The 72,089-nt window shown below is 33.0% G+C and overlaps 1 protein-coding gene across 1 annotated transcript; it reads left to right on the plus strand.

The window, feature by feature from the left end:
* The first annotated feature begins 326 nt into the window (after positions 1 to 326).
* LOC129223930 (diphosphomevalonate decarboxylase-like) lies at positions 327 to 32,818 on the plus strand. The gene is made up of 13 exons (XM_054858309.1): positions 327 to 363; positions 656 to 774; positions 3,886 to 3,956; positions 5,412 to 5,479; positions 7,083 to 7,129; positions 14,669 to 14,785; positions 17,253 to 17,307; positions 22,727 to 22,871; positions 26,266 to 26,436; positions 27,926 to 28,048; positions 28,146 to 28,304; positions 30,664 to 30,729; positions 32,647 to 32,818. The coding sequence occupies exons 2-13, from the start codon at positions 717 to 719 to the stop codon at positions 32,707 to 32,709; spliced, it is 1,143 nt and encodes a 380-aa protein (XP_054714284.1). The 5' UTR covers positions 327 to 363; positions 656 to 716; the 3' UTR covers positions 32,710 to 32,818.
* Positions 32,819 to 72,089: the final 39,271 nt, after the last annotated feature.

Raw genomic sequence — 72,089 nt, forward strand, 5'->3', positions numbered from 1 at the left:
TATTAATCAAAAATGTTAGTCTAGTGTTAAAGTTCTTGCTTTTCATTGCAAAACAATTTCTTCTACAGAAAATAGCACCGAATAAACACAAAAGAAACTGATTTTTAATTCCGCCGCGTTTTTCTTTTCTTTCGGAAGCGTCTATCTAAAACCTGTCCTTGTATTGTAATAGTAAACAAAGTAAAGTAGCACAAATTATCTTCCCCCTTTTGCGCATGCGTTTGAAATAAGTTTGCCAAACAAGCCAATTTCGTCGCCAATAGTCGGCTTTGCCTAATTTGCTGTTTAGTCAAAGCGAAATGAAGTGAAAAACTCTTTTGTTTATTGTTGACGTATGTTACGTCTGGCCTGAATTGCCGGCGGCAATAAATGGTATAACTTTGATATACACCCCCAAAAATTACGCGCCAAATCTGGCATTTCCTACGAACTTTTTAGGGTTGCTGTTTCTTATTTTGGTGTTGCCAATTTAGGTTTTTTCAGCTTTTAGCTTTTTGCTGTTGCCAAATTTAGTATTTTCTTGTATTTTGTACCATTTTTTGAGTTTTTTTTAAAGTTTTGCGGCAACAATTTTTGTGGCAACAAAGTTTTGTGTCAACAAAAACAAAAAAAGTCGCCAAATTTCCGATTTGGGGGGGTATATCAAAGTAGTTCCCAATAAATTTTGAAAAATTAAAGATATTTGACGTGTTTCTAAGATTGAGAGTGGAATTCTCATGGCTGTTCACACCTGTACCGCATTGGCACCTGTAAATATTGCTGTGATCAAATATTGTAAGTTCAGTGTATACTTTTTTCAATGGAAACGTGTGATGACTCTTTTCGGGCTCTATATTAATGACGATTTCTTCATAAAGGATCAAAACTACCTTTATTACTGTGTGAGCTAATTCCATACAAAATACTATGTCTCTTTGGACGCTTTCTATTTTTTAACTTCGTGAGATAAATGCTTAAAAGTATTTCATTAGTTTCTCTCTCTCTCTTTTTTTGACATTTGAGTTAGTTTAAAGCTCAAATTTCAAACACATTATTGTACAGCGCAATCTTATTGCAAACATTTTAGTTTTTTTGATTTTGAAAATTTCAGATTGTGTAATAACGTGATCCACTATAGACTATTTTGTTCATTCAATAATTCAGATTTGGATAGTAATTGGACAATTTCTAGCAGCGTGGGTTAGACAGATAAACATTAGCCATTTGTCTTTGGCGTCAAATGATTTGGATAGAGATGGAAATATTTTCTTGTGTAGATTCTCGGTTATCAAAATAGTCTGTATTCTTTTTAAAAATATTAACAGTATGATAACCACGTTAACAGTGATTTATTGAAAATTTGTTTTTCCAAGCATATTTTTGATAAAATGAAGTCTCAACTTCTCATTAAAAGTGTAATGCTTTTCACTTTTGTTGGTTTTGTGTAAATGTGCAGTCCTAATAAAAATTGTTTTGTGGGACAATAATATAGTTGACTTGCAAGCCTGATTTTTACTATCCCGAAGCACAATAATCTATTATTTAATTATTATGCCCTCCAAGAAACTAAATGCAGTGAATGCTCATCTATCTAGAATTCAAGTAGCCATGATTGATTACAATAGACTTGACTTGCAAGCCTGATTGTTATTTTCCCGAAGCACAACAATCTATTTGATCATCATGCCCTTCAAGAAACTAAATATAGCAAATGCTTATCTATCTAGAATTCAAGTAGCCATGACTTATTTCAATAGTCTTTGTTTTTGAATTTCAATAGTCTTTGTTTTTCTAATACTCTGCCTCCAATTTGGTTATTTTCACACAAAATAATGTGTATATGAACATTTTTAAAAGAGAGACATTTTAGAAGAAGGGGGGGGGGGGAGAAGGACTTAAGGTTGCAAAAATGTACACCAAATTTTCCTGCTAGTGTATAAAAATGATTCTTTCTTGCAACCTCAATTTTTGAAAAGGTCGTTTTCAAAATTGACTTTTGTTCAGATTACAGTTTTGGTACTTGTTGTTTCCAGTGTAAAACAATAAAAATTAAATGTTGCATTTAATTCCTTGTAACTTTATTTCCTTCAATATTTCAAGCTGACTTTCAATTTTCACTAGGTGTTCAAACATTCAGAATTTTTTTAAATCTGTATTTTGACTTTTTACTTTTATGATACATTTCTTTAATGTCTCTTATTAACAGCTGAATTTTGTGATGGCCACTTTTAGAAAATACTTTTTTATCCCTCTTCTTCAAAGGCAATACATTAGTTTGATTTTTAAAAAAAGTTTACTTATCATTAAAAGTGTACACATTGAAACTAAATTCACTACTGCTTCAAATGCAGTCGCCCAAAGCAATCTAGCAGATTTCAGAGCGAAGTTTATCCCCCCTCCCCTTACTGTCAATATGAATTTTGTACATTCATGGGCGCTCATATAGGGGGTAGGTAGGGGCTCAAGCCCCACCTCCTCTTAAAAATTAGAACTTCCTTGCTTTTAGTATTTTTTTCTTTGAAAAATGTAAAAACATTTCTTCTCTAGCCATTAATGAATAGGTTATTAAAAATGTCAAACTTTAATAACTCAAACCTTTAGTGAAATCGGTTTCCATGGGGAAAATATCCTGCTAAACCATAGGTAGGGGAAATATCTGAGCCCCCTTAAAATTTTGCGTATGATCTCTCATGTATATATTATGCTTGCATTCTACTTCTATCGTTAGTTGTTGAACCAGATTTATCATTCTCACACAATGCAGGTGTGCACATAATTAATAAAATGCTATAAAAGAACATATAATTAAAAAGTTGTGCCAAATCCCAGATTTGAAAATAGCTTGTAGGGCATTTTATAGCATTTGTCTTTATTTTTCAAATTTTTCCCAAAAAACATTTATAAAACCAGTTTTAATGAAAGGTTTCTTTAAAAACTGTAAGTAGAGTGGGTATTTTTCTGTCAAAGGTTTGACTGCTTGCTTATTTTCCACCTTCGTGGCCTTATGGCAACTCTAGAATTTAGAAATTGAAGTTGTTGAATGTCACTTCATGCACGGTCAAAACCATAAAAATTCTTGTTATATTTAGTGCCAATTTGGAGATGCAGAGCTTACAATAGTGTAACTAATTTCTTCACTCAGTGAGATAGCAAAAGAGGAGGGGGGGGGATAAATTCTAAATATATTCATGTAAAAAGAAGGTTGGGGTGTAGCAGATTTAACTAAAATATAACCATTATGAGTTTCTTTTATTATGCATATATGATTAAGACCTTTTATGTAAATTTAAATGCACCAGAAAGATTAATAAAGAATTCATTAAGTTCAAATGTCAAGTTGAAGTTCCCTGAGTAATTGTGAATTAAGAATTTTCATTAAAATTTGGCTGAGTACTATTTTAAATGGGACAATGGAATTCTACTTCAAGGATTATTATTTGGCAAGACACAGAAAAGGTTGTTACTTTTTCTACCTTTGGCCTTATTCAAATTTATGACCAAAAAGAACGAAAAAAAAAATGTTTGTTTGCAGATATTAGCAGCTGAGTTTATTTTCAAAAAGACAAATTCTTTTATCAAAGAATCATTGTAAAATTGACCAATAAATAGTATATAAATTAGTTGTATTTTTATTTTGTGCAATATTTCTTTCGTACTAGCCATATGCAAGTTCAACTCTTCCCTGACCATTTTGGCCATCCCTGTATTAGACTTTTTGGCAATTAATCTTTTATAACAAATTATTTTTTAAGTAAATAATGTGACCAATTTTATTTGATGTTCTGCAGTTTTTCTCCCTGTGATTTATCATAAGTTTGAGAAATAACCTTCAGTTTAAAAATTTGTATTTTTCTGATTAATACTATTTATTGAAAATTTACATTCAATGACGTTTTTTTAATTTAGGGGGAAAGAAAAATGAAGACCTTATACTGCCAGTAAATGATTCCATTAGTCTCACATTGTCTAAAAAAAAGGTTGGTATGCAGCTTTTTTCTTTCTTTTTTTTTAACAAATAAGTTTTAATTGTTACATGATTTACCGAAGTTCTTTTCGACCATTTACAACTATGTTTCATTGTATGAACAATGTTAATTTATTGTGAGTGGAACTTATTTAGGATTGTCACAGTTTGTAAAGAACAGTTTTTCTCTTGGGGAGATAAAATGTTCACTTTTTAAGTATTGTTTAACATTATTTAATTGTACCTTCAGATTTAATTAAAAGTTTTAAAAAAAGTAAGCTAAAACTTGAAATGGGGTAAAACATCCAAAAAGTGTCTAACACATCCAGCTTTATGAATTAAAATGATTTGCATGCATTTAAATTAATTGCTACACATTTTTATGGTCTCTAGAAATATTTAGTAATGAGATTTGTTTTTAATGTGCTTCAAAATGTTTTGAATTTCGCATCTGTACTCATAATCAAGAGAGAGTTCTGTGGAAAATTTCTAAGATGTAAATTGATGAATTTAGAAGTTAACTTACTTTAATATACTACAATCAGGGGTGTGCACAGAAATTTTGGGGCTCGTCACAAGTGACTTTTATGGCCTCCCCTCATATTGTTTACCCCTATGTCCCTATATATATTCCATCCCTCATTTAAAAAATATCAGACTGAGGCCAACAGGTGTCTCTTCTCCCCCCCCCCCCCCCCTGTGCATGCCCCTGACTACAGTGCAAAAATAAAATGCTTATCTTTGTGTGATTAGTTAAAAAACATAATGACTACATTAAAATTGCCCAAATTTCTATACTTTTTCATCCATAAGCTCTCTTTTTTGTACATTGGAAAAGGAGTTCCTTGTAGTCTTGAAATATGCGTCTACAATTCATATTCCTTTTTGTGCAAATTTTGTACTATTTAATTTGGATTTTTGACATATTCCAATTTTAAAATACATGCCTACATACTACCGCTGGCTATTCTGCATTGGGGAAAATATTGCGCAGTATCTGCAAAAAGAAGATTTTGAGATATATGAAGAAATGCATTTTGGATTCTATACAACAATAGGGAAATGATGAAACCTATGAAACTAAATGAATCATTGTTTTAACTTTGGTGAATGTTTCTTTTAAAAAGAAAAAAATGACATGAATTGCACATATGTTTTTTAATGTTTAAAATTTTTGTGTCTTCTAAGAAAATACACATGTGTGTGGGACATTACTTTTCATTGTCCACAATAAATATAAAAGCTTGCAATAATGCTAAATACTGGCAACTGAATTTACTGTGTTTGCAAAAAATCTCAGTCTTTCTCACTCAGACAATTTGTTTAAAGAATAGAAAAGTTTGAGGAAAATTTTCAGTGACTCATATACCAACTACCCCCTCCCTTTAAAAATGTTTGTTTCCATTGCATCTAAAGTGAAATTTTTGAATGATTTTCTTAATATTGAATTACTTTTTCCTCTTTTTAGATGTGTGCTAAAACTACAGTTGCTTGTTCGCCAACATTTGAAAGTGATAGAATATGGTTGAATGGAATGTGAGTAAATGCTGTAGAGTACAGTATGAACAGTACATATTCTGTTATTAGTGTAAAGTCTTGGATAACTTTACATCCAAAAGTTCAAAATTTTTTGTGTTGAAAAATGAGTTCCTTGAAACTCTGAAACACATGTCTGCAATCATCACTATTTTGCACTTTTTCAATAGTATGTTTCCTACTGATATTTTGTTGTATAAAGGTATTAATTTTGCACACAACTTTTCTTGAAAGTACAGTCGTCCCTCGCTACTTCGCGCTTCGACTTTCGCGGCTTCACTACATTGCGGTTTTTTTCTAGTTTTTTTTTTTTCAAATATAGTAGTTAGCCTTTTTTATGCAAAAGAATAGCAAAGTATATGTTTTTTAAGTAAGGTCTGAAGGGCTAGTTGTACTAGTTGAAGGAGAGGAGGTATAAAATCGCCGAAGAAAGTGTATGGAAGCACTATCTCTTTTTAACCGTTAAGCACTAACTGGAAAGTATAAATCAATGTATTATTACTAGGAGATAAATACATCTGTAAATGGTGTTCAACAATGTACTAGCTTTTTAAGTTGTAAACATAAATGGAAGAACCGGAGCTCCTATGGTCACTAATGGGCAATTGATTCATCATCGAACAAGTTGAGGATTTTCATGGACTAGTAGTAGTGTGTAAGAACTGCGTGTGTGTAGTTTATTTCCCATTAATTAACAATGTGATATCTTTATCTATTACATCTAACAAATCTAATTTTCTCATATTTTGTGCAATATATTAAGTAATATAAATGCAATGGTGGCTAAGGGTGCTGTTTTATGTCTAGGGGGCTCTAACTATGATAAAAACCTATTTAAATTGCCATAAGTTTTATGCGCTCTAATTAGAAAAATATATACAAAATCCTACTTCACGGAAATTCAGTTATCGCGGTAAAGTCTGGAACGAATTAACTGCGATAAATGAGGGTTGACTGTAATTCCTATGTTATGTTACATATGTGGCTCTCACAAGGGGAGGGGGCAGCAAGAGGGCGACTGCCCCCTCACTTCCAAAAGTTAAAGGGACTTGCCCCCTAACTTTTCAGAGTCAAAAAATTAATGATGGATTGAAAAATTATTTTTCATAGGATTGATTGATTTAATTCATGAAAGTAAAGCTAAAAATTCCATATACATATAGACTTTTCTCACCTTATTTCATAAAAATGGAACTTTGAATTATAAGAAGAAAATCTACAGTGGACATCCGTTCCGATTTTTGAGGCCTTATTCCATATTTTTTGGAGGTCATAAAATCCTTAATGTTAAAAGCCTTTAAAATAGCCCAATTTTTCAAAAAAAAAAAAAAAAAAAAAAAAGAAGAAGAAGGGTTCAGGGACCTAACCACACACACTTTTTTTGACTCCACACTTTTTTGGTGCACCAGCTGCCTATGTATGTTAAATAGGTATTCAGAATAAAAAGTTCATAAAAGAGGACATGCATATGAAATTTTACTTAGCAAAAGTATTTGAATTATAGTGTTACCTATTTTTAATTTACACACAAGTTACTCGTACTTTTATTTGAATAAGATTTTGAGTACATGAAGTGTGTATAATCTATAATTTTTCCTTTTAGAGAACAAGACTTTCAAAGCCCACGAATTCAAAATTGTATCCGTGAAAGTTAGTATTTTTCATCTTTTGTTTGTTGTTTAAAATGTAGAAACTTTGATAACATTTTATTCAAATTCATCCTTTGCACGCTAAAGTACAATATATAAGTTCTTTAAAGCTGTTGAACATTTTATTGCTTAAAGTTGGTTATTTACTGAAAATTCATTACATACCACCAAAGTACACCAAAATTTGTCTGTAACTTGGTAAACTATGCTATTTTAAATTTTTCACAATTATCAATCATGAAAATGCTTAATTGTAAGGTGACCAGACGTCCCGCTTTTTGTCTTACTGTCCTGCTGTGGGAATGTCCCGCCAAAGTGTCCCGCTTTGTCGAAAAAGTCCCGCTTTTTTCATTTACATTCCGTCACACAAGAAATATAACATACAATCTAGACTTTTTAAACGCTTTTTCGATTTTTTGCTGTCAATAAACGTAAGAACGCCATGTAAAATGTTATTCTTTAATGTTTAATACTCTGAACTACCTCCATCATGATTTTGATTGAAGAGGAGGAGCTGTTAAGCATCAGGTGTTGGCCGCAAACGGGGGAAAATAAATTCTTTTCATTCATTGTGATTGTAACTGTTACACGTATGATTATCATAATTTTACGAGATGGGCAAACGTAAATGCGTTTTGAATGACAACTTGAAAAATAAATTTCCATTTCTCAAAAAGGGCGACAAAGAAGGTGAAATCTTTTGTGAAAAATGTCAAGAGCATTCATTCAGTATATCCCACAGAGGACTGTCAGATATAACAAAACATATTAATACAAAAAAAACACAAGGATGCCGAGTTTTTGCCACCTCTTCCAGCAAAGTTAGTAATTTTTTCATGTCAGCTAATCCTTTTACAACCGATCTTGAAGTCGCGGCTGCTTAAGGTGTTTGGGTGTATCATACCATTAAAGAAAACCAAAGTTTTAGGTCTAATGATTGTTCGACCAAAATTTTTCAAGCATGTTTTGAGCCTAAATTCAGATGTGGCCGCACAAAATTGGAAGCGATTGTGAAAAACGTATTTGCACCATATTTAGAAACTGAAAATAATAATTTTGATTAATAAATTTGTTGTGTGATGCAATATTCTTTACATCAATACTATTAAATTATTTTCAACTTGAGTTCTTTATTGGTACATTTGAGTTATTTCTTGGCATTTTTCTGTTACATAAAGTATTAAGCCTGTGGAAAAAAAAAAAAAAACTACGCTCCCCCCCCCCCCCCCCCCCCCCGTCATGTGTCCTGATTTTTAGCTTGAAAATCTGGTCACATTACTTAATTGGCAATTTGACCTGCGTTTTTTAAGTTAAGTTTCATCTACAAGTGTAACTCACGAACAGTTTTCGGAATAGCTTCCTGTTTTTAAAAATGCCTAGTATTTTGTTTCTGTTTTTTTTTCTCTCGTTTGGTTATATACCTAAAATATTCACAAACAAGTTGCCTTTTTATCCCTTTAAGACCTGAAATATTTTCTTGAGAGCACATGCAAGCAACGGTTTTCTTGTTTCCTAAAGCCTGGAAAGGTTCTAGTGCCGCCATTTTTCGAGAAAATGTATAATACACATTTTTGGCTAAATAGCACGATCGTCCGATTATGGCGTTTGTTACATATAATGATCTAGGAAGCTAAAATCTGAATGATGTTCGACCCGCACGATCGTGCAATCTGGGGCTTAAAGGGTTATAGGGCATCCTACTGTTAAATTTTGCCTGTTAATGAAAATGTTTGTTACTTTTGGAACCAATAAAATAGCACCTTATGAACTCATGCTTAAATTTAGAAAATGGTGCACATATACACACAGTGGTAACAATATCCTACACAAGGGAAGATAAATGAAAAAGTGAGCACCAGCAACAAATGTGAATACAAATGCAAAAGTGACCATCAGCAACCAGGGTTGGCTTTCTGCCGACAGAAACTAGTTTTTGCCGTGCCAGTGGCAGAAACTGGTTATAACCGGTAAAAACCGGCAGAAACTGGCAAAAACTTAAAAATGTCTTTAATAACTCAAGTAATTAGTAAATGATATTTGTTTAAGTAAACTAAAAAATTCAACATCATTTAAAAAAATAAAATCCCATGCTAGTGCCCGTGATTTAGTTCAGAAAGGGAACTTTCCAATTGCAGAGGCTCGTAGTATTTGGATTAATTTAACAAAGGATAAAAAATCATACAGGGGAAAGAGGAGTGGCATACAGATTTAAACAGGCATTACTGATTGTAATTTGCTCACTTATATGCTTCCTCTAAATTGTTTGTGATTGAAATTATCATGTCATTTGCTTCAAGAAGAAAGTGCCAGAATTCTACTTGCCTAGAATTTTGTACCTAATGTCACAGCTTTGCAAAACAAATTGGCCCCATTTCTCAAAACTTATTTTTCCAGTCAAATTTTTACCATAACCCCAGTTACTACATGGTTTACCAGTTATACAATAGATGAAAGTTTCACGAACATTGCTTGCTCCTTGATGCATTGTCTGCCAGCTCATCTGTTTTAAGAATATTCTAAAATTTCTCATTTGTGCATAGTAAATTGAGAGCCTGATTAGATTTTTAAAACCTTTTCTAAGAGGCAATTGCAGGGTCCAATCAATGTAACATTTGATTTTGAATTGTGATAATTTTATAATAAAATTACAGTACTTTGGTTAACAAATATTTTTTTCCATGCATTTTCAGTTGTATATCAAGAATTAAATTTTTATTTTGTGAGTTTTTGCCAGTTTCTGCCGCAAGGTGGCAGAAAGTGGTTTTTGCCATGCCAGTTTTAACCGGTTTCTACCAATGGTTTTAACCACTTCGACAGAAACTTGCCAACCCTGTCAGCAACAGTCTTTTGACTCAGCTGGGAGCTGTTTCTTAAAAATTTTATCAATCCCCAGTGAACTATTCCAAACGGCTACAGATTTATTGAGATACTATTTTTTCCTAAGATTGGCTTATAATTTCAAAAACTTAAAACAGTGATTCCTAATTTTGCCTTCTGTGCAGAAATTTGGCTGATCAAGATCTTCCATTTTAATACATTTGAATAACTAGATCATGTCCCTTCCGACTCTCTCTCGCTCAAAACTATTCATACTAATCGCTTAATCCTAAAATTATATTCTTACTCTTGAAGTTAGTCATTTAGCAATCTAGTATTCCTCTTTGGAGACATTTCTTTTAAGTTTATATCTTATTTCTATTAAGTTTATTTTCTATTAAGTTTATATTCTTAAGATAAAAAGACCAAAACTTATCAGCATATTCCAAATAATGTATTATCAAACGTCTTTATAAAGTACTGTTTAAGGCTTTCATGGCCGGCGTCAATATGAGGAGATATCATTTCCGGGCTTATTGGCCGTGGTCTAATTGGAGTAGAAATTCCAGATGTTTCGGCTTGCTTTGCTGCAGCCATCATCAGTGGTTTGAATTTGGTGAGACTGATTTCTGGCTTCGGTGGCTCCGGTATTTAAGCAAACTGCTGCTGGGCTGCTGGTCCTAATTGGGAGGCGTTCTCAAGCCGCTGGTGGAATAAGGTTCCTGATTGGATGAGATTCAAGCCGCTGGGTGATCCTGGTACCTGATTGGATGGGATTCACAAGCCGTGGTGGCTACCGGTTTCTGATTGGATGAAACCACAGTATGTTTTAGGCTGTTGTGGCGAACGGATTTAAGGGCAGGGTGCCATGTTTTTGGTAAATTGAAGTTCTCCTCTTTTCTGTTGAAATTAAAGGGGTGTTTGAAAATTTCTATAGCTTTGCGATGAAGACGGGTAAAGTAATGAGATGTTGTAGCCAAGATTTCTGTGTCTTTAAATTTGATGTTGTGGACTCCTTCTTGTTGGCTGTGTTCGGCTACGGCTGACTTATCACAGTTTCCTAAACGGCAATGACAAACATGCTCAGAAAGGCGTGTCTTGATGCTGCGCTTATAAAGCTTAAAAGAATCCAGGGGATGGGACACGGAGGTCATAATCTCCTTAACATGACAATTGTTGGTATGAAGTTGCATTTTGAGTATTCAGCTATACTTAGAGACTGTCCCTGACTCTCTATTTGTGTTTCAATTGTAACCTCTCCTTTCTGATTTGTGTAGTCATTGCAATGATTTTTCCCTTCAAAACCAGAAGCTGAATCCACCTTTTACATCAAGCAGAACTTCTTTAAAATTATATGAAATAGACCTATTACAAAAGTGCACCATTCTGTTATTTTTTTTTAATTTGTTATGCTGCACTTTTTTAATTTGCTACGCTGCACTTTTGATTAAACTTTCAGCCCTGACTAATTAAGACACCCAAATGAACAGCTGTTTCTTTTTTTCTAATGATTCATTGCATTAAATTATAGCTTGTATAATGTATACTTATTTCCATGGCTAAAATGAAGCACTTGATCTTTTCAATATGAAATGGCTCCACTGTTAATTATTAATGATTTTTTTAGTTTATTTTTATCAATGAGATTAATTTAATGAAAACACTTAGTTGAAACACAACAAAAATAATTAAAATGATTTATGCATTTGATATGGTTGATATTCAAATATGCTATAGGTAGGGTGTGATCAGATACAACATTGGAAACTTACGTTGAAGTAGATGTATGTATGAAACTTAAGTACATAATGTACCACTAAATACCAATGGTATGGAGTCGGAGTTGGACTGATTTTGGGGTAATGGAGTCTGAGTCGTTCGAAAAGATGTCGACTCTGGGTTTCATTTTTTTCTTTCATTTTCTTAACTCACCTTGTATTTTTTAAAAAACTGACTACCAATTAATTTGATTACATTCATGAAAGCCTACTAATAAGAAAATTACTCATTGTGGCAACCAGCTGGCTTGATTGTTTATCGAACTTTCTGTAACCTATGCTGTCTCTTAGTTTGCTTATTTTTTAACTTTATTTAACTGTCAGCAAACAGTTTTGTTGCCTAACATTTTTTAAGTGATCACTTTCAAATAAAAAAAATAATATATTTTTTACTTCGATCTCAGTTATAAAATAGAACAAGCTGATGTGTGCATCACATGACTTCCTTTTACACCAATTTAATGCTATTTCCCTATTATTGCAATTTTAATGGGATTCTCTCTCTAACTCTTTAAATATCACTAGCAATGGCCACATTGAAAGCAGATTTAAAAAAAAAAAAAAAAAAAAAATCGCCAAATTTTTCGCCAAGTTGGCGACAAAACTTGGCAACCAAAAGACTGGCGATATATCGCCAAGTGACCGCCAAATTATAACACCACTTGAGTTTGCATCGAAATTAACAATGATTTCCCCCCAAAAAGGTGCAAAAGACCCCTTTAGAAACACCCGAATGCAACCAAAATAGGAGGTGCACAACTAGACCCCACTACGAGTCTATGTACCAAATTTCAACTTTCTAGGACATACCATTTTTGAGTTATGCGAGATACATACGCACATACGCACATACACACATACGCACATACATACAGACGTCACGAGAAAAGTCGTTGTAATTACCTCGGTGATGGTCAAAATGGATATTTCGCGTGTCTATACATTCTTAGGCACTTTTCCGCATGTGGTCGAATCGAAAAAAAAACTCAACATTCATTTGAGGGTGAGCAAAATGGAAATTAAGGGCGATTTTTGAGTGAAAATTTTTTCGCGAATACAATACTTCCTTTTTTGTAAAAGGAAGTAAAAAGGAATGTATGCATCATTTGAGCAAGTCGGGGAAACTTTTAAGGGTGCTTGGTAAATTCAAATAAGTGTTGATACGAAAGTGCAAATACAAAAGATCTGATAAAATATAAATTTTTTTTTTCATCTAAAGACTTCATCTAAGAATGCTTGGTTATCACTGAAAATACAAAATAAAATCAGTACATGATTTATTCTTTACAACACTCAATAATTGTGGTTAATCCTAAAACCTTCATATTCGGGTTAATTCTAAAGCTGTCAAAAAAATAAAAATTAAAAATTTAGCCAAGAAATGTAGGTATAGTAAAAGCTATTCGTACAAAGCAGTGTACCACCACATTTTGTGGAAAATTTGCTCTAGGCGTACATGTATTCGAACTCTCTCTGCAATATTGTGCAATATTTTCGTTGAAATTTTTAAGATGAAATTTTAAATTTATTATTGGGGAAATTTTTCAGAATTAAAGTACGTATTTCAATTTTTATAAACTTTGAAATTAAGTTAAGGTCTCACCCACCAGATGGGTGTCACTCGGGAGGAGGGGGGCAGTGCCCTCTCTCGAGAAAAGTGTTTTGATTTAGCAAAAAAAAAAAAAAAAAATTTTTCTCTAAAGTTGCAGTTCTCAAAAATTGAAAGTACGGAATTTGATCAACATCTATTTGTTAAACATTAAAGGGAAGCAAATTAATCCTTTTCATTTTTTTAAATGGGATTTTTAAGTAATCTCACTTTAGAAATCGCAATTACTGGTTAATTTGAATTTTAAATAGAATTTCTAACGTTGTATGCATCTTAGGTTTACAATAAAATACAACGAAAAAATTTCATAAAAAGGAATTAATATTTCAATCTCTGTTTTGAGGTTTTCCTCCTTTCCCATGAAGGGGGGGAGGATTTGAAAAAAACTAACAATAAATAAATAGAAAAGCCAGAGTCGGACGTTTCGTAATCCAGGAGTCGGCCATTTTTCTTCTGACTCCGCAGCCCTGCTTAATACCACTTATTACTTGCTAACTTAGAAGTCTTATCTCAGTCCTCCCAAGGATTTTAATTTATTCTGAATCTTGTTGAACCCCACGTAAAGCAGTACTCCACTGAAAATAATTACCCCTAAAATGTACTCCTCTGAACATGTCAACTTCTAACCCAAATTTAAGTTTTTCCTCCTATTCTAACCTAAAGCAGTTTGCTTAGAAGAACTATATGAAGTACTTTATCAAACATTTTTTTAAAGCCAATGTAAGCAACATCTGCACCGTTTTTGTTATTTAAAGTCATAGTCACATTGTCTTAGAAATATAATAAATTAGTAACACATTTTTGTACTGAACCACCATACTGAAAACCCGACAGCTCAGCATTATTATCCAGCAAAATTCATTATCTTTAGTTTGATCAGAGTTAATTTTTTTTTTTTTTTTACAAACTACTGAAGGTAGACTCGCAGGTCTATAATAGGCCTTAGCTCTAGACTCTTTCTTAAAGAGTGTGTTATGTTTGCCAGCTTCCAGTTTATTCCACCTGTTAAAATAACTTCATTAGTTCTGACTTTCTTCAAAATTAACTAATCAAATAAAATGTCAGTAACCTAAGGCTTCTTGCCAAAAGGTGGGACAAGGTGAAGAAAAATGAAATGCCAGTATCTTTGGTTTAAAATTTTATCAGAATGTTGTTTTGTCAGTTTTTCATGTTTTTAATCTTGACTTTTTATTTTGAACTGATTTTGAATTTTAATATTCTGATTTGTGTTGTTTTAAATTTTATAACTAATATGAATCAGCTTTATATATTTTTTAAAAATATTATTTGTGTTTAACAAAAGCTAAATTGTAATATTTTTCTTTTATGTTATCAGTTAAGCGCCTGGCAAGAAAGAAAGACTACTTGAGCTATCACTTGCATATTTGTTCGGAAAATAATTTCCCAACCGCTGCTGGGCTGGCATCATCTGCTGCGGGATTTGCTTGTTTAGGTTTGTTGTCACGTTTTTAAAAATTACTACATTTTTAACAATTTATAATTTGTATAGTCTGTAATTTATTTTGTATTTGTCAATCAACCAGAGTCAATTTGCATTTAGCTGTTTAAATTTATAAAACCAATAAAAAAATGTTCTAAAATTATATTATCATGCTTAATATTTCAGGATAAAACTTGATTCCCCCTCCCCTTTTTGCTTCTATTTGTTTTTTCCCCCACTTTATAAAAAAAAGATTATTTTTTGCTATTTTGTATTATAATTTAATAAGTTAGAAAATTCAGTAAGATCTTACTACAGCAAATACCAGTACAACAAAATAGCTCTTACAACCAAATATATGCTCAGTCTTGTTTTGATTGCCATTAGGATAATGTTTAAAAAAATATGGTTTTAACAAAATAGTGGTTTCTCAAAAATACTAGTGAAAGCTGTGTAAGCTGACCACTTGTGGTGCAATACTTTTGTGGAGGGGTTCTCATACTTTTCCAACTTGTGGCTCTCTTTAAAGAATTTTTCACGTTACTCTAGCATATCTCTACCATATGCATATAAATATCAAAATTGAACCTTATTGAAGCAAATATGTTACCAATAAACAAGTTTTAATTTTAGTATGTTTGATCGATACACCTTTCCTATTGCAGCAGATATCAACTCTAAAGCCTAGTCCTTGTTTCATTCACTGTAACAAGTCTTAGAAAATGTGGTAGTGATCTTTTGGCTTAAATCTTGCAAATCACTTGTTCCATGGGACACAATCTTTGAAGTAACAACAGAAAAGAATTGCTTGGAAGGTGTCTGCGGAGGAATGATTGTCGTCATCAGAACCTGGTCAAACCCATGACAAGGAAGCTCGTCATTGAGGTAATGGCGAACGTATGTCAGATAATGGGGGGTGCCCCATTTTGTTGGAAAACGAACAACCATTGCACATGACATGTTACAGCTAGTGACAGAAGAATTGGTCTAAAGATTTGATATTTGCCACATTACGAAAGGTTCCCAAATCCAAAATTTGGGTAACAAAACTTGTGCACAGTTTTTCTCCAGTAAAGTCGATGTTGCGGCTGTAATGGTAATATGTTTCTTAAAAAGCACTCCAAGTCCTGAGGGGAATCGCCACAAAACCCGGACACAAGGGCGCTCATATAGGGGGGCAAGGGGGCTCAAGCCCCCCTTTGAAATTGGAACTTCCTTGCTTTTAGTACTTTTTTCTTTGCAAAAATGTAAAAACCTTTCTTCACCAGCAATTAATGAATAAGTTATTAAAAATGTCAAATTTTAATAACGGTAATCTGTACTGAAATCGGTTTCTATGGGGTAAATATCCTGCTAAACCATGGGGAAAATATCTGAGCTCCCCCCCTTAAAATTTTGCATATGGGTGCCCTTGCCCGGACACTTCACGGCATCCCTCACCAATTCTTGAGGCACCCAGCTTGAGAACCCCTACTTTAGTAGTCCACTTATAGTGGTTGATATATGTGCTATGAAACCATTTTTGTACTCAACAAAAGTGACCAACTTAGGTGATGTACTTACAAGTGTGGTCAACTTTACAGGTTTTATTGTATTACAAAAAAAAAAAAAAAAAAAAAAAAAAAAAAGAAAGAAAGAAAGAAAAAAACTAGTTTTTTTTTTTTACTTTACTTTTTTGCTTGAAATTTTATCCTGAGAGGATTTCCTCTTATATCTCAACGAGCAACCTCCTTTCTTTTTATGTAACTTCTGTTAACAGAGGGAGAGCTGAAAGGGAAGGTCTAACTTGCATTAGTTTCACAAAAAGCAATATTGTATACTCGATTGTTGATGATTTCAATTTAGAAAATGATAAAGAAAGTTCAGAAGATGAAGAAAATGACGTCATCGAAAATGACCCAAGTGTCACATCTGCTATAGCCTCAGCAAGTTTAGAAACATTGCCCAGTTTTATTTCTTCACAGTGTAATACACCAGATGAAAAAAATTCCTATGTTCAGTTTCACAGCTTCTTGTTTGCTGTTTCAAACTCACTTTTCTAGAAAAAAAATCACAAATTTTATATGTAACAAAATTTCCTGTTGCATGTACGCGTTAAACATGATAGCAATGCTGATAATCAAATTTTTCAATTCTACAAAAAATGTAGTTATTTACATTACTAGTATTGTAGTCATTTTATAATTTTAAGTGCTATTCAAAAATAAATATTATATTTTGAGGACCCTAATTACAGAATTGCACATAAAGTCGAAATTTTCAGTGAAAATTGATTTTTTGGAAAGTTTTTTTATTGCATTCCATTACAATGAAATTTATATTGCAGCAGACAAAATTTGCATTCCCTTAAAATATGTTGCAACATGATTATACTGTATTACAAAGGACCTTCTATTATTTCAAAATATTTAAAATCTTGTTTTAACTAAATGTGTACACATTGTTTCGTAATTTGTCATCAAAATTTCTTATATTTCAGTTAAAGCACTTGCTGTTCTGTATGATGTAGATGATGAATTGTCTAAAATAGCAAGGTAAATAAAAAAAAAGAAAAAAGAAAATAGTTGCCATTTCTCTTATGCATTTTGAAATATTTTTTTTTATTCAGAATGTTCTGTACCATTGTTAACTCATTATCAATATAAATCACTGAAATTAATAAAACATTTGATCACAATGAGACAAATAGTAAGATGTTCCACAATATAAATGAAAAAGAAGCTATTAACTCTTTGCCTTTGTTCCAATTGCAAATGTTCATAACTTTATCAAAGACCTCTGTATTTCAAAACCTTCTTATCTCAAATTTTTCTTCTGTCCAGTTAAATTGCAGATAAACAGATTCATCTGTAATAATTTTCATGGAAACAAAAACTATTTTATTGAAAGAATCCATTGATATTTTCAGTTTTATTTAGACTAAAATTCTAAGAGTTCAAAATAGTACCGTATTACTCTGCATTATCCGACACGCGGTAAAATTCGAAAGTCACCAAATTTTCAATTACACTTGCCTGGTCCCTTTTGGCATGCCAGAAAAATCGAGGTTAGAAAAAAAATTAATACTACAAAAATATATGTTCAGCTTAAAAATGAATATAAGTTCTACACATATCTTATCAATATTAAAAATCAGTTTAATTTTATAAAATTATTTACTAACAATGACATTTGTTACTTTAACAAGAAAAATATTGTTTAATAACGAATAATTTTATAAAAATTAAATTAAAACGAAGTAAGCAAACATTTAAGCAGTAAGTTACAGCCCCTAAACCAGTGTTAAAGAATTTACCATAGCTATTCAATAAATAAAAATTAAACTTACCTCTCGAAAAGAGAACCTAAAATAATTTATTAAAAAAGAAATATGAACAAATCCCAGTAACGACGATTGCTTATGAATAGTTTACTTTATCCGCATATAATTAACTTCTTTAATAGTGACCTACCATAAATAACAAGCACATATTATATGCAATACACATTTTTTTTTGAAAGAAGGTTACTTTCGGTTTTTATTTATTTTTTTCCTTACAGTGATTTGCTTCCTGATTGGAACTGAGTGGGGAAATTTACTTTTGTTTTTTTGCAAAATAAACCTCAACTTATCCGGCATGCCGGAAAACTCGATAATTTCCCGGCATGCTGGTCAACCTCGTTTTTTTCAGTGTGCCGGATAATGCGGGGTAATACGGAAGTTATTTTTTATTGGTTAAAATTTATGAGGAAATGGAGGTCAATTTCTGGCAGGAGGGTGGAATGGGAAAGGCTTCTAAAGAAGGCCAGGGCCCACAAGGGCTATTGTACCAGTGCTAGTTTTTGGCCTACTTTCCTAGTAAAAGTCAGAGAAAGAAGAAAAAAACATGAAAGAAGGCTTCCAGGGTTGGGTTTTTTGCGGGCAAAAAGGTATTTTTGCCGGGACAGTGGAAAAAACCATGGCAAAAATGGAAAAAAAACGGCAAAAATGGAAAAAACGACAAAAACCTAATTGCAAATAAAGTAGCATTATATTGTTAATCAAGAAATAGTGACAATATAATATAAATAATGCACTTTAATATTTTAATTATGTCTCTCCATGTTACTTCTAATTTATAAGGTGAAAAATAAATAAAAAAGAAATGTTGGGATTGCAAAACTTAAAATTTTAAATGTTTGCTAAACCAATTTTTTTCAGAATGAGCCAATTCCTTCAATACTAAAACAAAGAATGTTTACTTAAGCTCAGTAAATTAATAAAAAGATTGGATTCTAATTATAAATATATGCATATATTTAATTAATCACTTTTTTTATCCCACTAAGATTTTTAAGCTATTTAATTAATAACAGAACATTTACTTGAATATAGAAAAATATTAACTTTTCCTCACTAAAGAAATAATGCATTTACATGCAGTACAGTACCTAAAGATTTCTGCACACTAGTCGCAACTCTTCAAATGTGTCCTGCAAATTCTGCTGCAATAGAGAGATATTTCTCAAATTTTCCTTTTATACAATCAAAAATACGAAACCGTTTGTCAGTTGCTTCTCTTACGAAACTAGTTTATTGCTATGCCATGCTTAAACAACAAATAGGTTTTGATGAAGATGGTATAGACTATGATGATTTAAGTGATATTTCAATTTAAAGAAATGTGTATTTTACTTTTTAATTACTTTTATTTCTTTTATTTTATAGTTGTATCTTGATTAAGTATATTTTATACAGATATTTAGTATTCTGTAAAAAATGCTATAATAAACAAGCTAATTACATTTTCATTGTAAGTTAATTATTTGTCTTAGATGTTACAAACTGAAATTTTATGTTAATGTTTAAAAATTTAGAAGTAAAAATGCTCCATAACTTTAAAAGTAAGTTAAACCTTAAATTTTTTTTAAACAATAAAAATTATTAAATTAAAACTTTATCAAAATCTTTTCATTCTTTTACTTTTATATCAAAGGAAAAAAAACTGTCCGTAAGTTGTTAACACAAAATCTATTTTTGCCACTTTGGCAAAAACTGGCAAAAACCTATTTTTGCCGGGTGGTAAAAACCGTGGTTTTTTCCATGGTTTTTTCCGCCCCTGGCAAAAACTTGCCAACCCTGCTTAATGCATCTTAAAAATATCCCGAAAAACAAAAAATAGTCAAAAATAAATAAAATAGTTAGATAAATGTTGAAAAATTAAAAATTGGAAAGTAGGGTATTGAGATGGGGGAAAATGTCTGTCGGTCTGTCTGTCTGTAGGTCTGTCTGTCGGTCCGTCTGTCGGTCTGTCTGTCTGTCTGTTCCTCCCTAATAACTTTTGAATGAATAGTCCGATTCGAAAAAACTTTTTTTTGTTCGAAAGATCTCGGCGAGGACACCTCATTCCCATATTTCACTTTTTGATTTGAACTATTTTTTGTTCAATTTTGAACAGTTCAAAAAAACTTAACATTAGCGCCTACGGGGAAATTCAAGGCAATTCCGAACTGTGAGGCGAATTTGCTTCAAACAAACTTTGTAGGAAAAAGCTTTTGATAAAAAACTTATATAAAATTTCTTTTTGATTTAAACAATTTTCCGATCAATTTTGAACAGTTCAAATCCTTTAACATTAGTGCCTACTGGGAAACTGAAAGTCCATGTAGATTTCGTACTTGAAGGCGGATTTACTTCAAACAAATTTTGTTGGAAATAGCTCTTGACGCCAAACTCCAGACTTCGACTCCGAGAATTTAGGTGCACTTGACTCCGACTCCGACTCCTGTGCCCGACAATTAATCGAACTCCGACTCCCCGACTTCGACTCTGACTTCGTAGCTTTGGCAAAAATTTATACACGGAGGACAAATGACTGACTCCGATTCTTAGATATTCGACTCCTTTACCCCAAAAAAAGATTGATTCTGACTCCGACTCCGCAGCTATGGTTTTGACTGTGAAATAATTATTGTTGATCTGACTTGTTTTTATTTTTACGCTAAAGTTTTAATTTAGGTATTCAGTTTTCGGCGAATAAACTCAAAGTCAGACTTTTTTTTTTTTTGACAATGAAAATTATTTCTTTAAATTGACATTTTATTGTTTTTATTTATTTTGGTAAGTGTATTAATTCATTTAAAAAACTTTTTTCCAACAGGGAAAAAAGAAACAATTTTTTTTTGATATGATGTATTTATTTTAATGAGCTTATTAATTTTAATTATTTTTTTTTCGTTTTGAAAGCTGTTAAAGATGTTTTTTAATGGAAAAAAGTGTATTAGCTGTTTTGTTTAAAAGTTGAAGCTATTTTATTTGTTCGTTTTTTTTTTACGCATCTAATTTTTTTTACATGAGTGACAAATATTTTATTCCTAGAAATCAGCTTAAAGTATTTTAAAAATATGTTTGAAAACATTTGCGATTTCAGCTTTTTTTTTTTTTTTTGAGAATATTGATCAGATACTAGACAGTAGTATGGGTATACGGGAAAATAGGCTCATCTAGTTCTAGACAGAACTTCTTGTTGAAGTTCATTTTTAAGGACAAATTTTTTTGAGCTGGATCTGTAAAGGATATCTTTTGAGCTGTCAGGAAAAATTTTGCTTTTAATTGTATTCATTCTGAACAGAAATTTTATGACAAACCTTGCTTGAACTATGTTTTTTTAAAAATCATTTCTCAATACAGTTGACGTTTGATTTTACCACCCCCTGATTTATGAACACTCTTGATTATTCAAACAGCTTGCCAGGCCCAAAATATCCTTTACTGAAACAACACTATTCTATTTTATGAACAGTTTTTGTTATTTGTAAAATCAAGTGCCAACCATATCTAGCTATAACAACCATTCCCAATCTGGGGGTAATAACCCCCAAAATGGTAAAGTGGGATTTTCTGAGAGTTGAAATGAGTACAAGGATTGAATCATCATTCAATCACCAAAAAAAAAAAAAAAAATCCCTGCTTAATCAATAATTTTTAGTGATTTTTTTATTAGTTTTATTTTAAGGAAGAAAGAAAATACTGCAATACTGCATTAGAAAATTTTAATTAATATAAAACTTGCAGCACTACTTATTTAGAAAATTGTTTGAACTAAGCAAGGACAACAGTCTCGTTGTTTTTACATGTTTTTCTTTAGCTTCACTAGTTGTACGTAACTTTTTAATTTCGCTTTTTACTTCAGCTTGGAATGCCGGAAACATGTTTTCATGCATGTTTTAATACAGAAAAAAAATTGTTTGTCTGTTTGTTTGTCTGTATGACCGGATTTTTTCAAATCTTGCAACTTTGATTAAATCAACTTCCACATGTCCTAGGGTGCTAATTTTTTTTTTTTTTTTAAACTTGTCTTGGATGACAATACAAGGTTCCATCATGATTTTTGGACCAGGACATCTAGCTCGATGATGACGGACTGGTATATTCAGGGTGACATGCTTTTCTTTAACTTCACTCGTTGTACGTAACTTTTTATAACACTCGTCTTAGATGACAATACAAAATGATAATTTCAATGTATCGTAATACAATAGGTCTGATGTTAACTTATGTGTTATATAGGATAAATTTTTTATGATAAAATAAAATTATTTTCAACTTTTTAGTTCAATTATTTTGGATGAGAAAAAAAAAAAAGCATGTTTTTAAAAACTTTTGAATTTTTTTTTTTACTTTAATAAAAAATTGCCAAATAATTTGAATTAAATAAAGTATTATTTATTTTTTATAACTAAAGAGAAAAATGCAATTGCTAATTTTTTTAGACTAAATTTTTTGAGGGGAGGAGTATTTATTGATGTATAGATACCTTTATTGGTAATAACCTTTAAAAGGTTGGGACTGAACTTTAACAACTTTTAGTGGTGTTGTAGCTTATACATTTCTGTCGTCTATTACTCTTTTTCTTCACAAATTGTGTACGTATCTATTATTTTATAAAAATACCATTACTTAAAGCATTAATTAATGCTGAGCAATTTTTTTAGACAAGGATCTGGAAGTGCATGCCGAAGTATCTATGGTGGTTTCGTGCAATGGTTGTCTGGAAATCAAAATGATGGATCTGATTCCATAGCAAAACAGATTGCTCCTAAAGAACATTGGCCGGAAATGAGAGTTATGATTCTAGTTGTAAGTTTTTTTGTTCAATGGAATATTCAATTGGAACAATTTTATGATTCATGATTGTCTTTGCCATAAAAGATTTTGGATTTTTTTGTAAAGGAAAGGTTAAACATGCACAAACATTGATACGAATGTTTAGTTAAGAATTGTGTGTTAATTATTATTATTCTTTTTGCACATTCAATTTTTATATCATATCTGGTATAGACAACATTAAAGTTGAACTTTGCAGCAATTTATTGTTTGTTTAAAACCTTGTATTTGTGAATTTGGGAACTTATTGGGTGCAAGCCATTCTAAGAGGTTTGGAGGTTCCTCAACAAAAACTAGGGTCAAAGTTTCTCCCTGGAAAATGTTTTGAAAACTTTTGCCTCAGAAACAAACTTGAGATTAATGCACAGGGGGAGCATAAACAATAGATTTGATTTCAAAAAATCATGTTTTTTGTAACTACTGCACAAATGTATGTGTTACTATCAGCAATAGATGAATTTAAAGACAAATATAAAGACAAGATTTTTCCAATAAAGTTCAGTCACACGAATGTGCAAATTTTTGGGCACATTTTGCGAAATGTTCAGCAATACTATGCTAAGATTGGGTCCCCCCTCCCCTTTGTTTCTCAGAGCAGATTTGCTTTACTTTTTCAGGGCAGAAATTAAGAGAAAACTTCAGGTCAGCCTAAAGGGCTACTTGGAGCTCAATTCAGCTATGATCATTTAAGAGACAAGAAATGAATCTATTATCAATATCTGTAATGCTTTAGCATCTTATAAAACCTTTTCAAAAAGCAATAACATTAAAAACAATATAGTTATGTAGTTAAAGTTAACCACAAGGCACTCTCTACTGTCTGAGCACCCGGGGCAACTGCCCTGTTTGCCTCCCTTTCAGCTGATTCTGATGTTCAATTACATATGCTATATGTTATATGTTAGCTGGGATGCCCACCCCTCTAAGTTCAAGGGCGCACCCCTAAATATCGCAAAGACCCCCCCAAAGGCAAGAGCCCCCTCCAAATAAAAAAACACCCCCCTAAAAATTTCAATGGCGCAGTCTGCAGAATGACCCCCCCCCCCAGGTGGGCACACCTGATGTTAGAGCCTTTTGTTACTTAACAATATCCAATACGTAATAGGTTTTGTTCCACACGTTTAAGGCTATCGCTATCAATAATTCGTAATGTTGCCTTCCTGAAGTAGTGTTTTCGGCACCAATAGTGGATAAACTATCTTAGATGTAACCCCATAAAAGAAAGCAAATAGAATATAGAAGGAAATGGATTACAGATTAATCGTTTATTGCGCAACAAAATGCTCTCATGTCAAACATTTGTAACTGAAAAAAAAAAGTAACTTGATATTTTTCTCTTTAACACTAGAATGACAAGACCAGTCATTTTGACCAGTATAACAAGTATTCTACTTGAAAGGATGAAAGAACATCTATTTGATTGGGTGACTATCACTCCTATCTTTTTAAGAGAAATACCCAAACGCTCAGAGTTATAGATTTTTTTTGCTTGATTTCCAGCGCCGTAAATCCCATACCTTGTTAAATTTGAACTGAAGGGTACATAAAAGACGTTTAAAATAATTTTTTTGTGTTTTAATTTAAACTTTCAAATCAAACTGTAAAAATTATAATTCATATTAGAACAAAGATAAAATGCTTTTCTTGGTTACATACATTTTTATATGAGGCTTACAGCTTTTTTAAAAGAGTGGTGATTTTGACTTTTTTTGGTTGTTCTATGCCATTCAAATGTTCAATTCATGTATCACTTATTGTAATATGTGTACTTTGGTTTTGAAAATTTGATTTTTTGAAATCAAATCCATCATTTGTGTGTGTGTGCTCAGCCTGTAAGTTTTTGGATTTAAAAGGATTATTTTATAGCTTTGATCAAAGTATTATTTAGAAAAGAAATATTTGAGTTCTTGAAGTGACTGTGGTGAGGGATAATGCTCACCCATGCCACATAAATCTGGTTGCAATGTATTTTTTAGTCCTAACTTTCTGCAAAAAATATTTCTTTTTGTGAGCTTTCTTTATTTTTGGAAGAAAGAACTATTTTTGAGTATTTTCCTTTTTTACACATTCTATTTAAAAAAATCTTGTCACATGAAAAAAAGAATTTTCAGCAATCACAGTTCTAATCTGAAATCCTAAAGGAAAGGATTTCACTGATAATGAACTCAAAGCTTGATTTTTATTTTCTAAATTAATTTTTCAATACTAATGTACTGTTTTCAGGTGAGTTGATTGTGCTTCAAATTTAGAAAGAACTGTTTGTACAAAGGAAATTTTGTGGGTATAATTTTAAGGCATAAAATTTTGTGAAGAGGGGGCTTTTTTTAGAAATTTGTGGCCCAATTTCTGTCTGCATCACACTATGGTACTTCACTTCAAAGATAACTTAATAATGCCTTAACAAAATATTATTGTAGCATATGTTTTTCACTTGTAACTATGCAATTTATCCAATATATGTTATCAGTTATGTTAAATCAGAAAGTAAAATCCTGAAGAAACAGGAAACGAAAAAACAAAAAATCTATTAAGCTGTGAATTTTATGCGTTTTTAAGTCCGAGAAAAAAAAGTAAGAGAATGAATAACTACAGTGTAAAAGCTAAGTAATCGTTACCAATATTTAAAGCAATATTTGAATAAGACAGCAAAAGCAGTCAATCTGAAAAAAAGAAATTCAATGATGAATGAGATATTTGAAAACATTTTATTATTGGAGCTTATTTCCAGGTCTGCAGGTTTGGTGTTGGACTTCAGGGGTGGACTGGCCGACAGGCCGATGCGCCCTCAAGCCTGGACACCTTTTAATTTTTTTCTTTTTACATTTGTTTATAAATTAATTTATTTTTTAAATTTTTTGGTGGAAAATTCAATTTTTCTTTTCCCTAGCAAATTTTTTTCTTCTTTTCTTTTAACTCGTAAACCCGTGTATCATTATTTTCTTTTCCTTTTTTTCAAAATTTGTTTATTCATTTATTAATTTTTTGCGCCCTTTAGAGGCCAAAGTTGCCACTCTTGCGGTACCCAGTCCGCCCCTGGTTGAGCTGATTTTGGGATAAAAGAGTCAGTGTCAATCATTTTCACTCCCTATCTGCAGCTTTGTTATGACTGCGGAGTCATGAATTCAAAGTCCGAGGTTTTAAAATTCCAGTGACCAGATTTGGTCATTTTCCCTCCAACTTCATGGCGCCGCGTATTTGTACATTATATATTTTTATTGGTATAGATTTTTTGGATTAAATCCTTTTTATGCAATTTTTTCAGTAGCATAAAAAATAGTTGCCTGTAAAATGAACATCTCTCATCAAAAGAGTTAATATTACTTGTATAAATTTACTTTTTTTGTTTTTTTTTTATTTTTAAATTCAGGTTAATTCTAAGAAAAAAGGAACCAGCAGTACTAATGGCATGAGAAATAGTGTTTTAACCAGCAGTTTGTTGAAACACAGAGTAACTGAAGTAGTTCCTCAACGTGTTCAGACTTTGAATTCTGCAATTCTGCAAAAAAATTTTCAAACGTTTGCTGAAATTGCTATGAAAGTAAGTTTTAAGAACATAAAATCTTTGCATTTTTTTTAATCAGGCAATTAAATGCAAAATTGTTATTATGTTTAAGAAATACCAATGCTTAAACTATTTTATTGAGTTTTTAAGCCACATTTTTGAGGTTTTGTGTTGAATTTCTAATGTGTAAGTCAGTGTTTATGAAATATATAAATATAATTGTAAACCAAATACCAGAACTGAACGTAATAATAAATGTTGGATTTATCATAAAAATGAAATTAATTATTGTATCCATGGCACCCATATGGATGGGAGGGGGGGAGAGAGGCAAGTGGTGTCTCAATCTCTTCCTTGGAAACTAGAACTTCCTCGCTTTTAGTACTTTTTTCTTTGCAAAAATGTAAAAACATTTCTTCTCCATCCATTAATGAATAAGTTATTAAAAATGTCAAATTTTAATAACTCTAATTTGCAATGAAATCTGTTTCTATGAGGCAAATATCCTGCTAAACTATGGGGAAAATATCTGAGCCCCCTCCTTTAAAATTTTGCATATGGGCACCCATGATTGGAACTATGGAATGGAACTAATGAAAACCAGTCTCTTTGCTGTAAGTAATGCTACATAACAATGAGGATTGAAATTTAATGCTGATCCTCTTTATCTTATTATGACGTGTTTGTTTGCCCAGCTTTATAACTATCCAGATACTATAGCTGGGGCAAACCTAACCTGGCAGTGTGCTAATGCCGTGATTAGGATCTGCGTAGCCTTCACAATATTGCCAGGCTGCATTTGCCCCAACTGAACTTAATGCTTTCTTTTTTTGATGGGGGCTGGGAAATTTCTTAAATGATGTTCCTTGACATTATGGGGAACTTTATTACAAAGTTTTAACACTGTGTGAAAGTGAATCTAAAACAAAACAGCTTAAAACCCTTTAGTTTCTTATTGTCATATAATTAAATTACTAGAAAATCACCAGTCAAGGTATGGCGGGTAAAAATTGCTTCCACATTTGAACGAAGCAATTGCCTGTTTGGTGATCTTTTGATAGTTGCAATTTTAATCTTAACTCCACTGGATTAACCCTAAACTCCAGTTGATAAGATTAATAATTGATCACATTTTCATTTCTTTATTCCCCTGGAATGACAGCCTTACCATTAAAACAGTTAAGTTACTTGATCCAGTTCAGCCTTGTCAAAATAAAGCATTTCCCTGCATGCCAAATATTGCCAAAAATATTATTAAATTATAAATAACTTGCTTAATTTTCAGTAATTCACCAATGAAGTAATGCCGCCACGCATGCAATGGCGCAGGTTTCATTGTTGGTGATGTCAGAAGGTTACTCGATCAGTAATTTTGGCTATTATATTTTATGAGGATGCTTTATTGTACTCTGTTTATAATTTTGTTTTAGTGTTAAATTTAAGATTTATTTTGTTCAAATTAATCAGTTCTTCTCAAACTGTTCTAATAATATATATAATTTTGATGATTTAATTTATTTTATAGGAAAGTAATCAGTTTCATGCAATATGCCTTGATACTTATCCACCAATTCATTATTTGAACTCCACATCTTTCATGATAATAGAACTAGTCCATGCTTATAATGAGTTATATAAGAAAAACAAGGTAAGAGAAGATTTTAATTTTTCCACAAACACATGTTCATAAAAATTGAATACATTGTGAATTAAACTTTTAAAATTTATTTTTTTTTTCTTTAAAGCTTGCATATACATTTGATGCTGGTTGCAATGCTTTCTTATTTATGTTAGAAGAAGATGTACCTGAAATATGTGCCCTCATAAAAGCTGCATTTCCTCCAATAGATGACAATGGGAACTTTATTAAAGGATTCATAGATTCCAGCTTTGAAGTACCACTTGTATGTTGTTTCTTCTCAAAGTTTTATCCACTAAATTGTGCATATTTATGCATTTATTTCTCTTAATTTTAAAAAAACCTTACTGTTTTAATTTATTGTGCTTTCTTTTACAAAATACTTGGAAAAAAAAAACATTAAGACTAAAAAAATTTAGTCTTGTTAGAATGAGCCAAATGTGAAAAGTTTTCAGTAACAAATGTTAGCAGTGATTTGTAGCAGAATTAAATTCATTATGAGTTTTGCACTCTTCAAGTTACTCAACGTCTGACATGCAAATAAGACCATCCGCCTATTTTTATATTCTGTTATTTCATGCTGCAGCTTATTCAAAAGTAATCATCTACAGTTTCGTACTTCTCTCTCTTTTGTTCCTGTTGAACTCTCAAATGACTTTTAGTGAAGTTTTGAACATTTTTGTACTCAAATTAACTGAGTCATTTCTCTAATAAATGTCTTAAAATATTTACTTGTGGCTGCAAATGAACTATATTTGATAAATAATGTGTTACTTTCTAAGCAGTTCTTTTAAATATGATTATTTTGATTTATCACTTTCAGTAGTTTATGCACTGGTGTCAGCCAGTGTGATAATTAGAGATATTAACGCCTTTAAAATTTTGAAAAACTTGACGGCTATCCCTCTACTCCCAGAAAACAAAAGCATGGGTGCGACCAAGAGGGTCATGTTGGAAACTGTAGCATCAAAAGTTCTAGGTTGGGACTGATTTTATGTTGCTTTTGGTCTATTTGAGGAGGTGCAGTATCACTTCTTGATGGAGCAGGGGCGGATTTATAAATTTTCGTAAGGGGAGGGGGGTCAAGTTTCAATGGCCAGCGTTATACCTCCTATGTAAAACGGTACCAGTTATGCAAGGGTGCCCATCCCCCCATGAAGTCCCCCCCTCCGAATGAGATCAAAACCCAATTCAAATTACACTCCTCCTCTAAATTTTTTAATGGTGGAACATGCGCCATGGATCATATTCCCTCAAATTTTCATCAAAAGTCATTTTTTGTTGGGCAAACATGCTGGTCTCGATACGACATGTGATTTGATGTGGGAAAGTGGTCTGAAAGCTCATTAGAAACGATTGTTCTTTTGAAAATTAACAAAACTCTCAGAATAGTAATAGCTCGAACGAATCCAGTCGCTCCTTTGAATTACAACATTGAAAGGAAATACCAGACAGAACTAAGCAAAAAAAAAAAAAAAAAATTGATTCCATTGCTATTTTTTATCTAAAATTTTAAGTTTAATAAAAATTATAATAAAATTTTTGTCCCAGGGGGGTCAGCTAACCCTTTGAGTCTCCCCTGAATCCGACTCTTGTGTTGGAGATAGGCTCCCCTGGCAAATGTAATGTAATTATTTTTCTTTGTTTACGAATATCTGGGCTCTTACGTTATGCTAGTTTTAACGCTTCTTTCCCAAACACAAGCACATATGAGGCAGTGGAAAGCAAAGGGATGTAAGTGGCCATTTTCAAGTTTTGAGTAAAATGCGTTTAAAGATAACGTCCTAGGTTGGCTTTCACTGAATTTTTTTTTCAAAGCATGCTATACAGCAGCACCTACCAGGTCTACTAGTACTGTCTCTTGCCCCAAGGAGAGGTTCCCTTACCATTTGTACTGGTTATCTTCAAAATTTTAATTTTGTCACTTATATCCCTTTGCTTCTCATTGCCTCATATTATCTTTTAATCTTAAATAACTTTTGAAAATAAAAAAAACTCCTGAAAATAGCTAAACCAAATTCAGTAGCTATGTAAGTCTAACTTTCAGACAATATGTCATCTTCAGCAGGGGCATAGCTAAGGGGGGGGGGTTTTGGGGACAAACCCCCCCCCCCCCCCCGAAAAGTTAGTCTCAAAAAAAAAAAAAGAGAAAAAGAAGAGAGAAGAGAAAGAAAAAAAAAGAAGAAAAGGAAAAAATTCCAAGCGATTATATATGTATATATATATACATATATATAAGAAGTAACCCCCCCCCCCCCCCCGAAAGTCGGGTCTAGCTACGCCACTGATCTTCAGAAAGAAATTGTGTTTTCCTTTGTGAAGGTGAATTTTAGGTCTACCACCTGGTGCACACTGTGCCTATCTACTGACTATTCTGAGGTGTTTCAGCTGTTAGCTGTTATGATGATTCTTATTGTTTTCAAAAATGTAAATTTTGCTGTTCATTTTTAGAAAGCAAATCCTTATTCAAAAATAAAGTATTGTTGTCATATGTTTTTTTTTTTATTCTTCATGTAAAAATTCTATTTTTTAGTAGAAATTTTTTTAATTTTCAATGAACATTGCTATTTCAAAATGTGTGATGTTTCTTTTTATTTAGATTCTAAAACATATTTTTTTTCCAGGACACTTTCAAAAAACTGAACATTGCTCCTCATCCTGGATTATTGCAACATGTTATTTATACCCAGGTTAGAAAAAAACTTTTCAATCTGAGTTATAGCTTAAAGAATTGTTTAACTTGTACAAAAACTGTATTAAAAATATCTTTTTGTAGAAGTAACCTAGTGTTCAAAATTAGCTTTTATTGAAATAGAACCTTTGAGTTGTGAGGGGAAAATTTCTCAACTAAACAATAGTGTAAAATATTCCATTAATGTCACACTTTGTAAAATGTGAAAGCTGGATCAGTGCAGCTTTTAAATTAAAAAAAAAAATGCTTTACATTGTTTTCTACTTTTTTAAAAATTTTAATTTTAAGTAATGCAGTGCAGTGGAATTAAATATATCTGAATAAATAACACATGAAAATCTCAAAAGGTTAAAAAAGTCAAATTAAAGCTAATGTATAGTGTCAGCGTTTGCGTAATTAATAGAGTGAGTATAACCTTTCATGTTAATAGTAATAGTTTCACTAAAAAAGATGTAGTTATGTGTGGCAACACAAACAGACACCTAGTCTGCAAATCTGATTAATGGACAAAACCCAGTACAGGCGTCCCTCCTATAACATGGTTAATTTGTAACGTGTAGTGATGGACTTTTTTTAAAAAATAACTTTTAAACTCTTTTTTGTACACTAATTAATCATGTACATAGTAAAAATCATGTCAATATGTATTGTGTTGTATCGAAACCATGTTTTGTGTCATATCGAAACTGTGTTATACAAGACTTAGAAATAGAATCAAGGGACGTGTACCGTGTTGTATCGAAACCAAGTTTCATAAAAGCAAAGTAAAGTATTAGAGTTATTATCAAATATTAACAGAATGTATTAAACAAAAATGAAATTCCATCTTTTTTAAATATAACATTCGTGTTGTACCTAAACCATGAAGCATTAAATTCAAGTTTCATACCGTGTAATATCGAAACCGTGTTGTACAAGCACCGTGTTATATGAGGGGCGCCTGAATACCTTTCGTGGTTAGAGTCTTTCAGGAATTTATTCATTATTTCTGCAATCATGATTGTCAGTGAGTAAAAGGTTGTTGAATTCTTGCCTATCCAGATGCAAGAAAGACTTATAAATTCAGTGCTCTTGAGAATGGAACAAGATCCTGATCTTGAGATTTTGAAACAAAAGCTACTACAATCTTTTGAAGCGTTACATTTCTTAGTTGGCATTGACTTTTATAGAAGACTTCGTATGTATTTCAAAACAGTAAACTATGTTTAAAGTCTTTCCTGGCATAAAAAACACCCTTTTCTAAGAAAGGGGGAAAACTCATAATGATGGTAGCAATTTGACAATTTTTTTCAAAGTGGTCACAACTTCAGGTCATTAAATATTTTAATGAAACCACTAAGCTATATTGCTTACTGGGATGCCTTTTCCCATAGGATTGTTAGCATGTGAGGTCAGGATATATTGTTGCCTTAAAGCAACAGTGAAGTATCTGATCCTGAAAACAACAGCAAAAATGTCCTACTGTAGCTCTGAGGTGACAATAGACAAGAGGACTCAAATAAGAGTTCCGGGGTGAATGTTTTGAAAGACAAGTTCCCTTAATGCAATTTTAGTCTATATTTGACTAAAATTGCTTTAGTCTCTGTCTGATATATTGCACGTAGTTCTGTTTAGCCCTGGCTTAGGAGCGGCAACTTACTGCTAAAAATATATTTGATCATTTTGGGGGGTCATGAGCCATCCTCCCCTCTGGATTCACACCTGCCTGGAAGAAAATAATAATCTTCCATGCTTTATAAAGTCGCATATATGAGCTAATGCTTAGGTAATAAAAATTTAAAAATGCTTTTTTTTCCCTCGTGATAATTGAAGTGCTTAAATAATTATTACTGTACATTAAAATTGTCTAACAGGTTCTTCAAATTGTTGTTTTGCTACAATTGTAAATATTCAAAAGACAATTTTTTTTTCCTAGGTTGGTAGTGGTCCAGCAATAATTAGTGAGCATTTATTGAATGAAAAAGGACTGCCTTTGTAAAAAATATCTTTGAAGCAAAGTGTTTTGCCAACTTGTTATCTTATTAATTTTTATAACAGTATTTATATTTATACACCTTTATATATATAGATAAGTATGCTTGTTAAAGGTTGAGGGTTTATAGTTACTTTTTTAATAAAAATTTAGAATCTATGTTTTTTTTTAATTTTTTATTTATTGCACATTTCAAATATCTCTTAAACTTTGATCTTTTGCATTTGAACTTCTTAAAAAATGCAAATGTCTGTATGAACATATTCTAAACAGTTGCTTCTTCTATAAATATGGTTCAATGTTGGCAAAATACTGTGAAGTATAAAAGAGAGATGGGATCAAGTGGCACAAAGGAAGTGTTATAATAAATGTTAAAGTGCTGTAACTAAGCATGGAATCAACAATGTTCTTTTAAGCAAAACATCTTTGTTTGTTTGAAATGAATTGAAAGAAAAGGGGGTTCAACCGAACCAAGCACTGCAACCAGAGGTCTATTGTACTAGTCCCTAAATAAAAGTCTTAAAACACACCAGCAGCTGAAGAGAAATTCAGCAAACACCCAATAGGAATACCATGATTCTCTCACGGTTCAAGCAAATGATGACCAAGGTGTTCAAACCTATAGGCAGAAAACAATTTGCAATCATACAGGGTGTGACTAATAGTTTCCTCATTAAAGAGGTAACCTCTGCAAATTACAAATTAGATCATTATTGATGCTCAGACATTATAGCAAGGTGCCACTTTAAGGTGTAAATACCAGTAAAAAGACCAAAAGCCTTCCCAATACTATTTTTGTTAAGAACCCTTTTGTGTTTTTGGCATGTGATCTTCAGAGAGAATCAGGTCTGTCCTCTTTAGTATGAAAAACAGAATATGTTCAATGTCATCGCTAGATAACCTCTTCGACGGGATGGTTTCTCTCGCAACAGCCATCTTAAAATACTCACTACTTGAGCATAGTTTGGACTGTGGCTGACTGGTCCTTACTTGTTAGGAAACAGCAGTTTGTGGGGGGGAAGGAGTTGAAACCTCCGACTGAAGACGTTTGGTTTCTCTTACCTTCTCAGGAATGGTTGACCGAGTGGCTTTCGCCTCCCATACCAGCCTCTACCTCTCCTGCCTGCACCAGCGTGTGTTACATTTTTGTGCACAAATGAGTACTCCCTGCCTCTCCACTGCAGAGTTGTTGAGTTGCAGACATGCACCCTCACCCCCTCAGTCGGTGGGTTGCAGACATGCACCCTCACCCCCTCAATCGGCGGGTTGCAGACATGCACCCTCACCTCCTCCAGCAGCAAGGCTGCTGGTTCGCTCCTTCAAACCATATCCAGCTCCAAAAGAGCTGGGAAATGGGAGGTGGTAAAATGTTAAAAGTCAACACTCGCGCAACCACCCTGTACAAATGCAAGGCTAATTACAATGAGGTTTCGCCCCGGTTCCTCAAGGAGACCGTTTAGACATCTTACAACCCAGATGCCATCCATCCATCAGCACGGTGCCTCACACCTTTGATTAAGTGTCCATTTTAGTTGCTTTTTACGACACGCATGGACTACGCTGGGACTATTCTGCTCCAGTCACCACACGGAGCTTTGTTTGTTTACAATGTGAATTAAATCTTTCTCTTCCATGAATGCAGTATGATAATGGGATTAAATAGTAAAAGTGCTTATGGCGTATTTGGCTTGCTTACCTTGTCCTTGATGAAAATGGTATGTTTTTGAAATGGCCATAGGGCAACACAAAAATTAACAGCAGTAATTGTCAGTTTTAATGTTTTATTGACATGCGTTTTTTTTACCCTTCTTCTTCCTGTTCTCCTTCTTCTTCCTGGAGATTCTTCTTCCTGTTGCTACAAAGCGGTCTGCAACGTGCTGCAGCACATTAGTGGTCCTTTTCCTTCGTTTCGGGCCGAAAGAACTAGAAAATGGTCTTCTGCAGGTGTTGTAGCTCATTGTCGGCCTGGAACAGGTCTTCTGGACACAGAATCTTCGGATTTATATCGATCCTAAAGTTGCTGAACAACACTGCAAGACACATTGAGACATCTAGCAGCATCAGCCTGTGACAATCCCATTTCCATCCATCTAACTGGTTTCTACCTTAACGAATCGGGTAAACAACGTCTCTGAGACATTTTCTGAACTCTGTTCACTATTGCCACTGAAAATACGAACAACAGTTGAAAATCAACACAACTTACACACAAAAGTACGAAATCTTGATATTGCACGTTTTTTTCTCGCTCGTACAAATCTGTCCTTTTCTATAAAATAAAAGTACATTGTAGCAACCTTTTTTTTTATAAATGGTTTTGAAGTTTGTTATTATCATTCATGCAAACTATACATTTTATTGTTACTGCCATTTTTTTATGGTGAGCTTTGAAAAACATGTTGTACCTTAACTTTTTGAGGCCAGTGTATAAGATAACGGTCGGAAAAAACTTTGCAATTTTTACCAAGAGTGGGCAATACATTTTCAATAAAAACACTTAAACCAGTTAAATATTTCCTGTCGCCAATGTTAAAAATGTAAATTTATTGCTTTCTTTTGTTTGAATCTAATTTTTAAATTTAATCTTTTAAAAAGATTTTGCATTATTATTATTATATTAATAACTAGCATGATGGTTTGGTAGGTATTTTGCTGTTACTGTCAAATCCTTTACTAGTCAAGTCTGTTTCTATGTTGATAACAAATTCGATGGTTCTTCCAAATATCTTAGGATAAGTTGTTTTGATTTGAATTCAAATATTCACTAAGTATTAAAATGCTATGCTCCTACTAAAGGGAGACAAAACCTAAACATCACAACTAAGTTTCAGATTTTTTTTTTTTTTTGTTTTTTTCTGTAAACTAAAATCAATTGAAATAGTCTGGTAACAAATTTTAATGAATTGACTCACAATTTTGAGGAAACAGTTCACCAAAATATAAAGAGGAAAAGTGATTAGTTAATTATGTTTTCCGCTGCAACTAACATGTTCATGAGCAATTATTCTGTTTTTTAATATGAATATTATTTAAAAAAAAAAAAAGCAAAAATGGTGTTCCTGAATTGTTTGAATTCATTGAAAATAACCCGTATGCCCTCTTATTGAAGCTGAGATTATTTTCAAACTGGCAGCTAAAGTGTCTACCTTTCTTTAAATATGTTGAGCCACAACAATACTTAGTGTGCTATATTAATTTTAGCTTTTACTCCTACATTCATATATTTGTAATCCTTAGTGCTGGATATTTTTTGCTATTACAAACTTAAGGATCACCATTTAATCCATTTGCAAATGATTGTGTTTAGTTTTTATAGGAAAAACATGTTTCCCTTGAAGCCAGTAGAGCAGAGTAAAATCCTTGCCCTACTTACAAAATCGAGATTTAAGGAAATCTCAATGTTTTTGTGTTTTATATGTAATTTTAATCGGGCATATTGCAAGTTGACATTGTAATATGAAGTTATAGGAAGTAATATAAGAACTCCTAGAAAATTACTTAAATTCCTGATTTTTTTTTTAAATTCAAGAATACATTATTGCTTAAACGTGTAAGACATTTGAACTGTTCAATTTAGATGAAAAAAACTTTACTGAAACATAAAACATAAATAAATAAATTTAATATATTTATACAAATTATTTTTATGAAATTTATTTCTCACTTGCTAATTTATGAAATGGAAAGTAATTTCTTTCAACTGTTAAGCAAGAACAGCTTGTTGCAATTTTAAGTATTAATATATATATATCTTAATATATAAAAATCTTCTGTGCGGACGTTTGTCACCATAACGCTTTTAAACGGCTGGACCGATTTTGATCAAATTTTTTGGGTGTAATTAAGTTGTGGCAAGCATGGTTTCGAAGTGCAATGGATTGAATCGGAAACGTTTTTGTTAATTAATTAATTAATTTAAACATTGGATGGTTATATCTCCTAAATGATGAATATTTATTTCAACCTATTGTCCAGCGAGAATTGAAATAAATATTTAACCCGTTGCCAAAGGACAATAAGAAAGCCAGCTCTGCTTTTTGTAATGAAATTTCCTACTGTGATATGTCAATTAAAAATAGATAAAACATAGCGACAGAGTGAAGCCTTAATGTCTTGAAAGCAACGATTTTAGGTCCCGTGATATACTATTTTAAAGTTAAGTACTGGACAAAATCGGGTTTCTTTCACTAACCAAAAGTACCATACCTAGCAACATTTGTTTCTCGGCTCACAAATCCATCCGAGTTTTGGCACCAATGGCAAGAATACTTTGAGGATTATCAAACTAATCAGTACATTATTAAAGGAAAAGACGGTGGAATTTAAACACGAAATAAATTTTATTTTCGTCCAGATAAATTACAACAAGGTAGTTCTGTACACAAAAGATCAGTGCAGTGGAAGATTTTTATCTTTGGCGTAAAGAACAAATTTGGCAATATATGAAGATCATTCAAGTACGCAGAGAAAGATAGCAAGTGAGAATGCTCAGCAAGAGAGCGGGATTTAAAAGTTTTCGTTCAAAAGATTGGACTTAATTGGCTGGAGTTGGCTTCGCTCACTGATCGGCTGGATTACAGATTCGTGGTGGCTTGGCGACTTTGGCCATAAACAACAGAGTTGCGGGATTATTTGTTTGCATTTTAAAGCTACTGTTAATGTAATTTATTTTTTGTTTATTTTGTGAAATATTTTAAATTGCAAAGAATTGTTTTTGGTTTTTAAAGAGTTTAGTCATGTGATTTGAAGAATGTTTATTTTATATCAGGAGGGGGGGGGGGGGTGAGTGGTTTTCGCTATTTCAGGGAACTGTTTTTACCTTTATCATTTTTTTCAAATGATATCCTTTCTATTGTTTTATATTTTTTCATATGAGGGACGTTGCAGCGGGATTTGCCATTTGTTTTAGATGGGTAGTTAGTTTTTTGCACTTAATATCTGAGGGCGATTTTTATCCTTTGAGTATGACTGAAGGAACGAATCATAAATTTTTTTCAAGTATACGAAAAAAAAAGTTAATAAAACATCTGCTCAGTGGACATTAGATAAATAAAGTTGTAATACATATACACATTCTAATACCAAGCAGTTTAAAACATTTTCTTTTCACTTATTTGTGTCAACAAAAAGGTTCAAACACTTGATAGTTTATTGAAATTTTTCAACTTTTCAATTTACAAAGTTTGAACAGAACAACGTCTGTCGGGTCCTCTAGTATATATGTATATTTAGTTGAGTATTTCTAAAATTTGTATTAAAAATACCAATTAGATAACATTTTTTTGAATTTCAGTTCCACAAACAAGGTTGTAAAATTAAATTAAATAGTTACATTCAGTTAGATTGTACTGCATAAAAAAAGACAATGTAATATGATAGTATAGCTATAGAGTATATTCATTAAAACAATAGCTCCTTTCTCTCTCCCCCCCCCCACAAAACATTTTCAAATATTAAATTTCAATGTTTAAATCACAAACCTAAATTCAACAGTTATTTTAAACTCTGTGTTTTGAAATTAACAGAAGGCCATTTCAAAGGAGAAGAGAGACAAGATCAGCTGAAGTTTTATTGGTGATTTTAAAATACAAGCAGATGGTTTTACATACACATCAGGGTACATACACCTGTTGATTACAAAAACAAGTTATTAAAAGAGTTCATTAAAGACTCAAAAGACTATTCAAGCTAATAGCCTAAGTCTATTTCCTTTTTTCTTTGAAGCCTTCATTCCTTTGTTTAGTCCTATGATAATCCTATGATAGATTAAATTGTAATTATTAAGTTCACATCAGAAATACATAACAATATTCGCATCGGAAGTGTGAGTATGCATAAACTAGTATATGTTGGCCATCAATGAAGCATTCTTTTGATGATGATGATGACAACGCATTCATCATACGCAAATCGAAGGGTTTAGATTGCTCCGAAGCTGTTGAAGACAGCTTTGGTGACCTCAACAGCTTCGTCTGAAAAAATCTAATCCTCTGAGCCCTCAAGGTTGATTTTGAAAAGCCTGTCCTGAATTACTGGGCTACTCTGCAGTCCAAGATATGTTGAGCAGACAGTTGAACATTATAGCAGTTTGAGCAGTATTTGGGTAACTTCTTTGGAAAGTGTTGCTTTGGAAACATAACTGTTTATTCAAAAAAAGTTTCTGAATTTTTTTTACAGCATACTAAGTCGTTTTCAAAGAATACTTAATTCTAAAATCAAGACGTAGAATATCATACAGATTATATTCAGAAAAGTTATTATCTCCACCTTTTCGTAAACAGAAAACAAATGTTTTTCAACACTAAATAAAATTTATTTTTAAATTTAAGCAAACGTTTTTCATAAACTAATTAAAATGCACAAATATACAAACATTTTTTGTTTACCTCAACTTTGGAAGATCTTCCTATATATTCTTTCAATGAAATTGCCAAGATAGATATTAATCCCATGACTTTGCCCTATGATTCTGACTTCAGTTGACTGCTATCTTCAGCTACTTTTCCCTATTTTAAGCATGCAGGCACTACGTTACTTCATGATGTGAAATACTTAGCCATTTACTTCTATTCAGGAGAGCTAAAGTTATTTAGGCTTTTTATAGTATCAATGCTAGTGAAGATTTAAAAATGAGAGCTCAAACAATTCATACGAAGAAGAAAAGGCCATCTTGTTTTGGTTTCTGCTATTGTATAGTTATGTATGTCTAATAGTTGTGTAGATAACATTTAGCTGACACTAGGGGCTGTCCATAAATGATGTCGCATTTTTTTTTCAGCAAAGTGTCATGCTTTACCTGGCACTTTACTCCTTTGTCACACGTCACGCTAGTTTTATAAACATTTTTATTAAAAAAAAAGTTTGGTGCCACTTCTTGCTACACTCTCCCTCCTCTTTGTCAAAAACGCACCATTTCACAAACTCTCCTCCCCCTGTTGTTGTGTTGTGCCAGCAAGGCTGGCAATTTGGGTGCGCTGCTTTACTTTTCTACATTTATCATAATTTGGTGTGAAGTCCGTCTTCTACAGTGCACATAGGCCGTAGAAACCTGTTTATAGGGTAGGCAACCATTCACAGCACGAACTTTAAATGTTGATTGTAAGAGTCATATAATTAAAAAAAAAATGTTTTCCATTGAGAGTTATTGTATAATTCAAACTGACATAAACTGATATTTGGTTACAAACCCTTAGTGTAATTGGTATATACGTATATGTTTCATATTTAAGAGATTTTCGTTGAAATATGATGCCTGTCCTGTATTTTTCAGTAGTGTTCATATGTGCCCTCGGCTTGTTCACATGTGCTCCTTTCTCCTCGTTATGGTTTTCCTCATTCGTCAGTGGGAAGGCCTTTTTGAGCATCTTCTGCAAATCCCTTCTTTCCTGGAAAACATAAGCATTTTCATATTTGTTAACAAAAGCCCATGTTCACAAAAAAAAAAAAAAAAAAAACCTGTCATAACGTTTAAGACTTTGTGTTCATACTGTTAACAATCACGCATGCTGTTTAAACTAAACTATCTATTCACTGTCAAATTATGGTTATAAAATACAGTCAACTCTCGATAACTCGAACTGCCCAAGAGACCGGCTAAAACGTTCAAGTTATTGGTAGTTCGAGTTATGAGAAGTTTCCACAAACAGTCTAAAAAGTTTGAGACCCGATGAAAACTTTGAGATAAAGGAATATTCAAGTTATAAACTTCGAGTTATCGAGGTTCGACTGTTATTTTTAGAGAAACTAAACACCATGTTAAAAGGAGTTCCAATAGCACACACAATTAACATATTCAATATTATAGTCATTTCAAAATATTATAGAAAAAGGTATGAATATTTGAAAACAACAGGGGACCTAGGGGGGTCATGGTGCAGACTGTACCATTGAAATTTTTAGGGGGGGGGGGTGTTTCGAGGGGTATTTTTCATTTTTATGTGGAGGGCTCTTGCTTTTTTTTTTGGGGGGGGGGTCTTTGGGACATTTAGTGGGAGGGGTGCGCCCTTGTTCTTAGGGGGTGGGCACCCCTGGAAAACAATACGCTTTCTACTCAAGAAGCTGCATATGTGTTATGGTTTATAACTGTGTATCTTGATTTCAATAAAATAGCAGAAGTCATATTTCCTTTATGAATTGAACTGAAATGAATAAATGCTCATTGTATCATCAAATACCTCTCGGCCAACTTATAGAAACGCCAGAGAATCCGAATGATATTGATAAAATATTGCCTATTTTTAATTCTTGCATTGTTCCACTTAACCCGTCAGAATGAGTAACCTGAGAACTCGGGCGTGAGAATTTCTTTCACACAACCTATTTCTCTTAAATTCAGCAACTATAATTTTGTAGCTGCTTTATTCACTTATTTAAGTTCATGGCTAGCATAATATTTGATGAAAAAAACTAAAACAATATTTCAGTAAATCACGCGAGTACTCACGCAATGATAAAAACACTCACACTGGAAGACGGATCATTGCAAAATACCTGTGCTCATAAAGAAAGGCTACTAGGATAAGCTAGGGAGAGCAGCACTTTCCCCTATGGCTGAGGTTCTCAATCTTTAAGACTCTACGCCCCCCTTTGAACACTGATGTGAGGTCACAACTCCCTAGCCACAACCACTTCCACCGTATGAGGTCAATACAAGTAGTACAATTGGAAAACGGGAATTTTAAACTAAAGCTGGTGAAGCTGAATATAAAATGAAAATACAGATAAATAACACATAATTTATTATTATTACACATAACTTTATTTTGAACATATTATTATAACACATGAAATCAACGAAGGAAAGAACTTAACACATTAATGAGAAGGAATCTAGGATTAGATGAAGCTACAGTGGCGCAATCAGAAAATATTTTTAGGGGGGCACACTTAAAATTTTCCCTATCTGATAGAGGGCTCCGGAGGTTCTCTCCCGGAGAAATTTTTGTTTTAAGAACGCAGTTTTAGACGATCTCTGGTGACGTTACGGTTAGAAAAGTTTCGGGGGACCTGAGAAAATTTTTAGAAACTGAATTTTTTAAACCGCAGTTATAGGCTATATTTGTTGGCGTAAGGGTAAGGGATGGGTCTTAGGGGGTGTTTCTGATCGATTTTTTGAAAACTAGACTAAAACCGGTCACTTCTCCCTCAATTTTTCGAAATTGAATTTCCACAACGCAGTTACAGACAAACTTTGATGATATGTTATGGAATGGGAACACTGGGGCTCTGTCTAAAAAAAATTTCGAAATAGAAGTCCTAAAACCCAAATTTTTAAGTGATATTAAGTGATACTAGGAGTGAGAGGGGAAGTTAAAGCTCTCCACCTCAATTTTTTTTTCGAAATTTTATTATTTTTTTTTTCTTTTTCAGATTTTATATGGGAGTATCAGCTAACTTTATTTAAAGGGCTTTATTTTAAGTAGCGTGCTAAGCGCCTGAACCAATTGTCGTTTTTAAAATCCAACTGGAGTGGAATAAGGTGGTCATGAGTGGAATAAAATGGTAGAAAAATTACAGAATTCGATAAGTAAAAAGAAATAATGGTAGATCAATTGAAAAGAAAACTACCTCCATATATCCGTGAGAATTTTTTTTTTGATAATTTGCATAGCATGACATAATTAAATTATAACTCAGAAATTAAAAACATACGAAACAGAAAAATCTGAAATTAACCGATTCGGCAATTTGAGAAAAATAACTCAGCTACAAATGTAAAACAATTAGCGCTAGCCAAGCAAGGCAAAGAAGTATCATCTTCTTTTGATAATAATTCGCAATGTCACATAATTAAATTATCTAGCATTAATTGTTATTCTTGTGAGGTCCCAATTATTATTTAGTTTTATCAAGAATTGATAAGTATCGAATTCAACATCGTAAAAATGGCTGCTTAGAACTACGAACTACGTAATTTGCATTAATTTTTGACGTTTAGTAATGCTTCTTGAATTCTCATTTCTTCCCACGTGGGTCAGAATATCCACAAGACTTTGAAAATTAATTAAAAAAGAGTAAAGCAAAAAAAATCATGCATACGAACAAAATTTATTAGACTTATGAGCATTTTCTACGATTCGCAACTCCAGAGCTCGAATACGCTACCTTGCGGTGATTTACAAAACTGCCGAAAAAACTAAAACATTGTGTTCCACGTGTTCATTTTGGGCAAAACAAAGTTTTTTATGTGTATTTTTTTTTATTTGCGTAATTCATCATTTGGAATCGTCATTCGCAACAGCGTAACATCAAAAATATCTGATATAAATTGTGAGTACACATTTTATTTATCTTGTTCTGAGTGAATTTGAATAAGTATCAGTTTTTCAATTCGATGAAAAAAAACGGACTTAACAACATTGACTGGACACTATAGGGTCATACTGAAAAATTACTGCTTTTCCTTAACCTATTCCACATAAATGATTTAAATAACCTTGTTACTATTCGCAACTCCAGCACTCGAATACGCTACCATGCGGTGATTTACAAAACTGGCGAAGAAACTAAAACATTGCCACGATGCGTTCCATGTGTGTCTGTTGACGTAAACACAGGCAGTTTGTTTTGAGTATTTATTAACGCAATCGATGTGTCTTAGATTGCTTTCAGCTACAGAAATATTGTTTCGTCCCTTAGTAGTATTCTCGAGCTTCTCAAAATAATGTTAGTTTTCCTTAACACAAGAAAACTCTGGATTAACGAACTTGGATAACGTTATACCTGGTAAAATTTTTTATTGTTTTGTGTGAATTTGTAAGAATATGGGTATTTTTTTTAAATCTTAAATTAATTTAAGTAATCATATTTTACAGCAGCATTTAGTTGGAATGGACAGCATGCAAAATATTTTCTTGAATTTATTATCGTAAAACAAAATGAAAAATGTTTAACCGAGAAAGAATTTACTTCATTCCTTTTATTCTCAGCTGAAAGGTTTCGCCAAATTTGTTTAGGGTTATAGTTTTAGTATTGTGCGAGCAAAGTAGCCTTGGCGAGATTTCGCGTTTTTAGTTAAACCATTTTTAATTTTTATCATGAGTGGAATAAAATGGTAGCAAGATTACAGAATTCGTTAAGTAAAAAGAAATAATGGTCAATCAACTGAAAAGAAAACTACCACCATATATCCGTAAGAATTTTGTAGATGATTTGCATAACATGACATAATTAAATCGTAACTCTGAAATTAGAAACGTCGAAACAGAAAAATTTTAAATTAACCGATTCGGGAATTCGAGAAAAAGAACTCAGCTGCAAATGCAAAACAATAAGCGCTAGCCAAGGAAAGCAAAGAAGTATCATCTTCTTTTGGTAATAATTTGTAATGTCATATTAAATTTTCTAGCATTAATTGTTATTCTTGTCAGGCCACAATTATTATTTAGTTTTATCAAAAATTGATAAATATCGAATTCAACATCGTGAGAATGGCTGCTTAGAACTACGAACTACGTAGCTTGTATTAATGTTTGACGTTTAGTAATGCTTCTTTAATTCTCATTTCTTTCTACGTGGGTGAGAATATCAACAAGACTTTGAAAATTAATTTAAAAAGAATAAAGCGAAAAAATCATGCATACGAACAAAATTTACTAGGCTTATTAGCATTTTCTTCGTTACCACATGCGTTTTTTTTAGTTTTTTCGTCCGCCATTAGACAGTGACTGCAGTGCCCTCTATAGTTCGTTGGAGTTGCGAATAGCATCCAACTGAAATGGACAGTATGCAAATAAATTTTCTTAAAAATATTTATCGCAGAACAGATTGAAAAATCCAGAAAGAACGTTAAGAATTTGAACAATAAAAAAATAAAAACTTGGAATTTTTATCGCTAAAATATCGCGCCAAATTTACTTTATTGCTCTGCAAAAGATGACATTATCGGTGGAAGAATTTCGCCAAAAATCTGTTTATAGGGTTATGGTTTTAGTATTGTGTGAAAGAATAATGTATCTTGAAAATATTTCGCATATCAGTTAAATCATTTCCGTGACGAATGAATTAAATGCATGATGATTTCTTTTGATATCCAATCATATAGTCATAGAAATAAATTATCTAGTGTTAAATGTTACTCTAGACTTACGTGACATTCTGTCACGTATGTGCACTATGTGACAAAAATGTCAACAAATGCCGGAAATGTCACGAAACTGGACATAATATGTACTAATGTATAGAAAAAACAGTACAAAATGAAAATGCTGATCGAAGCGAACCAAAAATTTATGAATACCAAATTCAACATCGTGAAAATGGCTGCTTCAGAACAACTTACTGTGTGTTCTGCATTATTTTTTTACTTTGGTAATACTTTTTTGCTTTCTAATCTCTTTCTACATGGGTCAAAATAACCAAAAGACTTTGAAAAATCTTTTCAAACGAATAAATAATAAAAAATTATACCTGCGAACAAAAATTTCTGTCATTTCCTAAGTTAAGAAGCAATTTATACGTTACGGCATGCGTTTGTTTTAGTTTTTTCGTCCGCCATTAGACAGTGACTGCAGCGTCCCCTATAATTTGTTGGAGTTGCGAATACGGCATGCGTTTGTTTTACTTTTTTCATCTACCATTAGACAGTGGCTGCAGTGTCCCCATAGTTTGTTGGAGTTGCGAATTGATCCGACATGGAATTGTCCTTCTCTTTTATTCTGAGCAATGATTTCTATTTCTTTCTGTTGCCATTTTACATTTGCGTTAATAAATAACATTTTAACAATTGTTTCAGTGGGACTGACGTAATCAAAACAACCAACCGGACATAAATTTATTTATCGTCTGCCCTTTTTAACCGACTTCAAAAAGGAGGCGGTTATCAGTTCATACCGTATGTATGTTTTTTTTTTTTTTTTGTTTGTCCACTCATAGCGTCTCACCTAGTGAACCGATTTTGATGATTCTTTTTTTAATGGATAGGGGATGGCTCAACTTAGGTCCCATTACTTTGTTTGACCATATTTGTTCTTTAGAAAAAAAGTTATGGGCAAAAAACAGTAAATTTTATGCAATTAAAATGATATTGTAGCGAAGTTCGCACTTTTCATTCGTGGATAACGGTGGCTCAATGGTAGAATTCTCGCCTCCCACACGAGCGACCCGGGTTCAAATCCCGACTAGGATAAAGTGAATTTTACTAAAATTTTGTTTCTACTGTTTCCCGTATTTTCTCGAATGTTCTATTAATTTCTGTATCTTTCCAAGTCTGGAAAGTTCCAGCACTTTCTCAAGTTGTATATAAGGAGATGTAACGTTCATTCGTGGTTCTGAATAAAGATCTCGAGTTGAGAATAACGAGTATTCGCTTCATTTGGCTTTCACATTGTCTTCGCTATCTTCATCTACGCGACAATACGAAACTCATTGTTATAAAAGTTTGGTGCCATATAACAGTAACATTAATAGTAATTGTAATGATAATTTTGAATAAAGGCTTTTCTAAAGCAATACAGTGATACAGAGCCGAACTTCTTACTAGGTAACTTCTTACTTTTACTGAAATATATACATTTACACTAAAAAGAATGAAATAAAAAATTTTTGAAAAAAAAAAAAAAAAAAAATAGAACCGACTTCAAAATTGCTCTAAAAAGTGAAAAATAATTTTATTCTTTAAACACCATCGATAATACTTTTAAACATAATTTTTGAAGTTGGCGCAAAAACAAAAAGTAAAATCCATTGTAACCATGCTTCGTTCATATTTTTATCAAAAAATCATCCAAAGTTAGGAACGAAACATTTATATCGTTACTCAAATATGCTGTCATCAATGCGTAATGCATGTGGTAGTGAAGAAACTGGACCTGGTAAAATTTATATTTGTAGTTGAGTTATGGCTGTGAATGATTTTATCGATCGTTTTTGCGCCAACTTCAAAAATTATGTTTAAAAGTATTATCGATGGTGTTTAAAGAATAAAATTATTTTTCACTTTTTAGAGCAATTTTGAAGTCGGTTCTATTTTTTTTTTTTTTCAAAAATTTTTTTTTATTTTCTATACAGCCTACGTTTTTAACTCTTTTCAGCATATAAATGTTATTTTTTTTTAGTTTTTTTTTTGTTTATTGTAATGTAAGTTTATCATTACCAGCCTTATATTTTGCTAAATTTAGGATGTGGGACTAATTGTATTTGTTTTTTTGGACTTTTTCCCTTTACATGGGTGAGTTTTTGAACTATAGTAACTCTCTTTTTCCTCCCTGTTTTTACTTGAAATATATTTTGTACAGTTTAAAGAACACGTTAAATTAAGATTTTTTGGATTTCTTTAAATGAAACAGAGTTGAACAAAAAAGTTTACTCTTAATGATTTTAACAAAAGCTTAGTAGGAATCTGATGACTTGGTATTAAATTAATGCATATTCGTATTTTTTAAGTTTTGATGCATTAGTTTCGCGTAATCAACCAAGCAATATGTGTCATTTTATGTAAAAAAGCTGATTGTTATTGTACATAAATATTTCAGATATAGTCTATCAGATGTAATTTAGTTTAACATTAGCACAGATTATAATTGATAATGCATATATTTTCATCTTTTGTGCTCATTGAAAATACTCATAACTTGTATATTTCATAACTATTATTAACATGAATGAGATTTTTTGCCAAAAATGTGTTTTACTGCTGTTTTGTAAACCTTGCATTACGCCCATTTATTTATTCCTTAACGCGTTGATGTCAGAGTGGTACAAAAACATCTCTTTCATTTTTTGGGGAAGTCCGTGCAACGCCGGGCATGCAGCTAGTATATAATTATTAATTGTCGGGGAAACTAGGGAGGTTCCACCCGCTTTTTACAAATGCAGTTTTATATTTTTTTTCCCTACCCGTTAGAACTTTTCCAAATTGACATTTTTTGTTTCCTTAAGATGAGTGGCAACTTTTTACATTATTATTTTTATTTGAAAAATATATTAATTTTTTTATTAGTAGTTTTTTAAGCGCGACCAAATTATGTCATATCTCCTTATTTGAGAGAGGTTTGGCCGATCGTTAGAGAGGTTTGGTCCACTTAAATTAAAAGGTCAAAAAATATTGCTGAAATAATTACTGTCTAATGAGATGCCATTACAAGGTGACGGCAAAAACTACATCTAAAGGAAATACCAAAAATAATTAAACGAATCAGTAAAGATTATGATTGCTAGAAATATCAAGAATATATCTAGAAATATCAGAATCAAATGTCATTTCCAATGCAACTCTTTCTGTGCCTCTACTGAGGGAGCTTAATGAATGGCATCTGTTTTGGACATTGCTGCAACATCTTCTTTTCCAAGACAAATAAAACTGAAGCTACATGAAACACATCTTCTATGAAAATTTACAGGAAATTCATATACATTTACTTTTATGGTGCAACCAGTATAATGTGAAAAAGTTTAGCATTTTGATAAAAAAAAAACCTGCAATTTCAATGATACAACAGTTATTTAGAAGTCTTTGAAATAAAAACCTATATAACTTGAGATGTGAAATTATTTTGGTTCAGGTTCATTATCTAAAGAAAAGTCTACAAGGGAAATAAAATACTTCAATACTGCACAGAATAAAGTTAATTTTCTTGTCAGTTGATGATAGTACTGAAAATTAGGGGTATTTTGTTCACAGATTTTTATTCAGAGCTTGTTTACAGTCAAATAAAGATAGCGTTTTCGGAAAAAATAAAAAAAAAAGAAAAGAAAAGAAAATTACATTCATGTTCATCGGAAAGTGTTCCAATTTTTTATTATTTTTGAGTTGAAAATTATTTAACATGCTGTTGAACATTGTGTTTTTTATATGAGATTATAAATTTTACACTCAATTCTTTCATCTTATTATTTCCTTCCTCAGTGGCACGACAGCCCTGGGTGGGCCCAAGCCTTCTCAAGAATTTTCTTCCAGGCCTCTCTTATTTTGGCCATTGTTTGCCAATTTTTCACTTTTATGGTAGAAAAATCCTTAGCGAGGCAATCAACCCATCTGAGGTTAGGTAGACCCCTTGTTCTAACCCCTGTAGGTTTGGCCAACAAAATATATTTATTTGTTGATCGTTCTTTATTTAATCTTTTAACATGACCAGCCCATTTGAATCTTTGACTTTGTGTGAATTTGACCACATCAGGTTCTTTAAAAGCATGATACAGCTCTAAATTAGAGTGCCTGTGCCAAATACCATCAACCTCCTAAGGGCATTTTCATTGTTTTGTGTCAATGTTCAGGTTCCTGAGGAGTATGCGAGTACAGGTCATCTTATTATTTAGGGTGCAATTATTTTAGTTAAGCTCGCCTGTACGAGACATTAATTTTATCGAAAATAAGAATTATGATATACTTTTATGCATTTATTTAGTATTTTTATGAGTTTAGAACTACAACCCAAATTCAAAATAATAGAATATCAGAACTGTTCGAGCGAAACTTGTCCCTGAGTCGTTAAAAATGAACGCATGCAAATTAAAAAGAGCTTTTCAGACATTATTTTAACAACTTATGGATCATTAACACATTAGAAAATTACATTGATTTTCTATATGGGTCAAAAAATTAGAATAATCCATTCATTCAATGTAAATTTTAAAAAGTTTTAAAAAGTAGCGAAAAAATTTGCATACCTGTTTACAGATAGCCTGTCACAAGTATGAAGTTTGGTGCCCGTATAATTTTACGCCCTTTTAAAAGCCTTTAATTGCTCAAAATGAGTCGTCAAGGTGATAAATAGGAAAAAACAGAAGTTCCGTATTGTATCACTGCTTAAAGTTAGAAAAAATTATCAAATTCAATTCAAATTAACGTTTTATCGTCTACGGTATGTAAGATTTTAAAGGAATATAGGACTGAACAACTAAAAAGTAACCGAAGTAAACGAGGTAGAAAAATTGTAACAACTGGCAGAGATGAACCCAAATTAAAGCGAATCGTCCAAAATAAACGTTGAAAAAAAGCTTCTTTCGTCCATAAGTGTTGGAAAGAAACTTGGACGGTTGTATAAACTGCAGTTCTAATTGCGGATCTATGAAGTAAGACCAAAGAGAAACATGAAGCAGAAATGTGTACGACTCTCCTGGAGCTAAGTGAAGCTCATAAAGGGACAACAAAGTTGGAAAAATATTATATTCCGCGATGAATCTTTTCTTGAAATATCTGTGAACAAAAAAAGGTGTTCTGGTTTGACATTTTAAAAGTATGTAAAATGTATGAGAGATCTTGTGTAAGACGTTCTCTCAAATTTGAGACTTCCTTTATGGCATGTGAGTGTATGATGCTGGAATTGGGCAATTATATGTATCTTTTAATAAAACAATGTGTGACTTTCGCTGTTTACCAATAATACTGCACGATACTTTCATCTGAGGCAGAGCAGGGACACATTCAATGACACATGTTATCTTTCGGCAAGATTCTACTCCGCGTCACATCTCTAAATAGACTAGTTTTTTTTTTTTTTTTTTTTTTTTTTAACCAGAAAGAGGAATTTCGGTATTAAACTGGTCAAGTAACTCTACCGATCTCAGTACGATCAAGAATTTGTGGTACCGTCATATCTAAAGAAAGCGTTTCAAGAACTAGTGCCCGCTAACAAAATTGAACTCGTTGTCGCATTGAAGAGGGTGTGGAAACGGTGTCAGAAGTGATTAATGTAAAGAAGTGGTTGAATCCGTGTGGGAAAGGATTAAAGCATTGAAACCTGCAAAAATAGCGCATTCAAGTATTGATATTGTTTCTTTTAAAAATGTTTTCCCCACTTTAAATGAAAATATTCTAATTTTTCGACTCAATGCAAACCCGCATCACTATAGACTTTTGGATTATTCTGTCTAAGGTTAATTTAATTAAGTATATTTGAAATGAAATAAATAACTTTAAGTTTCCTTAAAGTGCACATAAAGAAGTGCATAATAAGAAAGGTGATACGTTCATTTAAATACTTAATTTGCACTTATTGGTTAAAATAAACTTTTTTCCAAAAAAGTGAAAAGTATTCTATTATTTTGAGTTTGGTTAGTAATTAATGCAAAAATTTTAAAGTTTAGCACTCAAATTTGGTTTTGTGTCTGAGAAGGGTACAAGAATTATAAAGTTTAAAATTTTTATATGAAATTTTTTTTTTCTATAAAAAGCAGCAGACGAAGTGATCGTTTTTAATGAAAAAAAAAAAAGAAAAACTTAACACTCTTTAAAATCTAACTATCTTTGAATTCTGTTCCTTAATACTTTTCTCCATTTCGTAATATTTTTACAATTTTTGCAGTTAATAAATATTGACTTCGACCTAAATATTAAATGTAACCTAAAATAACTAAAACTATATATCCATTAACTCTTTTTAATATATTTACATCAAGAAACTAACATGATCAGCAATTAACCCAGCGATTAATTATTGCATTATTTATGAGGGGCAACATTTGATATGCGGATGTTTGTTGAAAAACTTGACATTTGTTTATCACAAATTTCTTTAAAAAATAATTAATTTTTTTAAAATATGTTTTTTTTAAATAAAAAAATAGTTTTAATGAGAAGCTTAGTAAGAGAAAAATGAAAGGAAGCTGGCCTCTTCTAGAAAATGCTATGAGAGTAATATTTTACTGACACTGTTATTATGTTACTAAGACTCAGTATTATATTTAAGGTTTAAAACATTATTTCTTAAATCTGAATTTCAAATTAAATTGCACATAAAATTAATTAAAAGAAAAACAACTTTTATATAAAACAGAAATATTGTCCGGGAAGATGACAGTAAAATTGTTATATACCTCAGTTTTGAAGTGGAAAGTTATAGTAAGACCACCAGGCAAACCAGAATGGGGTGAAGTAAGACAAAACAACGTTAGAAGAAGCACAAATTTGCAAATTACAGCAGACACGTGTTTCGGCGTTACATGGAACGTCTTTTTCAATGCAAAAAATAATGAGCTTATTTTTTGCATTGAGCTTATGGATGAAAAGACATCCGACAAAAGCCAAGAGCAGATAAGCATGCAGCTTAAAAGATAAAAACAGCGGATTAGCCAAACACCAATGACAAAGTTATAAACCAATCAGGAACCAATAGGAATGCAAGCAAAGGCCCAGAGCTTTCTCTTAGGTACGAAACCTAGAAAGAAAGAATTCAATTGGACAATGATTAAGCCGACGCTTAAACAAAAAGAAAAGAAATTGTCAGTAACCGTGAAGAAAGGAAAAGCTGAATGGAAAACCATGAAATAAAATAAACAGAAACAACAAATATTCGAAAAAAGGAAAAATAAAGATAAATAGAAGAAAAATGGGGGGAGGGGTGTTGATAAAGACAAAAAGGCAAAAATAAACAAAGGAAGATAGATAAAAATGAATGGGGAAAAAAGGGGAGGAATGGGGAAAGAACACAGTACTAAAGATATGGGAGCCAAATGTTGGAGAAATATGGAACTGCACTAAGATCGTTAACTAAGTTAGAACTGTTCCTCAAAATATGAAAGAATTCCCAAAAGTCAAGATCTGATGAATTGGGGCATTTTTGGATAATCTGATAAGAGTTAAAATCAAAAGCGTGATTTGAATCCCAACAATGTTGAGCAATACTAGACTTATTTAATTGTTGTTTTTTCACATAATTTTGATGCTCTTTCAAGCGAATTTTTAAAGCACGCGGAGTCTGTCAAATATAGGCAAGTTTACAACTACAATTAATTCTATAAATTCCACAGCAATTGAGAGGGTGAATAGGATCTTTAAGAGAAGAGAATGAAAGAGTTTATTAATAGGAGAAAACACCACCTGGAATTGGAAACGTTTTAGAATCTTAGCAACCTGATAGCTTACAGATGGAAAGAATGGCAAAACAACCAAAATCTTTCTGATGAAGGTTCGGTTAAGAACATTAGTTTGGGATTTATTTGAAAGTTTTTTATAAATGGAATCAATCAAAGTTGGCGGATAGTCTCTATCAATTGCCACAGCTTTAAGATAATTGAGTTCCACTTTAAGAAGTTCCAACGAAGAACAAATATTAATTGCACGATAAACAAAAGAATTGAAAGCAGAATATTTTTGATTTGGAGGATGAGACGATAGTCCATGAGGAGGTAAAGAAACAGCAAAAGGTTTGCGATAAACAGTAGTTTCAAAACCAATTTCAGTACGAGAAACAAGTACATCAAGAAATGAAATGCAATTATTCCGTTCTTTCTCACAAGAAAACTGAATATGAGGATCAATGGAGTTTAAAATAGATAAAATCTCATCACTCTCAAACTGATTCTGGTATTCTGTTTCATTAGAACAAAACAATCATAAACATACCGAACATAAAATTGAAACTGCAGTTTTTGGAACAGCTTAACCTCAAAATAATGCATGTAAATATCACTAAGAATGGGGCTAAGTGGGTTTCCCATAGCCAGACCATCTAACATAATATAAAATTTCCCATTTAAAACAAAAGAACATTGCTTAAGACAAGTACGGGTAAGGAAAATTAAATCCTCAATTTCCGTATTGGTGAAATGAAATTCAGAAAGTCTTCTACGAAAGCATAACAATGAACCCTCGACGGGAACGTTCGTAAATAAAGAGTTAACATCAAAAGAAGCCATAAAAGAATTATTTAGAACGAAACTATGAATTTTTTTAACAAACTCAACAGAATTTTTAATAGTAAATAAATTGTGACTCCTAAGAGGAGAAAACACAGAGACTAAATATTTTGCAAGTTTGTACGAAGCCGTACCAATATTGGAAACAATCGGCCTGAAAGGAATACCAGCTTTATGCACCTTAGGTAAAGCATAAAATCTAGCACAATTAGCAATAGATAGAACAACAGAGCGTTTAGCATTTGAAGGAAAAGACTTAACAGACTTGACAGCAGATGAAATAGTTTTTAACTCTTTATCACTAGGATCTTTAGAAATTTCAACATATGGCCCAGAAGAAATCAAATCATTAGTTTTATCAACATAAGATGATTTGTCAAGAACAACAATTTGGCTACCCTTGTCAGCTTTGGTAAAAACCAGATCAGAATTCGAAACTAAGTCTTTAACAGAACGGCTAACAGTATTAGCAAATACAGGTTTAGAAATTTTCGAGTTAAAGTCAATATTAGAAGCTATAAGATGCCGAATCGAATCTTTTTGAGAGGAAGTTAAGGCACTAAATTTAAAGGCTTTCTGAACAAGAGCAATAAGCTTTGAAAAAGAAGGTTTAACACTCACAGCAAAATTATCATTACATTTTAGAGCCTCAATTTGAGAATTGCTTAATGGAACGCTAGAAAGATTAACAACAACATTCTTATTAACAACAGGTAAATTATCAAGAGGAACGACATGAGAAGATTTACAAAGCATAGCTAATTTCTTTTTCAAAACAATTTGATGTTTATCAGAGGAACGAAGGTTTCTAGACCAAGAATTTCTGTCAATAATGCTAAAGTCGGGAATGGAATTAGAAACCGAAAGATGTAAATCATAAAGTTCACGTTCAATAAACGATAAATGCTTCCTAGTTTCCTGGATCGAAGCTCTGAGTAAAGCCAATTTCGACCGAAAGATTACTTTGTCAATTTTGACAGAACGTGGTAAATTACATTTCAAAGAGATAAACTTCGGAATAATTTTCTTGCGCCTACACTCTTGAAGAAATTTTAAATGGTTCAAAAAACGAAATTACTTAATCCGAAGATTGGCAAACCTATTGATTTGAGGCATAATCAAAAGCAAAAACAAAACAAAATGAGAATAAACAAAATCAAACAATAACAGAATGAATAAGAAACAAGAAGTGAAAAGTCACGAACAAAATACAACAATAAACAAAAATTCCGAAAACAAAAACAAAAACACAAAATGAATAAAAGGCGGAAAATGTAAACGTAAGGCTGGTTTAAGCCACAAATAAGATAAATAAATACCTTTGTGCTGAACAGTAATATCTGCTCTGGCTTTTGTCAGATGTCTTTTCATCCATAAGCTAATTATTTTTTGCATTGAAAAAGGCGTTCCATGTAACGCCGAAACACGTGTCTGCTGTAATTTGCAAATTTGTGCTTCTTCTAACGTTGTTTTGTCTTATTTTGCTGTTCAGCACAAAGGTATTTATTTATCTCAGAATGGGGTGGTTTCCTTCAGTCAAAAGTACTACTTTTTGTCATTAAAATGGATAGAATGAGCAAAAAAAAAAAAAAAAAAAAAAAAAAAAAATTATTTTCTCAAAAGTTTTTTTAAATTACTTTTTTAAAATAACCCATTTTTCAAACAAGGCGTGGTCTTGATGACGTCACAAATGATGCACTTTACCGCGTCTTTCTACTACGTTTCCACGTTATGATAATCAAGCAGCGAATTAAATATTGCTCTCTACGCTTGCTATCAACCATATCGTTGCCAATACACGTGAGTAAAGATGCAAATTAAATACTTTGCACTGTGAATGGCAACACTGAATGGCATTTCATCATTTGTGATGTCATCGGTAGAAGCCGCAAACAATGAAAGCGCTCCGATTTAAATAATTTTTTTTTTAATATTAAGCGTAAACAAATTTATCAAAAAAATGGTCAAATCCTATGTTTTTAAGCATGCTCATTCAGAAAAAAATACTTGTAAAATTTTGGAAACGACCTCATTGTGAAATACTCTAGGAATCCAAAAAAAAAAAAAAAAAAAGTGGAGAGATTAAACCGTGTTACTTTATAGCTGTTTCATAATTCATTTTATTAACCAACTAGTGGTACCCGCACGGCTTTGCCCGTGATAAAAAAATTAAAAGGTTTTTTGGTTCGCCTGTATATTTACAAATAATGTATGGTGAATTTTCTCGCCAATTGGCTTGTACCCATGTTACGGTTCCATGTTATGATAATTTCGTATCTCGCCAATTGGCTTGTGCCCATGTGACGGTTCCACGTTATGATAATTTCGTAATTTACTCGTCAATCTTATGATAATTTTGTTCTTAAAATTGGAATAGAAAAAGAACAAAATCAAATTTTCGAAAAATCGCTTCGAGGTGCACACCCCCACGATACAAAGTAACTTTGTGCCAAATTTCATGAAAATCGGCCGAACGGTCAAGGCGCTATGCGCGTCACAGACATCCTCCGGACAGACTTTCAGCTTTATTATTAGTAACTAGTGGCACCCGCACGGCTTCGCCCGTAATAGAAAAATTAAAGGTCTTTTGGTTCGCCTGTATATTTACAAATAATGTATGGTGAAATTTCTCGCCAATTGGCTTGTGCCCATGTTACGGTTCCACGTTATGATAATTTCGTAATTTATGATAGTTTTTTTTCTTAAAATTGGAATAAAAAAAGAACCACATCGAATTTTCGAAAAATCGCTTCGAGGTGCACACCCTCATGCTACATACTAACTTTGTGCCAAATTTCATGAAAATCGGCCGAACGGTTTAGGCGCTATGCGCGTCACAGATATCCTACAGACATCCTACAGACATCCAGACATCTAGACATCCTCCGGACAGAGAGACTTTCTGCTTTGTTATTAGTAAAGATAATAATTGAACTCATCCCTAGGCCAGGAAAGAGACACGAAAACCTTGGTACAAACTTTAAAATGATGTACCTTGATTATTTAAGATATAAAATAAATTAAGATAATTCTATTTTAGACCATTAAGTATGCGTATTTTTAAACTACAAGTTTAATTTGTGCAATGGTGACATAAAATTTTAAAACAATTAAAATACATTTGAGGAAAATATTTGGATAGGCCAAGAGACTCGTTGTTAAAAAAATTTCTTGGGGAAAAATAAGTGGGTTTTTGTTTTCATATGAATAGAAATAAATTAGGGAAATTAATTATAATAATTAAAAAAAAAGAAGCTAACGTTGTTAAAATGTCAGTAATCCAACGTTATTAAGCACAAAACTTGCAATCATTTGCAAGTTTTGTGCTTAATAACGTTGGATTACTGACATTTTAATTTTTCAGCACAAAGGTATTTATTCTTTATTTATTAAGCTAACGTTGTGTTTGAACAAACTGAGTTTTTTTAATGAACCTTTTTAAAAATAAATCAGAAAATTCAAGGACTAAAGATGCTTTTTATCGTTTTTCAAGATTTTCAAGCACTTGAAGATGGAACTTCTTAGTTCAAGCAGTTTTAAAGTTTTTTTTTTTTGAAAGCGTGAGGAACATGCTCTTGGTTCTAAAATTTTTCAGAAATCGCTTTGTCTTCTAAAGACGCAGAATTGGTGGTTGGTAGTATTCAACTTCACAAAACGAAGTTTATTCCACTTCATCTTCAAAACTAAAAAAATTTAAAGAAACTAAGCAGACTCACCGATAATCAACTATGAAGGATTTCACTACGATATTTTTCTTGACCACAAAAGTATAACACAAGAGCACTGCTCTGTTCGCACATCAAAAGAAAGCGCGACTATGTTTTTTTAATAGAACGCAACCGTCTTAAAAATGTTAGAAACATGCTATATCATAGGTCAATCTCATGCAAGCGATTCCATTGGTCAGTGTTCTGGTTTACCATATTTGGCATTTCCTCGTTGAAGTTGAAATTATTAAAAATTTAGTAAAGTCCACCTGCTTGACTCATTGAAAACTCGAGAATGTGTAGATAAAATTGAAATCATATTTTGCGCTTAAAAAAGTCATCACCATAGTTTATCAGGAATGGGTGACTACAAAGGGATGTTCATGGCGCAGATAAAGGCATTGAAGTTTTTTTTTTATTTTTTCAATCTTCGTCTTTTCTTTTTTTTTTTTATAAGTAGTATCTTGTTCTTAGTCTCCTAAGGCGACATTCCGCAGCATTTGAGGAGGCTACGCTATCGCTCTTGGGGTGGATGGGTACCCTAGGATTAATTCATTTGGTTTTATTTTATCTTGTTGAGCATTGGCGTATTGCTCTTTTATCTCATTGGACTGTTTTTGATGCTCATGTGATTTTTCAGATTACCATGACGACGAGAATAAGTCCAGCTTGTTGTTTTTAATATTTATTTAGAGAGACTAATTTTTGTCGTCATGGTTACAAATAGTCTGCGTTCATTCATGGTTTCAGAATTAAACTAGCTAACTTTCCCTTTTACCAATATTGACTTTTTAGCATCTAATCCATATTATTTTAATTAGCTAAAAGTACAAATTTATGAAACTTGCCTTTTTAACCTTTACAGTTGATTTCTAGACACACAATATGCCTCTCATCAGATGAAATAAATGTGCAAAAAATAAATAAACGAACAAATTAAGAAGTAGCACCTTTTAAACAAGGCAGTTAATATATTTTTCCGTAAAAAAATTCTTTATTCGTTTAAAAAAAAGTAAAAAATTAAAATCACATCAAAATAAATGTATTTTATTTAAGAAAAAAAAAATCGTTCACTGTCCTTCATTTTGGTGAAAGTAAAGTGCCTCAGGTTTTATATTTCCTCTGTTGCCAAAGTTAAAAAGCAAAAACATAAGTACACTTTAGAAAATAAATGAATAACGAAAAGTCCTAAATGAATAGTTTTCGTCAAAATCGTATGCACAGTTCTTTTTTTCTGATAAAAAAAGTAAAGCACTCTAAATTTCCTTTTAAGTCCCGTTGCTAATATATATATATATAAACACAAATCAACAATTATTATTTCATATAAAAAAACAGGGCTGCGAAGTTGGAGTCGGAGCCATGGAATTGGAATCGCATCTCTCTCTCTCCCGCTTTCTCCCTCTCTTGCTCTCTCTCTCTTATGCTTTCTCCCTCGCTTGCTCTCTCTCTTTCTTATGCTTTCTCTCTCTCTCTCTCTTGCTCTTTCTCTCTCTCTTTCATGCTTTCACTCTCTCTTGTTCTCTCTCTCTCTCTCATTTAAATATTTTCACCATGTCTTGTAACAAAATGGACAAATAAACCATTTAAAACATACATGAAATACACCGCCAGCTCAGTCAATTCCCGCCGAGAAATGCAGTTTCGTGCTTATTAGCACTCATCAGCCCGGCATAGGAGTGACTGAGCTGGAGGTGGAAAACCTCTTAAGGAAGCCAAGAGTGCCAAACGAACTGGTAGCTAATACAGAATTAGCACTGACCAGACGAGTGACCGAAACAATGGTTCGGTTCAACTCGAATATTGAAGGCAAAGCAGGTATATCCAGTAAGTTACCGCCCTATAGCCAGGGCTAAGGCAGAAATACATGAAATACACCGCCAGCTCAGTCAATTCCAGCCAAGGATTGCAGTTTCGTGCCTATTAGCACTCATCAGCCCGGCATAGGAGTGACTGAGCTGGAGGTGGAAAACCTCTTAAGGAAGCCTAGAGGGCCAAACAAGCTGGTAGCTTATACAGAATTAGCACTGGCCAGACGAGTGATCGGTTCAACTCGAATATTGAAGACAGTCACTCCTATGTCAGGCTGATGAGTGCTAATAAGCACGAAACTGCAGTGCTCGGTTGGAATTGACTGAGCTGGCGGTATATTTCATGTATTTCGGTCTTAACCCTGGCTATAGGGCGGTAACTTACTGAATATACCTGCCTTGCCTTCAATATTCGAGTTGAACCGAACCATTGTTTCGGTCACTCGTCTGGTCAGTGCTAATTCTGTATTAGCTACCAGTTCGTTTGGCACGCTAGGTTTCCTTAAGAGGTTTTCCACCTCCAGCTCAGTCACTCATATGCCGGAGTGATGAGTGCTAATAAGCACGAAATTGCATTCTTCGGCTGGAATTGACTGAGCTGGCGGTGTATTTCATGTTTTTCTGCCTTAGCCCTGACTATAGGGTGGTAACTTACTGAACATTTAAAACATAGTTCTAATCATAAAGAAAAGTTCTAAACTTATTCTGTCTGCAACATTAGAAGAAAAAACCTTTTTCTACCATTAACACAAATGTAACAGCGTGGACATTCAACTGCTCAAATTCACTATCAGAAAAAATTAATTAAGTTTACCTTAAGAAGTGAATGAATACATTTGTGCACCAAAGTAACCCCAAGAAACAACGAATTAATGCTGAAACATAGCAAAAAGTTGCATACACGTGTTTCGGAGTGTCAAACAACCTCATTTTCAATGTAGCAAAATGAGTTGTAAAGTCATCCGATAAAGGCAACGAAAATGAACAGTTGACAGCTAAGCTAGTAAAAACAGAAAACTACCAAAACAAGCAAAGCAAAAACGCAAAATTAAACATACCTCTAAAACTTTAAACCCAAAAGTTCGTTTTTCTGCATTGAAAAGGGGATAGTTCTTGTAATCCGAAAACACGTGTCTAAAAACCTCCTTGCTGTATTTTTTACGAATTGCGTTGTTTTCAATGATTAGATTCATCTTGCTTCCTGACTGTAGTATTCAAATTAGCTCTAAGCTCCTTCCTACTGAAGTTATATTACTTTAGTCTTCATCCAAATATTGCCAGACTCATTGTATTAAATTTATTTTCGAAATATCTGTAACTGAGTGGCACTGCGAAAAATAAAAAGTATTGGAAAATTAATTAAATTAGGAAAAATAATCAGAGAAGATCTCTTTACTCCTCAAGTTGTTTTGTAACTTTATTGATAAGTAAAAGATGTAACACAAAACGTGATTTAGAATGTTAGTATTGCATTTCATTACAATCTTGAAAGACATTTAACTTCTAATGATTTGAAGCAGGGACCGACACTTAATGTTATCCTTTTTGATCCAGAGCAAAATTTTTTGAACCCTTTGTAAATTACTTATGTTCAAACAAGTGATGATAGATTACACGTAATTAACCGACGAATCAAAAGTATAAATATATGGTTAATTGCTTGTAATTTCTGAGACTGGTAAAAAATTCAAAATTATCGGACATTATTTATATTATTTTTGTGAGAATGACCTATACACTCGTAAACATATAGTGATGCGCTATACCAAACGTTTAAGATTACAACGTTATTGTAAATTATCTTCTGGTATACAGCACACATGGCTGATTTATGTAGGTCATAGTCTACGGTCAACCCAGAGTGCATTTTTTAAATTTTTTATCAGTCTTTCAGTTGAACAGTTTTTACATTTCATACTGTCATTCAATTTGATCGCAGATCTTAAATATTCACTCTGGTGATTACAATAGTTTTGCGTGCAAAGAGCATAACTAAAACGAATACATTAATTTTGATTTTGATTATTATTTAACGCATGATATTATTAAAATGTCCAGAACTTTTTTGCTATACTATTTACTTGAACCAGCTATAACATTTACCAACTAGTTCTCATTTTGTTCTTGTTGTCAATTTCTCTAAAAATTACTAAAGACCGAATAGAGCTTAAAAATACCACAAAGCCAAATAGATTTCTTCTAGCCAAATGAGTTTTTTTTTTTTTTCAAAGCCAAGTTTCTCGATTTTGACTACATAAAAAGTGAATATGGCAACCCTGTAAAGCTTTTCTTTCCCCTTGTTCTGTTTTTAGAAATGTATTCTCTCCCCCTTCTGATGAACCCCTTCTCTCTTAGAATTAACGCCCACATTTGCGGCAACTAGCTAATAACAGAGTGAAGACCAAGTTACTTCTACTCGAGCCCAGATGGCCTTGGGTGAGTACCAGTGGTCTCTATTATTATGGGACGCTGATTGCTAAAGGAAGAAAAAAAAAATCTTTTCTTGACTTGTTCAGACTAGTGTCTGTTCCTATTTCGTTGTTGCGTTGAAATAGCAAAAAGAACGAAAGTGTCCCTATCTTTTAAAACGAATCTTATACAAAAATTCGAAGGAAATCACTGGACCGCGATTCAACGAAAACAGCTTTAGAAAAGCATTTAGATGCCCAAGAATTGTACTAACAGACAGTTTGGATAATGAGAAATCCAGTCTAACAAAAATGTGAAAAAGTTCTGTCGCTATGGTTCAAAGAAGAGTATGCCTCGGGCATTCTTAGTAACTTTAAGCAAGAAGGTCAAACTGTTTTGATAAGGAAAGCTTTACTGCATCGTATGGATGGATTAAAAAAAAAAAAAAAGGTGGAGGAACAAGGCAACTCATGTCTTTTCTACTGAAAATGCATTTGTCGAGGAAGATACTGTTGAACAAATAAGAAGGAGATTCGGTTACTCAAATAAAAGATCGCAAAGCGGAAAACTTCTGCCATTGTGACGAAATTCGACTTTTTAACTAAACCAATGCCCTTACAGAACCTTCACATTTAAGGGGCAAGAATAGGAAAATTTTACTTTAATTATTCAAGTAGTACGAATAATGAATCCAGGAAAACCTTCTGGGAATGGGGGTTTGGTCATAAACAGTCTCTACTTGTGTATGAACTCCCATAGTAGTATTGGCAGTATTTCGTATTACCAAGAGTTGGGGCGATGTTGACTCCAAACCTCTATCCGCTGCGTGGCAACATAGTTTTAATTTTAATAACGACGTAGTTTCCTTTTTAAATTCCCTTCAGAGGTTTTTTTTTTTTACTTCTGCTACACGCGTAAATAAGCGCGAGAGATCACAAATTGGTTGATTTGATTTTGGACTGCAATACAGCGAGGCTAACACATTAGAATTGTTGGTGTTGTTGTCTTGTCAATTGTCCACGAATGGTCTAAGTTGAACCTAAAGACGGTGCAGACAGCCTCGGCAATCTTAATGCAGTTATCCTAGTAGAGTTCAGCGTCTGGATTGAGGACCAATCAGAGAAGTGTTCTGGATTTAGTTCGTGCTCGGCACAGTTCCTACAGCTTTGATAGGTTCCGAAACCATCCTTTTGAAATTTCATTCCTCTTCAATGTTTAGTTCTGAGTCTTATCAAGGATTTCGCAACAATTCGGTTGGCATTTAATTCTTAGATTTGATGTTTGGTCCCGAATGCAGATCCTGAAGCATGTGATCAAAAAGTCCATGTGACAAGCACATTCCACGATGAGACGAATTTATGTGGTGCAAATTATTTCCAAGCTTTTGGAATTCCCTCCCTAGTCGGGGTGTCACAGAGAGTCTTCAAGATCTTCAGTTTCTCAAGTGATTTGGCATCACATTTCTTAACATGCTCTATAAAACGTAGTTCTGCGTCTGAAGTGAGTCATAAGTAAACGAGGTTTTTGGTCTTTGTTAGGAGCTGATTTTTTAGGACAAATTTCGGCGGGGAAAAACTCCTATGTTTTTCTGTTCGCGGAAAAGATGCTGAACGATGGATTGATTTTCAGTTTCAGATAGTCTAACCAATCGAAAATTCTCATTAATGAGCAGTTAAGAGAGTTTTCGGACTGCTCTAGATTTAAATCCGAGTGTCAAATGGCGCTGTCATCCACCTAGCATGCCATTTTTTAATATCTTCAATGTGTGAGCGGATGTTGTTTACATAGATAAGAAGCAGTTGAGCAGTAAGAAATTAAAAAATAACTTTTAAATAAAAAAAAAAAGAGTCAGTAGTGGTACTATCCGACACCAGCTATGCTTGCAATAAATAACATAAACTTATAATGCTGAAGGTAAGTCGAAATTATAGGTGGGCAATGTCGTTCTTTTTAGCGATCCTTTCAATAGAGGATCGTTCACCCTTTTGATCCGTCCATTCAACTTGCTCATTTGAACGACTTTGTTCATTTAAAAAAGTTGCAGGTGCAGGTGATCTCTCTGCACGACATAATCGCGTACTTTCGAAATATTTCATTAGATCAGTAATATTCTTTGAAGGAAAAATAACTAAAAGTATCTAAAAATAAGAAAATGTATCTACGAAAAATTAATAAAAAAATATTTTATTTGGGGTCGGATGTAGGATGTTCAGATAAGCATAATTAAGCTGCTTCTTCGTCAGTGAGTGGGAGCTGCACACCCTAAAAGGAGCCTCCCAGATTTCGGAACGCGTCGCGTGTCAGCAAGTAAACAAGGCGAAATCATTTCTTGATATATTTATTACAAAGCAAATGTTGAAGTAACTACAGAAGCAATGTCCCTTAAAGCAATTCAGAATACGATTTGAAAAAAGACAAGATGACATTAATTTAAAAAGAATTAACGCAGTTACAACCAATTTACTGTCAACTTGTTTCAAAACAAAGTTTTTTTTTTTTTAAATAAACATCTGCTTTTGAAATAAAAATTGGCCTGACTGAGGAGTTATACGAACGAAACTGCTGTCTCAAGATGTGATATCCAGATTGTCTGGTATATTGCATGTAGTTCTGCCTTAACCCTGGCTTAGGGGCGGTAACTTACTGCCAAATAGAGCACTGTATATACACACACATGATGTGTACACATAGTATTACCAAAAGACCATGTATAGCGAAAAACGTTAAAAACAAATAATATGTCGGTAGCCTAGCTGGAGTACCGGATAACTTAATTTTTTAAAAAAATAGACTCACCTAAATGTTAGGGAGCTTCAAAATCATTCCACAGTACCGATGAGAGCAGAAAAAAAGCAACACCATTTTAAACGGGGAAAAAAATTAGACAGTAATAATTCTTATTAAAAACCTCTGGATATGTAAAGTTAAATAAGTAACTTGGAAGTCACCTACTGTAACGTTTTCATCTCTCGCGTAAAAACAACAAGAGAATGCATAGACTCTAAGAGACGTTTAATACATCTAATATTTACAGCTATTTTACTATTTATTTTATATTACAAGATATTTGTGAACTTCGAGAGTCCATCATCCGTGGCTCTCAGCTCTTTGCTCAGTAATGTCTCTTCTCCTTTGACCTACATAATTTTCCTTACATACTGGTTCCCTGGGATCCCTTCGATGAGAGAACTTGTTCTCGTTTAGGCCAGACTCGCAGTGTAATGACATTTTTTGCAAGTTATGTTTTTCCTTACTGTCCGGAATTTGAATCCTCGATGACAGTGGACTGAAAAATGTTCGCTATAGTGTCACAGACATTATCTCACACCAAACATAGAAAATTTATGTGCACAACAAATTGTTCAGCTCCGGATAGAATTCAGCTATTTCGAAGACCCCCAGGCGAGAAATTCGCAGAAAAGGGAAGACTAATGCCGTATTTACAGTGGTGTTACAAAAAATTGCATCACCTGCGCCGCAAAGGAGAGGAATATCATCCCGACTGCATTCTACACACAGTCAAGCATCCCGTATCCCAGATGATTTGGGGATGTATTTCTGATCAAGGAGTTGGTGGGCTTCACTTTGTGCAAGGAACAGTAAACGCTCAGGTGTATATTGGCATTTTGGAGGAGAAATTGCTTCCTATATATATATATATATATATATAATATATATATACTATCCGGGATCACTTTACTTCAGTTCCAAACGTCATTTTCCAGGATGATTCTGCTCCTTGCCATAGGTCAAAACTGGTAAGTAACAATTTAAAATTCTTTATCCTGTCTTTAGACTTAAATTCACATGGGGTTAAGTAATTTTTTTTCTCTAAACTCACACGCAGGTTCAGAAATGGAAAAATATGCATGGGGTCAGCAGTTTGCCTTGGCCCGGAAACAGCCCGATCTACGTAAAAAATTATCGGATTCCTGCTGTTAAATGTTTATTTCATAATTTTTGCATAATTTCGCATATATTCATCGTTAATCGGTCGACCAAAACTTCTCACATAATCCCATTGTTGGGAAAATGCGAGGGTGATGCAATTTTTTTTTTACCAGCACTGTACGTGTGATCCTAGACTTACCCAGCTTCCATTCTGGTGATAGATATAAAACACCAGAGTACGTGTTTTTCTCACGATGATTATGGACTGGGAAAGAATTTCTAGATCGACTCCCACACATTGAATCGAAAAAGCAAACAACTGGAGGAATTGCATCGGTATACTACCAATTTAAAAATAAAGCCAACTCAATATATATAAATAATTTATAGGGATGTTACAGAAGACAAAAGGATCGACAGAAAGCGATAAAATGTATTTTTAGAAACGATTTTGGCGACAGAAGGTGTGAGAAGGATTTTAGCAGGTGCGTAGGATAGGCAGTGGAAATTTTGTCAGTAGCCCAAACAAGTTACACAAAATATTACTAACGGATACAGTGGAAAATTGCAACTGAACTGCAACGGTTAAAGAAAAATGATGAATAAAGCAGAAAGTAAAAAGGCTTGCGAAATGAATATATTGTACTGCACACTGAGAAAAAGGAAATTTGAGATTTATTAAGAATTAAAAATTTAAAGATGAATGCAATTCAAAAAAAAAAAAAAAAAAAAAATAAATAAATAAATAAAAATGCAATTTTATCGCAAGTGCATCAACACAATGTTCCAAACTTCTCACCGTTCAAAAGAACGGTCGTTCATTTTTAACGTGAACGAACGGATCCGTTCATTTTAAGGATTCGCTCTTTTTGACTCGTTCGTACATGAACGACACATCCCTATAGTCGAAACAACAAAAAACAAATCGAATTAAGTTTCAGTTAATACGGTTTCAATTCAGCATTAATCAACTTGAACATTGTAAGAATACAGTAGTTTTTATTATTACTAATGATAAAGCTCAAAGTTTGTCTGGATCTCTATCGGGATATCTGTCTGGATCTCTGTGACAAGCATAGCGCCTAAACCGTTCGTCCGATTTTCATGAAAATTGGTACAAAATTAGTTTGTAGCATGAGTGTGTGCACTTCGAAGCGATTTTTCTAAAATTCGATTTTGTTCTTTTTCTATTTCAATTTTAAGAAAATTTTCCGAGCAAATTATCGTACCATGTACGAGTAAATTACCATAACGTGAACGAGCAAATTACAATACATGTATGAGCAAATTACCATAGCATGGACGAGAAAATTACTATAAATAAGACGAGCAAATTAACACAGCAAATTGGCGAGACATTCATCATCCGTTATTTGTAAATATACTGGTGAATCAAATGACCTTTTAATTTTCTACTACAGCAAAGCCGTGCGGGTACCACTAGTATTTAATGAAGGAATAGCTTCTGTCCGCCAGTCCCGCAACTGACCTTTTTTTTTTCGTCATATCTTATTTGCTTGCTTAATTTCTGCCAAATATTTCATGCTAGTGCTTGGTAAACGTACCAAAGCGAAAAGAAATTCAACAGCGCAAAATAATAAACAAAAAAAAAAAAAGTGCTTGAAGTTCATTAATAGAAAACATGATATTAAACAGAACGAGAAAGCCAAGTCTAATTAAAGTAAGTTTGAGAGGAAAGCAATAAATCAAGATTTTTTTTCTAGACCTTTCCCTTTGTTTTATGTACATTTAATTAAATGAAAGATTTCTTTTTGTGTCCCGAATGAATACTTATTATCGGCACCGTAAAATATACTTAAGTAGGATTTTAATTTAAAAACATATGCTTTTCATGAGCTTTTGTTAATGGTAGGTTAGCATTTCTTGAATTATCACAAGTTTGAAACGAGAGCTTTGTATGAATAATTAACAAGAAGAAGACAAAAGCAATTTACTTTACTAGATTAACAGTAGGTTGAAGCGAAAAATCGCAATGTGAATAAAAGAATCAACGTAGGGGCAGAAGTAGTCTTATGATCATACCATTCCACCTACAAATGCTTTTCAATTTTAATTTATTGTTATCATACGGTGCCTTAAGTACTTAAATGTAAGTTTAACCTCTTTTTATGCGAATTTCGAGTTTAAAATAAAAAATAAATAATGAATGGGATCGTTTTCGAAATTTTAAAAGTATTTGTTTTCTGAAAGAGAGTGTTTAAAAATGTAGGCTCTGATCATTTAAATAATAAAAATTGTAACAATAATAATAAAAATTGACTAAGTTTAATATTTTTAAAAAATTATTTTAATTGGTGCGCTTTTATTGTTTACGCTTCTGCCGATGACATCATAAATGATGAAATGCCATTCACAGAGCACAATATTTAATTCGCTTTTTTTACTCACATGTACTGGCAACGATATGGTTGATAACAAGCGTAAAGCGCAATATTTAATTCGTTTCTTGATCATCATAACGTGGAAATGCGGTAGACAGATGCGCCAAAGCACATCAACTGTGACGTCATAAAGACCACGCCTTATTTTCAAAATCGGACATTTAAAAAAATAAATTAAAAAGTAACTATTGTGAAAATAATATTTTTTGTGACTCCATGTTATTATTATTATTTTTTACTTATTCTATCAATTTCCGTGACAAAAAGTAGTACTTTTGAGTGAAGGAAAGAACCCTATTAAAGAATTGTCTTAACACACTGACAAAAGTAAAGTTTGAGAATGAAAAAAGATATTATAATATGTGTACATTTACAACTACTATAACCCAGTGTCCGCAGCTTTTTTTTCATATCATTTTGCAAACCAGCTGGCTTTTGAAAGAAATAATCAGTCGATTTTACTTCGAAAAACAAGAGAAAATAGTAGATTTTACGTTAGAAATAGGAGAGACAATAAAAATTTGCACACTGAAAATATTTTAAGATTTTTTAAAACTATCTATATTTAATTTTATTGAAACATAAGTTTGAATTTTATTTTCAAAGGCAACTTCTATTGAAAATCAAAATATTAAAATAAATGTTTCACATGCAACAGGTACCGTTAAAGAGCTTCAACTTTTTATATTTATTTTTGTTTTTAATGCCCTTCAAACGAAATAAAAAAGGATATGCGTAAAGGAAAAGGTGAAAATATGGGCACCCCCTTTCGTTTTTGTTTTAAGTTACTTTTAATTCTAAAAATTCTAGACTTTTGTCTTTCATTAGCAATTACAGCAAGTATCGACTATTTGCGAGAAGGCTTACTGTTTGACCACGGATTGTAGGTAATTTGGCAATCGGCCAAGGAATGAAGATTCCATTTGAATGAATCTAGCAGGGGACTAGGGAGAACAGCGATGGGATATTGATATACGCGTTTTATAATGTCACTAGTGCCTTATTCATTTATCACATTCTCTAAAACAAAATGAGGGGTAAAAATAGTTACTATGGAAACAACAAAAAGAAAAAAAATGTTTTCATTTCGTTCGGGAATGTAAAAGCAAAAGGGTAAGCTCAAAACTATGTTGTGAATAAGTAAATAAATTAACTTTTGTAGTTAGAATATAGATAGAAATATACTTTAGGTTAAACAAAATATTCGAAACTCCAATAAACTATAGGGGGCGCTGCAGCCACTGTCTAATGGCGGGTGAAAAAGGTAAAACAAACAAATGCCGTAACTTATAACTTGCTTTGAAACTTAGTGAACGACAGTAACTTTTCATCGTGTTTGTGGAAAACTTTCTTTTCTATCCCTCTGAAATTACATTACACCACAAACTGTCAGTAGCCTGTAATTTACCCCAAAGAAAACACGTGGAACTTGAATGTTTTACTTTTTTCGGTAGTATTGCTAATCACCGCAAGGTATAGTTTATTCGAGCTCTGGAGTTGCGAATTGCCGTGAGCAAATTTTCATTTTTACAAAGCGGGCTAATTAATAGAGAGGCAAAAGTGCACATCTGTAACAAACCAACTAATACCCCTATAAACTAATAGATGCGTCCGTTTCCACCTATAAACCGGATATTAGTCTTTCCATTTAATCAATGGTCAGAAAGTAACAATGATTAATATCAAGGATTTCATTTCAAAAACGGCGGTTTACAAAAAGCTTTAAAAACAGCACCAGAAAAAATAGGGTGTAAATACGGGCACCCTTCAAAAAAGTTTAAAAAAAAGTTTAAAAACAGGATAAAACTATACAGAATGGTAGAGAATTTATTTATTACATGATTTATTAATTTTTTTACAGAAATCGCAAACATAACTTGCGTTTTCAACCCAGCACAATCCAAGTGGGCCCACATTTGGCACACTAAGATTGTGCCGGATGTAGGGCACGCATTTCACCGACACCTCTTCCCGAGTGTGTTCAAGGAACTTTCCATCCCGGAAGATGCAAATTTCATCGCTTGAGAAATGATTTTTGTTGTTTTAAAAAACGATGTGGTGTAGTTATGGGCACTAATTTAATGGAGGCCCATATTTACACCAACTACATCTAAAAAAGATGGCAACTCTCACATATAAACATAAAAGTGTGCGTGACTAAAAGTGTGCTTAAAGAAGTAGCTTAAGACCTCTGCTTTCTAAATGTCACTGAAATTGTTTTTAACTAAACACAAGAACATGAAAATAAAACGATTTCACATACCTCTAAAAAGTTTGCAGTCTAAAAAAACACAAATTTGCACAATAACTCAAGCTACATCCACACTATTTTCAGTAAGATACCGCCCGATAGCCAGGGCTAAGGCAGAAATACCACCACCATGGCACCATATACAGCCTTCACCGCCAGTCTTCAGTACCCCCCTTAGCCACTAGCGAGGGATGCCTATATTTACACCTGTTCCCATTTTTTTACCCTTTCCTCTATGTAATATACAGTACCTACAGACGCACAAATTATTTTCGAAAAAATAGTTTTTCAGGGAATAAAAACAAGAAGAAAGAGAGAACTAAATTTACAAACATGATCTTAAAAGCATTTGATCTCAAAACAGATTGCATTTGTAAAAATATTCGGCAGAAAAGCGGAACTAATGCAGTTTTTTCATAAGTTAATTTAGTCAAACTTTAATTGACGTAATAAAATTAAATTTAATAAAATACTACGTGATACTTATATGGCAGCAAAAACTGCGCAATTAAAACTAGTGCAGTATAACAAAATCCCATGAACTTTAGATCGTTAATGTATTGTAACGGATTCGGTGCGACTTCCACTTTCTTAAAATGAAAACAGTTCTTGATAAAAACACAGGAGCTTTATTTACACTATGTACAGGAGAAATCGTTAACAACTGCTAAAATAATCATCAGCAATTAAGCAATTATCACACAGCACCGTAAACTCAACGTTTACACACGTATTTACTTCCAAATACGAAAACAACACAGCGAAATGCCTCGCTATAAACAGAGCAAATACGCTCTCAGTTCGAAATCTTAATCGAAACTAAACTGTTTATCCATCGCTAACGGCTTATATACACCGAAAAGAAATCTCTCAAATATTCCAGAAAATGCTACAACGTTCTACAACTACACTTTCATTGATAAAATCAGTGAATGAAAATAGAAAAAAAAGAATAGGGGGTTGTATACTTTAGCCATATGTTAAGGGGTTGTATATTCATTACGGGAAACTATTTACAGATTACGTTACTACAATAATTACTATTTACAGGATTTGTAACATTGCCCCCATCCTAAGGACTGCACGTCCCGGGCAGTACAATCCCCAGAAAGGGTGCCAAACTTCTATCACAAGTTCACAATTACACACATTAAATAATAACCAATAGTGCAAAGGAAACACAATAATAACAAGAAATATTACTAAACATTAAAAGCAAAAATTATCTACAACTTTTATGTTATCAACCATGGTTGTTTACGTAATACTCATGAACTATGGCCATAGAATGGGGCTAACCGATCATAACCCTAGGTTTTGCATTAGGTGATTTTTGGATCCTCACTACGACGTCATTTAGTCGGTTAAGGACTTTGTAGGGTCCATCCCAATGCGACTGCAATTTGGGTGAAAGACCTTTCCGTCGGATGGGATTCCATAACCAAACCTTGTCGCCTTCGTTGAATTCATGTCCAGTAGACCTTGTGTCGTATCGGGTCTTCATCTTCTCCGCCGCGATGTTGATTCGCTCTCGTGCGAAGTTATGAACGTCTTCCAACCGGGCCTGGAGATCCTGGATGTACTCCTCAGGCGATGAAGGCGCATCCGGAGGACGACCGAAGACGAGATCACAAGGTAGCCGAAGCTCTCGTCCGAAGAGCATCTGAGATGGGGCATATCCGGTAGTCTCGTGGACAGCACTGCGGTAGGCCAGCAGGAACAAAGGTAGCTTCTTGTCCCAATCCTGTTGATTTCTGGAGACCATAAGTGAGAGATTATTCAGGATTGTGCGGTTAAATCTCTCCACCATGCCGTCCGATTGTGGGTGTAGTGGTGTTGTCCTAGTTTTCTCAATTCCGAGAATTTGACATAGGCCCTTAAACACAGCAGAGATGAAATTCCTCCCTTGATCGGAATGAATCTGCAAAGGTGTTCCATATCTCGAGATCCAGTGTTGGACTAGAGTCTCTGCTACGGTGGTAGCTTCTTGATCTGGAATGGGATACGCTTCGGGCCATTTGGTGAAGTAGTCGATGGAAATAAGAATGTATTTGTTCCCATCAGCAGTTCTTGGTAGAGGACCCAGGATGTCGATCCCAATTCGTTCGAAAGGAGCTCCAACGTTGTACAGATGTAGCTTCCCTCTGCTTCTCTTCTTCGGTCCTTTACGAGCAGCACAGGCGTCACAAGAATGGCACCACTTCTCCACGTCATCCTTCGCCTTGCTCCAGAAGAAGCGCTCCCGAACTTTATTGAGGGTTTTCAACACACCAAAATGTCCTCCAGTCGCACTACTATGTATTTCTTTCAGAACATCTGAAATTCTTGATCGGGGAAGTAG

Source organism: Uloborus diversus, chromosome 6 (assembly GCF_026930045.1).
Source record: "Uloborus diversus isolate 005 chromosome 6, Udiv.v.3.1, whole genome shotgun sequence".
Taxonomy (NCBI): Eukaryota; Metazoa; Arthropoda; class Arachnida; order Araneae; family Uloboridae; genus Uloborus; species Uloborus diversus.

Excerpts from the sequence above, each read along its gene's own strand:
- LOC129223930 (XM_054858309.1), top strand. The coding sequence starts at position 717 with ATGGCTGTTCACACCTGTACCGCATTGGCACCTGTAAATATTGCTGTG. Across the intron at positions 775-3,885 it reads TATTGCTGTGATCAAATATT|GGGGAAAGAAAAATGAAGAC; the intron begins GTAAGTTCAGTG and ends TTTTTAATTTAG. Across the intron at positions 30,730-32,646 it reads AACATGTTATTTATACCCAG|GTTGGTAGTGGTCCAGCAAT; the intron begins GTTAGAAAAAAA and ends TTTTTTTCCTAG.